Source organism: Quercus lobata, chromosome 12, assembly GCF_001633185.2.
Source record: "Quercus lobata isolate SW786 chromosome 12, ValleyOak3.0 Primary Assembly, whole genome shotgun sequence".
NCBI lineage: Eukaryota > Viridiplantae > Streptophyta > Magnoliopsida > Fagales > Fagaceae > Quercus > Quercus lobata.
The window spans coordinates 36561745-36618462 of record NC_044915.1 but is presented as its reverse complement, the minus strand read 5'-3'; the positions used below and the strand labels follow the sequence as shown (position 1 = coordinate 36618462).

The 56718-nt window shown below is 36.7% G+C and overlaps 3 protein-coding genes and 1 non-coding gene across 4 annotated transcripts; 1 reads left to right on the top strand and 3 right to left on the bottom strand.

The window, feature by feature from the left end:
- The first annotated feature begins 23533 nt into the window (after positions 1–23533).
- Positions 23534–27007, top strand: LOC115972088 (annexin D1). The gene is made up of 5 exons (XM_031092236.1): positions 23534–23675; positions 24112–24257; positions 24607–24825; positions 25607–25819; positions 26489–27007. Exons 1-5 carry the CDS (start codon positions 23609–23611, stop codon positions 26783–26785), a joined length of 942 nt encoding a protein of 313 aa, XP_030948096.1. The 5' UTR covers positions 23534–23608; the 3' UTR covers positions 26786–27007.
- Positions 27008–28702: 1695 nt separating this feature from the next.
- On the bottom strand, positions 28703–36529 carry LOC115970949 (putative pumilio homolog 7, chloroplastic). The gene is made up of 5 exons (XM_031090587.1): positions 34633–36529; positions 34366–34528; positions 31586–31749; positions 29257–29512; positions 28703–29163 (listed from the first exon to the last, which is right to left on the bottom strand). The coding sequence occupies exons 1-5, from the start codon at positions 36078–36080 to the stop codon at positions 29059–29061; spliced, it is 2136 nt and encodes a 711-aa protein (XP_030946447.1). The 5' UTR covers positions 36081–36529; the 3' UTR covers positions 28703–29058.
- A 6853-nt stretch (positions 36530–43382) lies between these two features.
- On the bottom strand, positions 43383–47489 carry LOC115972145. The gene is made up of 5 exons (XM_031092322.1): positions 46951–47489; positions 46763–46836; positions 44797–44926; positions 44402–44704; positions 43383–43925 (listed from the first exon to the last, which is right to left on the bottom strand). Exons 1-5 carry the CDS (start codon positions 47080–47082, stop codon positions 43653–43655), a joined length of 912 nt encoding a protein of 303 aa, XP_030948182.1. The 5' UTR covers positions 47083–47489; the 3' UTR covers positions 43383–43652.
- Positions 47490–56118: 8629 nt separating this feature from the next.
- TRNAK-CUU lies at positions 56119–56191 on the bottom strand. The gene has a single exon. It is a non-coding gene; the product is annotated as a tRNA-Lys (tRNA).
- Positions 56192–56718: the final 527 nt, after the last annotated feature.

Below are 56718 nucleotides of genomic sequence, written 5' to 3'. Positions count from 1 at the left end.
TATTTCAGGTGGAATTCTTGGTGATTGCTGGGTAAAACAAAGATAGAAGAGTTTAGAAAGGTTACCAATGGTTAAAGTAAAGTTCTAGACAGACTATTGTAAGCCAAGTTGAGATGGGTGAGTTTGGAAATGTTACCAATCTAGTGGGGAATAGTTCCATTAAGCGAGTTATGTGATAGATCAATAGTAACGAGGTTGGGAAAGGATGAGAAACTTAAAGCATACCTCTCGAACCAAGATTCAAAAGGTTTAGATGGGTAAGACTTCCCAACTTATCACAAGTTCCAACCCAATTGCATGGTTGGCCTCCTTCACCCCAAGAAAATAGGAGAGATTGGCTTTCAACTTGGAGTCCAAATCTTCTGTCTCACTTTTCCTATTCTATTTTATACTCCACTAATAAAAACTTGCCACACGTCCAACCTTTTTAATTAATTAATAATTTTATGTTTTTCTTATTTTATTAACTAAAAAAAAAAAAAAAAAACCCAACACATCCCCCACCACCCAACCACAACCACCGACCTTCACTGGCAGCACTATCAAGAGATCATTGGCGTCATCAACGCCGCTAGTTACAGCCATCCACCACCATCTTTGTTTTCAAATCTATAACTTTATTAGTTTTGTGACCTCTTGCTAGTGGGTACCCGTATCCATGACCACCTCTTTGTCTTCAAATCTAAGCTGGGGTACCCACCGTCTTATTTTAGGTAATAGAATTAGAAAATCATAAAATTAGAATTTAATTAAGAAGATTGGACATGTGGAGAATTTTTTATTAGTAGAATATAGAGTGAAACAGAAAAAGTGAGACAGAAGATTTAAACTCAACTACTTGCTTTCCATTTAATAAGCGCATCTGCTTCCTTCCATTCTTTTCCTGCTACTTCATCTATAATAGAAACAGCAGCCACAAAAGAAGATGCGGAGAAAGCAGCAAAATAGGACAGACAAAGGAAACCAACGCAACAATCCGGAAACTGTGGATAGCTTTTTATGTAAGGAAGCCATGACTCCAGCTTTTTATGGAAGATTTTTGGCTACAGGCATCGGAATTTATAGAAGGAAATGAAATCTTACCTTACGTCTTCCAATATGCAATAATGCAAATCTTTGGAAAACTTTTTTGAGTCTTGCCCTTCACTGGTCTGGATTTGAAGAGTCTTACGATATTAGGTACATCCGGGGCCCTTCCATGCTCAAATCATTGGAACTAAATTTGGAGGGAAGCTTTGTCTAATAAAGTCTTTTTCTCAAGGAAAAAAATCATAGTTGGTTTGAAAAGTCTAAAATATTGGGTTGTGAGCTGTGACCGTTAATCATTAGGGGAGTGTTTACTGTTTTGTGAGGGTTTCTGGACCAGATATGAACATAAACTATCTTGAGCATCTTTTTTCTTGATGAGTAATCTAAGCCAGGACTGGCTCAACGGCTTTGGAGGTCCTAGCCAAAACTTTAGACAACGGGGTCTTTTATTATATTTAATTATAAATTCATAGTTTTCCGGAAAATACTAAACTTGATCTACTAAGACTAGTCCACTATCCATCCATACCACTAAATCTGATTTCTTAAAATAAATAAATAAAAAAGTGTAAGACTAAGATTAATGCTTTAAGTGGGTCCATTCCATAGTCTTCTAGAGAATACTAAAGAAATCAAAATTTAAGAGTAAAAACAAAAAAGACTAAAGGCTAAAGAGTACAACAAAAGTTAAGCAAAAAAGGAGAATAAAAACCTGGTAGCAAACCATGAAGAAGACCAAAGAGGCAAAGGGAACACTGAAGAGAAAACAAAAAGCAAACCTGAAATGAAGATCTGCGAACACACCAAATCTATTGCCAACACCAATTGATGAGTAAGCCAACTAAAAAAGTTTTATTTATTTATTTATTTTTATTTTAGAATCAAGATGGAGAGAGTGAGTGTTTTTTCTTCTTTCTTTTTTCTGCCTTTTATTACTTGTCTATTCTTTTTTTTTTTTCTGCCTTTTGTTATCTTTTCTTTTGCATTTTGTTACTTGTATATTGAAAAAATCAGTGTCTCTCTTTCTCTCCCTGTCTACATTTCAAGTAATAAACATGGGTTTTCTTAATGAAATGTGGTACAAAGGTTTGATCCAGAGGATACTTGAATGTGGTTTTGGTTTTTTTTTTTTTTTTTTTTTTTTTTTTTTTTCTAAGAAAGCTAAAGATTTGGTGATTTGATTGGCCTTCATGTCCTTTCAACCTTTTTACTTTGTGAGAAACGGTTAGAAATAACTTGTTTCTTCTCAATTTTCAATTAAGGGCTTAAATAATTTGGACGTCTTAAATCTTTTGGATGGGCCTTACTTTTTTTTTTTTTTTTTTTTTTTACAACATTATATAATATATTAGTACTATTGGGGGCCCTCTTACAAGTGGGGGCCTTAGACGGTGGCCTAAATGGCCTATAGGTTCAGCTGACACTGATCTAAGTCCAAGTGCACAATAGTACATTTATAATTTTGCATTGTGTTAATTATCTTTACATGCAAGTTCATGCATCTAAACTTAGAAAATATAAAAGACTCAATTTGAAGTACATATATTTCTATATAATACTACAAAAGTGTAGGTATTGTTCTTAATTTAACCCTACAGGGGTTATAAGCTAATCATATACATTATATATTATGAAACTGAGGGAGTTCCTCTAAGAATTCAATTTAGATTTCTATTGCTCTGTAATTTTTGGCCAAAGAGTCATTCTATGGCAAGTGGCTACCACATATTAAAGAAAGATTAATTTGTAATATGAAAAATTTATGAAAATGATCTAATTTACCAAAATATTTTGGTAAATTCGATCATTTTCATAAGTTTTGCTAGCCAAATCATTTCCTTATTCAAACAAAGCGTACATGCTTTGTTTGTTTCAATCTTAAAATTTTCTAGAAATTGAGTTAATTTTCAAAAAAATATTTTTTAGAAAAATATTTCCTTTTCTTTTTGATTAAAATGCAAAACTGACCATCTAAGTTTCACCTTTTGTCATTTCAGTCCTCTAAATTTCAGTTTTGTTATTTCAGTCCTCAAAGTTTCAAATTTTGTCAATTCCGTCCTCCGTTACCTTTCTGTTAAGTACTACCGTTTATTAACCAAAACGACGCTGTTTTGGAGGATTTTTTTTTTAAAAAATTAATTTAATTTTATTGAAAACATTAATTGCCCAAAAAAAAAAAACAACAACAAGGGAAGTAGGAAACGACGTCGTGAAGGAGAATGCTCCTGGAACATCATTGACACAATCCCAGCCACAACCCGACCCGACTCCAGATCCCCTTCCTCCGTCGCCTTTGCCCCTAGTGGTCGGAGCCTGAGTCCATTTCACCAATCAGGAACACGCGATCGAAAGGGTATGACGGTCCTTCAAGCCTGCGAAATTGCCAGTGACAATATCCCAAAGGGCATGACGGTTCTTCAAGCCTGCGAAATCGCCGGCGACGATATCCCTCGATTCTGTTACCACAGTCGCCTCTCCATCGCCAGAAACTGTCGCATGTGCTTCGTCGTTCAAGCCTAGGAATGTGCCGATGATGTACTCGGGGCATTTTCCTTCACATGTTATTCCTCAGTTTTTTTTTTTTTTTGTTGGTAATTAACGTTTTTCAGTAAAATTAAATTAAATTTTTTAAAAAAAAACCTCCAAAATGGCGTCGTTTTGGTTGATAAACGGTAGCACCTAACAAAAAAGTGACGGAGGATGGAATTGACAAAATTTGAAACTTAGAGGACTGAAATGACAAAACTGAAACTTAGAAGACTGAAATGACAAAAGGGTGAAACTTAGAAGGCCAGTTTTGCATTTTAGCCTTTCTTTTATGTTTGGTAATGACCTAAAAATGAGCCAGAAAACATTTTATGGTGAGATAATATTGTTATCCAAAAGAAATTTAGCAAAAAACAAACTCTTAAAAATAAGTCATATTTTTAATAGGATTTTTCATTGACTAAAGATAGATTTTCATTGAGATTTTTTTATGCTACCAAACACAAGAAGACGCAGAAAATAAATGGAGCAAGAATTGAAGTCTTTACTTTTATATATATATATATACTAGTTACTAACTTGTGCAAATGAAAAGTTTAATAAAAAATGATTATTTCTCTTTTATTTTTTGTCTAAATATGAAATTTGATAATTTATAAAAATTATTAATAGATGTATTTATTATTTTTTCTTTTATATGTAACTATCTATTTTACAATTTAAAAAAAAAAATTATAATATGGCAATATTCTAATGGTAGATTAAATATATAATAAAATTTTAAATCAATTAAAAAATATATAGAATAGCATAACCATATGTAAAATTGATAATTATGATAATTATAAATAGTCATTTATTTTTATTATATTTGTATATGAAATATGAAATATAAAATTTGATAATTATTAACAGGTATTTATTATGATTCATTATGTAGTCTTATTAAATATTTAATTAGGGTAAGTGTTTATAATTATTTATTATGATTGTGTTTGTATATGGAACTATCTTTTTTATCATTTAAAGGAAATATGTAACAAGATTCTAATTAAAGGTTTATATATAGAATTGAATTTAAATTTAATTAATATATGTTAAAATATTAATGTGAAAATTCTGATTCTCAAAAGCTTATAAGGTTCTTAAAAAAAATCTTATATAGCTAAATATTATGAGATCTGTACAGATGAAGGGCCCAAATATAGGTATTGGGTCGTGAGTTGCGCCCGAGGACGTCAAATAACCCGAGGATAGACTAGTCGGGTGAAGGCAGATAGATATTGGGCCGAGGAAGAGATTAGGCCATGATGAGCAGGAGACGTTGCTCGAGGAACAATACCTCCTCGGCCAGAAAGGTGGAGGCCGACCACCTATCAAGTACTGGGCAACAAGCAATCGTGCTTGGAAAGATAAGCATAAAAAAGAGATGAATCAACAGAATTGAGAAATATCTGAGGAAGAAAGCTACTACCACCGCATTGAATACTCTACATCTAACCCCCTAGTCGCATTAATATGGAGATGATACCTGAACAGTAACTTTCAGTTACCCACAAAGACTTCAAGAAGGTGCTGATAGGACAAGTATTAAGACTTGCAATCTAATTTACATGTGAAGGGCTGAGATGAAAGAAGAGAAAGGAGTATAAAATGGAGAAACCCCATTACAGAGAGAGTTATCAAAAAAAGTAGAGAAAAATGATTGTGTACCCAAGAACTGTAATTTTTGTATAAGTCTAAGAGAGAGATATAAAAACAGACCTTCCTCGGATTTGATTGAGGAGAACTTTTCTTGTTCAAAACTGTTTGTTTCATTCTTTCCAATAATAACTAACATATTGTGATCATTATCTTCCTAATTCATTGAAAGTTTAATTTCCAGACCACTCTCTAACAAATTCATTGTTTTGGGCTCATTAGGCCATTAACCATCCATTTGGGTTGTGGAGCAAATCGTAACCTTACAAGATCAATTAAAAGTCAAATGTTTTTTACTTTATATATACTAATGTCAATGTAGCCTCATGTATATGCACGGATACAATAAAAAATAATCACAATTATAATTTATACTGTTCAAATTAGTATTTTATTTAGAAAATATTCAAATTATACATGGTATTAGCTTACACTTTTTTTTTAAACCATACATTTCTAAAATATGTAATGGTTTCTGTGGGGATAAAGTTCATCAGTCAACAATGGGCCTTGGCACCCATGCGGGGCCCAGCCATAACAGGAAGTGAGGACATGGCCAAAGGACTTCCGGCCCACCCTGTTGGGCCGGGCCTGTTTGGGAGGCGTCCGAGGAGGAGTGTCTCCTCGGACACATCAAATGGGAGTCCAACACACACCCTTCACCTAGTGGGAAATCGTCCCAAACCGAAGGGAAATGCTGGACGCTCAGGGGGGCAACCACAACTGCCGCATTAAATGCAAGGGAGCTACTTTTCCAGCCGCATTAATGTGGAGAGGATAGGAAGACAGTATTATCTTGGCCAGTGCAACTCACAGAAAAGGGGGAGGGTGTCCTATGGGACAGACACTCAAGTAGAGGCCCAGATGATCAACAAGTGTAGGGCTATTATCATGCAAAGGATGCTATATAAGAGAAGAAAACCCCCATGATCAAGGGATCGGAAGCTGGAGAGCAAAAAGTAAGGAAAAGAAAGAGAAAAAGAGAGAAGTTCTGTAAGAAACGCCTAAGCTGTTGTTCCATGAACTGTTATCTTAGAAGGCTCAATAAAACGTTCCCACGTTTAGATGGTTGCATGGCTTACTAACTATTAAGTGCACTCTGTCTTGACCTAGTTCTTCGACCCACTCTCTACAAATTCATTGTTGAGGGTCTTTTGGACCAGAATTGCCTGCTTACTGGGCCTGGGCCCCAAAATCCGCCCTTACAATTAGCGCCGTCTGTGGGAAGAATTTGTGTCTCGACAAGTGAACAGTAAGAAATGGAAGGATCAGGCCCGCGTCAAACCGGACATGCAGATTCTCAACGGCAGGACAATTTTTTAAATGTCGAACGAGGGAACAACCAAGATAACCAACGAGAGGGAAGCGTGAACACCTCTTATACAAGTAAAAGTCGTTCAAAGGGGAAGGATCATGCATCCCGTGAGCAAGACGATCGAAAGGCTTTACGAAAAGAGATTGATGACTTGAAGAAAAAGCTGCGCCGAGCACAGCAAAAACGTCCTTTACCCTCCTCGGGCTCTAGCAGTGGCGAGGATAATGAATACCGGCAAAGATCAAGAACCCCTCCGAGCGAGACCTTTTCCTACGAGGAAGAGAGGCCTCGTAAACGCAGCCACAAAAGCCCATCTTACCAAGGCTTGGCCAATGATGCCATGAGTAAGGCCCTGGATCGCATCTCCCAGCCGCCGTTTACACGTAGAATAGAGAGGGCAGTGCTTCCTCGGCGGTTCCATCAACCAACGTTTGCCATATACAATGGTCGGTCCAACCCAGTGGAGCATGTGAGCCAATTCAATCAAAGGATGGCCGTCCACACCAGGGATGAGGCGTTAATGGATAGGATATTCCCATCTAGTTTGGGACCCATGGCAATAAGATGGTTCGATTCCCTCCAGCCGAATTCCATAGATTCCTTTAAACAGCTGACGCAGGCTTTTGGTTCCTGTTTCATCACCAGCACTAGAGTCCCTCGGCCCCTCGATTCCCTCCTATCCCTGTCCATGCGGGAAGGAGAGACGCTGAAGGCCTACTCGGATAGATACTGGGAAATGTATAACGAGATCGAAGGGAAAAATGAGGATGTCGCCATCAGCGCGTTCAAAAGGGGCTTGCCGACAGAACATGGCTTAAGAAAGTCCCTCACTGGAAAGCCAGTCACCAGCGTGCGCCAGCTCATGGACTGAATTGACAAGTACAAAAGGATCGAGGAGGACCAACAGATGGGGAAGGGTAAAGCGAAGTTCGTCCCTCAGGAGAGGAGGGACTTTAGGTCGGAACGGTTTAACAACAGTAACAGGCCGAGAAGGGACTATATAGAGCAATCTGGATCTACTGGGGCTCAGACAGTCCATGCTGTGTTCCGAGAACCTCTCCACAAAATCCTAGAGAATGTGAAGTATGAGCCTTTCTTTCAGTGGCCGAACAAGATGGCTAGCGATCCTTTGAAGCGTAATCAAAACCTATATTGCGCATACCATCAGGAATCCGGTCACACTACTGATGATTGTAGGAACCTGAAGAACTATTTAGACAGGCTCGTCCGAGAAGGGAAGCTGAGACATCTGCTGCATCGATCTGAAGGATGGCAAGAACCATCAAACAATGAAACCAGATAAAGTGCGTTGAGGCCACCCATTGGCATAATTAATGTCATTCTCGCCGCACCTAGAAGGACAGGCTCTGTCCCCCTCAGGGTAATGTCAGTGAGCAATCTCCCGACTAAGCCAGATGACAGGGAACCCAAGAGGGCTAGAGTGAGCGCCACGCCATTGATTGGGTTCACGGAGGAAGACAAACAAGGGACTATCCAACCCCATGATGATGCCTTAGTCGTGACGCTCAGGAAAGGAGGTTATGACGTCAAAAGGGTGTTAGTTGATCAAGGCAGCGCGGTGGAGATAATGTACCCTGATTTGTATAAGGGATTGAACTTGAAGCAGGAAGACCTGTTACCATACGATTCCCCCTTGCTTAGCTTTGAAGGAAAGGTCGTCATCCCGAAAGGCATGATTAGGTTGTCTGTGCAAACAGACTCGGAGGTGGTAAAAGTGAACTTCATTGTCGTAGATGCATACTCTCCTTACACGGCCATCGTGGCCCAGCCATGGCTTCATACCTTAGGGGCTGTGTCATCAACCTTGCACCAAAAGGTGAAATATCCGTCAGGAGGCCAGATCAAAGAGATAATAGGGAACCAGGGAGTTGCTAGGCAATGCATGGTGTCGGCAATCTTGCGGCAACAGGATCGCGTAACTTCCACGCCGGCCGGGAGCGACTTATAGCAATTAATGACTACGGTCCCAACTGCGAGCAGTGGAGGACCAGCCATGGAGGTGAACTGTGAGGAGTTGGAGAAAGTACTCGTCGGATCTGACCCTGAGAGGTTTTTTCAAATTGGCTCGGAATTGCCGCCCCAAGAGAAGTCAGCATTGACTGCCTTCCTCCGACAGAATTTAGACGTGTTTGCTTGGGACCCCTATGAGGCCCCCGGGGTCGACCCAGATTTCATCTGTCATCGCCTTAATGTGAACCCAGCCATAACACCTAAGAGGCAAGCTCCTCGACGACCATCGAAAGAACATACTGACGTCGTGATAGAAGAGGTCACAAGATTGAAGAGAGCAGGGGCTATCAAAGAGGTCTTCTATCCCGAGTGGTTAGCCAACACGGTGGTGGTAAGGAAGAAGAGCGGGAAATGGCGGGTCTGCGTAGACTTCACCGACCTAAACAAGGCCTGCCCAAAGGATCCCTTCCCTATGCCCCGGATAGACCGGTTGGTAGATTCGACTGTCGGACATCCTAGAATGAGTTTTCTAGACGTTTTTCAGGGCTACCACCAGATACCCTTGGCCGCCGAAGACCAGGAGAAGACTGTTTTTGTCACCCCAGTTGGGAATTATCATTATAAAGTGATGCCCTTCGGCCTAAAAAATGCCGGGTCAACCTATCAGAGGATGATGACCAAGATGTTTGAACATCAGATGGGTAAAAACATTGAAGTGTACATAGACGACATGGTGGTTAAAAGTAAGCTGGCTCCCAACCATATTGATGATCTCGGGGACGTTTTTCAAGTACTAAGAAAGTATAAACTACGGCTGAACGCGACCAAATGTTCATTTGGAGTGGGATCTGGAAAGTTCTTGGGCTATATGGTGACTCACAGAGGCATTGAGGCTAACCCTGACCAAATAAGAGTCATCCATAACTTGCAGCCTCCTCGGAACCCTAAGGAAGTCCAGAAGCTTACTGGTATGATAGCAGCATTAAACCGTTTCATCTCGCGCTCAGCAGATAGATGCAGGCCATTTTTTCTCCTATTGCACAAGTGGAAAAGATTTGAGCGGAATGAGGAATGCGCTACAGCTTTCCAACAGCTAAAGGAATACCTCGCTCAACCACCGATTATGTCCAGTCCCGAGGCCGACGAGATTTTGTTTGCCTACATAGCAGTGGCTCCACATGCAGTAAGCCTGTTGCTGATCCGAGAAGACAACGGCACACAGCGACCTGTCTATTACGTTAGTAAATAGCTGCAGGAGGCAGAAACCCATTACCTTCCTCTCGAAAAGGCTATCCTGGCCATCGTACAGGCCACAAGAAAGCTGCCCCACTACTTTCAAGTACACACTGTTGTGGTGTTAACTCAACTCCCCTTAAAATCCATCCTACGCAGTGCAGATTACACAAGTAGAATTGCAAAATGGGGAACTATTTTGGGCGCCTTTGACATTAGATACATGCCTCGCACCGCTATAAAGGGCCAGGTCCTCGCCGACCTAGTGGCAGAGTTTGCGGAGCCTCCATCAGAGGGAAAGGAAGTGTCGGTCTTACTGGGGGCTGGTGAGCGGATGAGCAACACAGTTTTCCCGCATGGACTCACTTGGTGGAAAGCATACATTGATGGCGCATCGAACCAAAGGGGCTCAGGGTTAAGGCTTGTCCTACTCTCACCTGAAAGGATAACCATAGAGAAGTCATTGAGACTCGATTTTTCAGCCACAAATAACGAAGCCGAATATGAGGCGCTATTGGAAGGGATGGAAATGGTCCGGAAAATGGGGGGGAAATCCGTAGACATGTTCTCGGATTCAAGACTTATTGTGGGGCAGGTAAATGGAGACATGGAGGCAAAGGACGAAAGAATGCAAGAGTATCTAGTTCGGGTCAAGCACTTGCAGACCCAATTTCATCGCTTCCGCTTGACACACGTACCTAGAAGTGGGAACACTCATGCTGATTCTCTCGCGACGTTGGCTACCTCCTCGGCTCAACCCCTACCTTGAGTCATTTTGGTAGAAGAGGTCCTCCGTCCACTAACAGGAAAGGCCAATAGGATTGGAATACATAACATCAGAGCAGGACCGAGCTGGATGGACCCTATCGTTCTGTACTTAAAGCATGACACCTTGCCAGGCGATAAGGTTGAGGCTGGAAAAATCAGGAGAAGAGCTACTCGATTCTGGTTATCGGAGGACTCCAAGCTTTATAGACGCTCGTTCTCGGGGCCGTATTTGCTATGTGTGCACCCAGAGGCTGCAGAACTCATCTTGGAAGAGTTGCACGAAGGAATTTGCGGGAGTCACACGGGGGGTAGGTCTTTGTCTCACAGAGCTTTAACGATGGGTTATTGGTGGCCGAGCATGCATAAGGAAGCCCTGGAGTATGTGAAGAAGTGCGACCAATGCCAGAGATTCGCTCCGAGCATACACCAGCCTGGTGGAGAGCTAAACCCAATGTCCAGTCCCTGGCCATTTGCACAATGGGGCCTAGATATACTTGGTCCATTCCCCAAGGCAACAGGGAATAGAAAATTTCTTCTCGTCGGCACCGACTACTTCACCAAATGGGTAGAGGCTGAGGCGCTGGCAAACATTAGGGACGTCGATGTCAAGAAGTTTCTCTGGAAGAATATAGTTACCAGGTTTGGCACCTCGCACACCCTGGTGTCGGACAACGGGCTCCAGTTTGATAGCAAACCCTTCAGAAGGTACTACAGCGAGCTGGGAATTGTTAATCGGTATTCCACGCCAGCTTACCCCCAGAGTAATGGCCAAGCAGAAGCCGTCAACAAGACCATAATGAACGGATTGAAAAAGAGACTAGATGACGCAAAAGGAAGATGGGTAGAAGAGTTAGCCCATGTCTTATGGACATACCGCACCACGCCTCGTAGGTCCACAGGGGAAACCCCTTTTTCAATGACCTATGGGGCCAAGGCTGTCATTCCACTGGAGGTGAACTTCCCAACCTAGAGGACCACCACCTTTTGTCCCGCTGCCAATGACAAACTTCTAGAAAGGAGCTTGGACCTCATCGACGAAAGAAGGGAAGGCGCGATGGTCCACCTAGCTAACTATCAGCAGAAGCTCAAGCAAGGTTACAAAGCCAAGGTGAAGTCCAGGCCATTGGCGCCTGGAGATCTAGTGCTGAGGAAAGTCTTGGGCACTGCGAGGAACCCCGCATAGGGAAAGCTCGGACCAAACTGGGAGGGACCGTACCGTATCACTTCCGTAGCTGGCGTAGGAGCCTACTTTTTAGAAGACTTGGATGAACGTGTTGTTCCACGCCCTTGGAATGTAAACAACCTGAAAAGGTACTATTATTAATGAAAGATGTAATCTTTGGTGCAGTATTGCTGTGCAGTTACTTGATTTAAGTGTTAAACAGAACCCAAGTCCTGCCTGACTCCTCGGACCACAGACTTGGGGGAAATTAACCACGAAACAATTCCAACCAAGTGTTAAACAGATCCCAAGTCCTACCTGACTCCTCGGACCACAGACTTGGGGGAAATTAACCACGAAGCAATTCCAACCAAGTGTTAAACAGAACCCAAGTCCTGCCTGGCTCCTCGGACCACAGACTTGGGGGAAATTAACCACGAAGCGATTCCAACCAAGTGTTAAACAGAACCCAAGTCCTGCCTGGCTCCTCGGACCACAAACTTGGGGGAAATTAACCACGAAGCGATTCCAACCAAGTGTTAAACAGAACCCAAGTCCTGCCTGGCTCCTCGGACCACAGACTTGGGGGAAATTAACCACGAAGCGATTCCAATCAAGTGTTAAACAGAACCCAAGTCCTGCCTGGCTCCTCGGACCACAGACTTGGGGGAAATTAACCACGAAGCAATTCCATCCAAGTATTAAACAGAACCCAAGTCCTGCCTGGCTCCTCGAACCACAGACTTGGGGGAAATTAATCACCAAGCAATTCCAACTAAGTAGAACCCAAGTCCTGCATGGCTCCTCGGCCACAGACTTGGGAGAAATTAACCGCGGTGCAGTTCTCCCTAAGTGTTAAATAGGGCCCAAATCCTATCTGGCTCTTCGGACCAGGGACTTGAAAAAATAAGGATCGCAGCCAGTGCGCCTAATTATTAACTATCATTCTATTCACGTATTCATTCACTTACGCTCGGTTATCAACAGTTAGTGAAGAAATAGACATCCATTCATGATAAAAAAAGGGGGGGGGGGGGAATAGACAATAACATTTGAAAGAAAATAACCTTTGTCATTAAAACCTAAAAAACACTGGCGAGGCAAAACAAAACAAAATACAAAAAATGAGACAAATAAATCCTACGCTAGTCTCTTAAGAGCCCTGAGCAGGAGTGGGCTGACCATCAGCTGCTTGGGTCCCCAGGGCAACCTCTTTGGCCTGTACGACGATCTCGTTGATGGAAAGGCTGTCCTCAGGTGGCTTGTCCTGCGCGGCCTGCTCATCGTCCCCACCTTCAAGAATAAAGGAGTCTGTTGGAAGAGGCTCTTTGGAGGCATCCTGGTCAGGAATTTCGCGTACATCCTCTGGGAAGAAGATGTTCTCAACTTTCCTGAGATCAGAATCCGCTGGGACAGCTGCCCGATCCAGGGCTACACCCCAAGACGTGGTGATGTATTCCCTGCAGACAATGGCTACCTCCTCGGCCAGCCTAGCCTCAGTATCATGAACTCCACGCTCATAGGAGGCCGCCACAGCCTTCTCAGCAGCTTCCCTGGCCAAGCGGGCCTCCTCCTTGGTCCTTGCAAGCTCAGCCTTGAGCGTGGAGACCGCCTGCTGCTCCGCCGTAAGTTTCTCCTCAGATTGGTGGAGCTTTATGCGCAAGTCCTCAGCTTGCTTTTCGGCATTCTTAACGCCGGCCTCCGCGCTCGCATGAGCCTTATTCACCTCCTTTATTTCTTTATCCTGACGCTCAAAATCCAGTTTGAGATCGGCAGCAGCCTTCTCGACAGCATAGCGGGACTGAGCCTCCTTATGCAAGTCCTCGCGAGCCTTCTTGGCCCATTCCTCCGCAACAAAAATTTGTTGAGTGACCTGCGCCCAGAAGTAAATAAAACCCTATTAGAACATGACGATAATAGGGTGCACAATATGGGGACGAGATAGAAGATTCTACTTACCATAGCCATGTCCCTCTTCAATGACATGAAAAGTTTTGGCTGACGAGTCTTTCTGAGCCCCTCCATATCACGAGGCAAGAGAAGAGGTTGCTGCAGGGCATCGGCCAGGTATGATGCCTGCTCTCGTTGGGATTCCCATAGGGTAGCATCCCAGGGAATAGGGGCGGCGTCCAATTCGATCCGCGGCGACCATATTCGTTGTTCCCTACGAGTGGCTGCCTCGTCTCGGGTATCAGTGGACCTAGTCCTCTTATCCCGGGGCTCTTTCGTCTCCTTGCCCTTCTTCTGAGGCCTAGCCTTCTCACGGCCAATCTCTCCCTCCTCCGTTTCTTCTACCTGCCTTTTTCGCCTTAAGTTAGGCATAGGCTGCAGCGCCGCGTCCGACGAGGGGGGAGGGAGAAGAGGAGCAGGAGCCTTAGTGGCAGCTTGTTCCTTCGAGACATCCTTAGAGGACTGCCCCTTACTCCTGTTGGATAGGAGGCCCTTGAGGCCTGTCCTCGACTTCAAGTCCATTCCTTCTTCTTCAATTTCTTCGCTGGTGTCAACTTGTGCGATGACTAGACCAGTATCAGGAGCCGCTGAAGCACGGTCTAGATTGGCGTCGGAGTCCGAGAGCTCTACTACCCTGGCCAACACCTCTCCTTCCTCGGGAAAATGGAACTGGTCTATTTGTTCTTCCAAGGATGAATGTGAAGAATCAGCCTCCTCTTCCGGGATAACCACTGGGGGAAAGGCACGTTGGGGAGGCAGCTGAATAGGAGGTAAGTCTGTTGAAGCAAGGAACCCCGGTATGGATACGTCAATACGTGCCAATCTGGGACTGCCAGCCCTTATAGCTTGGTCGGGGTCTACCAAGGATCGAGTGAGAGGAGTGTACTCCAGAATCAAAGGAGCCGACCGTAATTGTCCGTCCTCGCTCACGAAAATCTCAGATCTCAGGAGGAAATTTAGAGCCGGGATGTTGACAAAGCTCAGCCGAGGGGATGTTCGCTCCTTGTCTGCAAAGGCCGTTATAGGGTTTGTGTTAGTCCGAGGAGGCATGCAACCAAACCAACAAGTTTAAAATAGAAAGAAAGAAAGAAAAAAAAGGGGAGGAGGGCTCAAAACTAAGGTCCTCCCCGTGGAATCTAGTCCTGTGACACCCCACCTGGCGTTCCCGCCCTAGTCGGACAGTGAAGGCCGTCATGCCATGGTCCGGAGACGATCAGATGGTCTTCCTTCAAGCCTTTGCTGGACTTGGGAAGGCAAGATATCAACCTCACTTCGTCAGTCCTAGACTTTAAGTAGTATGAGTCGCCAAGCTTATGGCATTCATAGAGATGAACCACGTCGTGCCATGAAAGGCCGAGGTTCATCTGGTCGTTTAAGGCGTCGGCGCACCCCAGGATACGGAACAGGTTAGCGGTACACTGATGAGGGGCCAATCTATGACTACGCAAGTAGTCCCTAGTTATTCTCCCCATTGGAATCGTCATTCCTCCTTCCACGAAGGCTATCATTGGAATTGCGACCTCCCCTGTTCTCCTCTTGAACAAAATTTCCTCTTGGTGGCAATACTCTAGGCCTACCTCCGGAGGAATACGATACTTCGCCCTGAAGCCCGCCATACGGGACGGAGAGTCTACCATTTTCTCAAGCCTACCCATTCCCCCTAATCCTAGACAACACGAAGAGAGTTCGCCTAAAGAAGAGTAACAAAGAAGGAGAAGGTAAAATGCGCGCACTTACGGATAAGGAACTCGACGGAATCTTCAAGGAAATGGCGGCGAGGGTAGGAGCGCGCTGAAGGAGAAGGCGCTGAGACGTTCTGAATACTGGAGCGTTCGTCAAAAGTAAGGAACGGACGCCTTTAAAAACCTTATATACTCAGAGGCAGTTGGACAGACATGCTCCCGCCTAGAGCAAATGAAATAATGTCCACCGTTGATCTGATCTCCAGCCATTGGATTGAGAGAGCGTGAGGCTCCAAAAGCTGCAATTAATCCCTTCCCGAGTCATTAAATGCCTGCAGCATTAATGAGGCACGTGAGGGCATGCCCCCGTATGGGTGAAGCAGGGATCCACAGCAAACTATCTAGTGGGTATCAAAATCCCGCCTTTCCTCCTCGGATCAAGAAGAAAGAGTCGGAATTTTGAGGGGCTACTGTGGGGATAAAGTTCATCAGTCAACACTGGGCCTTGACACCCATGCGGGGCCCAGCCATAACAGGAAGTGAGGACATGGCCAAAGGACTTCCGGCCTAACAGGGCCTGTTTGGGAGGCGTCCGAGGAGGAGTGTCTCCTCGGACACATCAAATGGGAGTCCAACACACACCCTTCACCTAGTGGGAAATCGTCCCAAACTGAAGGGAAATGCTGGACGCTCAGGGGGGCAACCACAACTGCCGCATTAAATGCAAGGGAGTTACTTTTCCAGCCGCATTAATGTGGAGAGGACAGGAAGACAGTATTATCTTGGCCAGTGCAACTCACAAAAAATGGGGAAGGTGTCCTATGGGACAGGCACTCAAGTAGAGGCCTAGATGATCAACAAGTGTAGGGCCATTATCATGCAAATGATGCTATATAAGAGAAGAAAACTCCCATGATCAAGGGATCGGAAGCTGGAGAGCAAAAAGTAAGGAAAAGAAAGAGAAAAAGAGAGAAGTTCTGAAAGAAAAGCCTAAGCTGTTGTTCCATGAACTGTTATCTTAGGAGGCTCAATAAAACGTTCCCACGTTTAGATGGTTGCATGGCTTACTAACTATTAAGTGCACTCTGTCTTGACCTAGTTTTTCGACCCACTCTCTACAAATTCATTGTTGAGGGTCTTTTGGACCAGAATCGCTTGCTCACTGGGCCTGGGCCCCAAAATCCGCCCTACAGTTTCTCATTATATAAATATATATATGATTTAAAATTTAATTATTTTTAGATTTTTTAGTTTTTGCACCCAATAATTCACTTGCCACAAAAATTAAAAACTTAGATGGACACATGGCGGAATATTGGACTCCAATTGAAATCCAATTTAGAATCTAATTAGATTTGGACTCTTCAATTTTTACACTCAATAATTTACTTGGTACAAAATTAAAATTTAAATGGGACAAGTGGCGTAAAATTGAAAATTCAATTAAAATTTAATTAAATTTTCTCTAAGTTTTGGCTATTGATATATATATATATATATATATATATATATATATATTATAGATATTATGAGATTTTATAGTCCACAGAAGAATTCAATGGAAATTTCTATCTAAAATTAGTAAAACTATATGTAAAACATACCTTTTCGAGTGATCTGTGGCCTACTTTAAGTCAAAGTTCTACAAAAACATAAACTACATTATAACAATATTATAATACATCGTATGGTTTCATATAAAATTAAAGAAAATTGTATGTCTGCATTTGTACTTTTTTTTTTTTTTGATAAGTAAGATGATGTATAACTAAAAAGGCAAAGACAACAATTGGGGAACCGGTCCATCAACTTCCTTACAAAAGACCCATGGAGGGATGGAAGAGATGGATTGGGGTCCCCAATTTAGAGAAATACACGCCCAACGGGCTAAATGATGAGCAAGCTCATTACATGAACGATAACAAAAGGAAAATATTGCAACTGAAAAGAAAGGAAAAAGGTTGCGGATGTCTGAGATAATGGAAGAGATTTCCCATGGTGGATCAGAAGATGGGCAAACTATAGAGTCAATGACAACCTTGGCATCGCCTTCAAAGATCACAAACTTGTAACCAAGATTTATTGCTGTGGACATGGCAAGGAGGGCAGCTTTGGCTTCGCCCCAAACCGGGGATTGAGAAGGTTCCTTTGCTGTACAAACTGAGATAATCATACCATTAGGATCACGGCCAACAACAGAGATGAAGGTCGCATTTGGTCTAATGGCAGCGTCGAAGTTGAATTTGATCCAACCTGTTGGTGGGGGGTGCCATTGAGAGGCAGTTGTGGGGGATATGGATAGCCAAGCATCAGAATGGGACTTGAAAGATCTATTGATGTCAGCAGCCAGCCGATTAGGAGGGTCGAACAAGTCATCAAAGATCAGTTTGTTTCTACTCCACCAGATGCGGTCACACGTGATTGCAGCTAATAGGGAGAAGGATGGGCCAACTGATGGGCAGAGACCAAGGAGACTCACAGGATTTAGGATGGACTTAATCCAATCAGATGCTGACTTTGGAGGGATGGAAGATAGATTGATAGGGATACTTGTGTGTCTCCATACAATAATGGCAAAAGGGCACTCAAACAAGACATGAACCACTGATTCTTGATGATGATGACACCGGGGATAGGATGAATCCAAACCAGCCATTCTTCGAGCAAGAAATTCTCTAGTGGGGAGAACATCCCACGCAATTTTCCAAATGTGATATTTGAGTCGTTCATTGAACTTCATGGACCATAATTTCTTCCATTCAACAGCAGTAAGGGGACCAGAATTTGAAAATCTAGCATTTTGGTCAGCAAGATAAGCCGACTTGACAGAAAATTTTCCACTAGGACATTTTGCCCAAAAAATGGAATCTGCAACTGGAGTGAAAGGAATGTGGATTTGTTGAATAGATGAGGCTGTATCATGGTCGAAGAGGTTGTGGAGAAGGGCTCGGTTCCACTGTCTAGTTTCAGGAACAATTAGTTCAGAAACCAATTGTTGGTCTGGCAGCAAGGTTATGTGGGTTGGGGTGAAGGATGGAAGTGAGGGAATCCATGGGTCATGCCAAATGGTCACCGAAGAACCTGATCCAATGAGGTAGCAGTAGCCTTTTTTTATCAAAGGAATGCTTTTGTGAATGCCTTTCCAAATGAAGGATGAGTTTTGTTGGAGGGTAGAGGTTAGGAAGGGACGACCATGAAGGTATTTGGATTGGAGGAGGTTGGCCCAAGGTTTATCTGCACTAGATGCAATAATCCACCCAAGTTTGGATATTAGTGCATTGTTGATGTCATGAGCACGACGGAAGCCCAAACCCCCAGCAGATTTTGGTTTGCATAAAGAATCCCATGCTTTTGGGTAGATATGGTGACCGGAATCAATAAAACCCCAGAAAAAATCTCTGAGTCTGGCATCAATTTTACTGCAAATAGACTTTGGAAGCTTAAATGATGACATCCAATAAGATGGGATTGAGGATAGCACAAACTTTATAAGAGTAGCTTTGGCAGCTTGTGATAAGATCTTTGCTTTCCAACCAGAAATTCTGCTGTTGATTTTTTCCAAAATGGTGTTGAACTGAGCTTGGTGACCTCTTTGGATATGAGTGGGAAGCCCAAGGTAGAAATTCTTGGAAGTTGGTTGGTTCAAACCAACCAGGTTGCGCAGAGAGATTTTGCATGATGGAGAAACATTTTGACTAAAAGTTATTGCCGATTTCCTCTTGTTGATGGAAAGCCCAGACCAATTCTGAAATTGAGTTAAGCAAGATTGGACAGCCGTAAGGTCATCATGGTTAGCCCGAGAAAAAAACCACAAGATCATCAACAAACATAAGATGTGAGATTGGGGGGCAATTTCTTGCAATTTTGATGCCTTGGAGAGAACCGTCAGCCTCTTTCTGAAGAAACAATCTCGACAAAACATCAGTAACCAAAATAAAAAGGAAGGGAGAGATGGGATCACCTTGACGGATGCCACGGGTAGGGGTGAAAAAACCTGCTGGAGAGCCATTTATTAAAATGGAGAAGGATGGCGTAGAGATGCATTGACTAATCATTTGAATCCATTTGTCTGAGAAACCAAAATGCTTGAAGATTGAGAGCAAAAAAGGCCATTCGACCTTGTCAAAGGCTTTTTCCAAGTCAAGGTTTAGGGCAGCCATACCAGAAGTGCCTGTGCGTTTTTGATGAAGGGTGTGGAAAATTTCATGTGCAATGATTGAGTTGTCTTGGATGTTTCTACCAGGAACAGAGGCAGCTTGCCATGGAGTGATGAGTTTAGGAAGGAGAATTTTTAGGCGATTGGCTAATGTTTTGGAGATTATTTTGTAAGAAATATTGCAAAGGCTGATTGGGCGAAAACTATTTACAGTGGATGGGTTAGGGGTCTTGGGGATAAGAGTGATGAAGGTGTGGTTCATTTCTTTTAACATAAGACCACTGGCAAAAAAAGACTGAACCATGGCGATGACATCTTTGCCAACAGTACCCCAATAGGTTTTGTAAAAAATGGCAGACATACCATCGGGACCAGGGGATTTGGAAGATGCGAAGCTGAAAGCAACAGATTTTATTTCATCATCAGAAGGGATGGCACATAAGGCTTCATTTTCTTCAGAGGATATAGAGTGAGGAATGATATGTGAGAGATCGATATGGTGGCTTGGATTGGTATGTTGGGAGGTGAAAAGATTTTTATAGTAATTGATGAAACAATCACTAACCAGATGGCGTCCTGACAACCAAGAACCATTTTCATCTTTTATAAAATCAATTGCATTCTTTCTTCTTCGGATAATGGTGGATAGATGGAAAAATCTGGTATTGAGGTTAGTAGAGGTCAGCCATTGATTACGTGATTTTTGACGCCAATGCATATCTTCACGAATCATGCATTCATTGAGCTCACACAAAAGAGAGTTTTCTGAGGAAATGTTGGAAGCAGATGGAGGAAGGTCTTGGATTGTGTTTATTTGAGCAGTGAGAGTCTTGATTTTAAAGTGAATGTTGCCGAAGACATCTCTGTTCCATTTTTTCAAGGAGGATTTGGATGCTTTTATTTTTTGGGAAAGGCAAAAGGCTGAAGTGCCAATGAATTGTTTGGACCAGGCAGATTTGACAACGGCAAAACTGGAGGGGTCACGGGTCCACATTGATTCAAAACGGAATGGTTTAGGAGTGTTGCGGGCTTCTCCCATGGTACAGAGAAAGATCGGAGCATGGTCAGAGGCAATAATGGGGTGGTGAAGGAGGTTGGCACGCGGGAAAAGAAGCCTCCACTGGTCATTTGCAATTGCTCTATCTAAACGCTGTTTAATGGTACCAACAGAACGTTTATCTGACCAGGTGAATTTATTACCTTGAAAACCAAGGTCGATGAGACCGTTGTTGGTGATGAAGCCAGAGAAACCGCCATCGGAGGATGAGGCAAAAAGGCGACCTCCCTGTTTTTCTGACTGGGAGAGGATGCAATTGAAATCACCAATCCCCACCCAAGCTCCACCAAAAGAGTTTAATGTGGTTTCAAGATTGTTCCAAAAGTTGGCTTTGAGAGAAGAGTATGGGGGGACCATATACAAGGGAAAGCATCCAGGGAGTGTTTGGGGGATCAGAGAAGATGATGACGTTGATGAGGTTGTTGTTGGAGTAGAGAGGTTCAATATCCAAACCATTTTTCCAAGCAAAACAAAGGCCGCCAGCTTTTCGAATTGGGTTGATATAGACAATGTTAACAAAACCAAGTTGGGAAAGAAGAGGAGAAATTTTACGTTTAGGAATTTTTGTTTCAGAAAGAAAGATGCAATCGGGGTTGACATCTCTCAAAAGGCCCTTGAATTTTTGGATTGCCGCAGCCCGGGCAAAGCCATGACAATTCCAAGAAAGAAGCTTCATGGGGGGGTTGGGGGCATGGGTAGGCCCGCCTCCTCAGCCATAGGTAAAGTCAGATTTGAAAATGAATGGGTGGATTGGGAATGGTTTTTGGTTCTAGCCAATGTCTTCCATTTGGGTTTGGCTTTAATATTCTGGGGGTAAGAACCAAGATGAAAGAGGGGTATATGCTCGGGTGAAGGAGAGCAGGATGGAGGTGGTAGAAGTTTTAACTTCAACTTTTTGTTGCTGGAATTTTCTGGGGATGAAGGGAATTTTCGTTTGGTAGCTGTGGAGGTATCCATAGGAATTTGAATTTGGAGGGAAGAGAGGTCAGGGCATGAGAAGTTGGGCTGGATGATGGGTGATGATGGTTTATCATTGAGGTTGACAAAAGTGATCCATTGAAGGACACGAGATTGGGCTTCAGGAGCTTTGAGCCATGATCCTAATGGATTAGAGTCAAGGATGTTAGGCCCAAGAGAGGGGATTAGGGACTCTAGGATATATTGTGGGCTTTTTGTGGGCTCAAGCTGATGTTGGGTTCGGTTAAGGGAAGGGCCCATTGTTATTGATGGCTTATGGATACAAGTGTCTGGGTGGGTTATGTTAGGTAAAGGGGTAGAAGGGTCAGAGTCTCCAGATGATTCTGGCTGTAACGTGTTATCAGAGAGATTGTGGGAGGTGATGGGATTTGGCAAGAGCTTTGTGGTTGGGAAATGGGGATGAGGGGATGGGGATATGGGATTTGGGTGGATGGTGTCAGGAGTTGATGCTAAAATTACGGGAAGGGTGGCTTGGGGATTTGACTTGAGGGAGGTAGGTGGAGTGTTTTGGTTTGTTTCTTGGGGTAAGGGACTGACCTGGGTATTGTTTGTGTCAGAAAAAGGACGGCTTGAATCAGCAGCCTCCTCTTTCAGAAATTCCAGCCAGGTGAGGGCCTTGAGGCCGGAGTTGCCAGCTTTGATCCAAGGGCCAAATCCGCGGGGGCCAAGATGAAAGTGGTGCAGATGACTTTTGTGGTGGATCGGCGCTGTACATTGGCTTCTGGCATGCCCAAGTTTGCCACATCCAAAACAAAAATCTTGAAGTTTCTCATATTTGAAATCTATCCACATATCTGGTTTTGGATGGCAGTCTAGATAGAAACCACAAAGGAGTGGTTCATTGACATCAATCTGGACTTTGAGGCGAAGGAATTTGTTCCAACAAAGGTTGCCCTTGACTGGGAGTTCAGAGTCCAGAAGCTTACCCAGTTGGTTCCCAATGGTGTCTGCATTTTCTTGGTACATCCGGTCAGGAGGGAGGTTGTGAACTTGGACCCAAAATGGAGACCAAGTGAAGTCAATGTTGCAAATAGGGGTGAGGCTATTGCATGGTTTGAGGACCAAAAGAAATCCTTCAACAAACCAAGGGGCAAGATCAAGAATGGTTTGCCTGTCATCTTCAGTATTGAACCTGAAAAGGAAAAGGTTGTTTCCCACATCATTCACTGATACACCACTGGTTGTTTTCCAAGCTTTAGATAGGATAGCTCGAATTTTGTTTCTGTTGATGGATTTGCGTGCTATTAAACGACCAGCTAGACCAAGAGATGACAGTTCTTTGGCTGCCTCAGGTTTTGCTGGGAGAGAAAGGGATGAATTTGAGTAGTGGGGATGTTTTTGGTTATGGGTTATTATATTAAGTTCTGGTTTGTTAGTATTGGTTTCCATGATTGGATGGGAAGATAAAATTTTGGGATGAAAACGCAGATAACGGGGAAAGCAAGGGAGATTGAGGGAATTTAGGGATATAGTTGTTTGAAATTGTTTGAGAAAATGGGTTGTGTTGATGTTTGTCGGATGAGAAAAGGTTGGATTATGGGTTGATATTTTCCAGATGTGGGAAAAGGAAAAGGTGGGATTAGTTGGAGGAAAGGTTAAAGGAAGCTTGGGTAAAGAAAGGATGATTTGTGAAAAGTTAGAAAAAGCAAGTGGATTGTGTGTGGAAGGTTGGAAAGAAGCCACATACAGTTTTAAGTAAAACTGTGTAGTGTAGCAAATCCGAAAAAAAAAAAAAAAAAAAAAAAAAAAAGTAAAACAGTGTAAAATGGGTCTTATAAGTTTGGATAAGAATAAAAAATTAAAATTATTTTATTATAATTTATTTTTACTATTATTTATGATTCTACTGTATTTTTTGATACTATTTTTAATTTTATTATACTCTTATAACTAATTTTTATCTTTATTTATAATATTTTTATTAATAAATTTTTAATTTAAAAAAATATCCAAACAAATGTCATATACAGTGAAAAGATCCGATAAGAATGGGAATATTTTTTATTCCCACTACTATAAAAAGCGCTATTCACTTAATACTTTCCTCCCATTATCGTTTTCTAGTCTCTACTTTTTTGTACACAGACAAACACCCAGGGAAAACAGCGTAACACAAAAAATGTCGACTCTCGCGACGATCCCCTCTGTGTCCGAAGACTGCGAGCAACTCCGAAAAGCCTTCGAAGGTCTCCCACATTTAACATTTTCTACTTCGTTTGCTCGTGTGTGTGTGTGTGTTTTTTACAATTCAAACCCTTTTCTTTATGATCCAAATTGTTTGAGAATCTAAATTCACTTTTTTTGCTCCTTCCTTGGATTTCTAAAAAGATCGCGATCCTGATCCTTTATTTTTTTCAAAAAAAAAAAAGTCGATCTGAAAGCTGGTGTGGTGTGCGATCAAAATGGTGTTTTGGTCTGTTTACGTACTCATTGTTTTATACTTAGACTCTGTTCTTATGATTTTGTGATAAATTTTGTTATGATCTGATTATAATCTTTCTTTTCGCTAAGTTTTTCGATGACCCAAGATGGTTTTTTCAGTGCATTTGTTACTCCATACAATATTTCTTCCATGTTTGAACAGTTAGCTAGATGAATTGACTGTGATCAATATCATTGCAGGATGGGGAACAAATGAGAAGTTGATTGTCTCCATCTTGGGTCATAGAAATGCTGCTCAAAGAAAGTTGATCCGACAAACTTATGCTGAAACTTATGGAGAAGATCTCCTCAAGGCATTGGATAAAGAACTCACACATGACTTTGAGGTCAGTTTTTTACTGCATTTTCTTTTTTGGTTAATTTTAGATTAATGATTAAATGATTAAACTCACACTTTCCTAACAGCTTTGGCTTTTTTGATAATGGTAATTTATCAAGGTATTAGAGTGTTGGATCTTATCAAGGTATTTTATCATTGAGAATATTGGTTTACCCATTTTATAGATTGGCATGAGGACTCCACTTAAGAACAGGGGTATCAAATATTTCATCTTCATTTCAAGTCTGATATAAAATTAAAATATATGTTATTATGGTTAATATCAATCAGGGGATGATTGAGTTGGGGGTGGTAAGAACACTGACATAGTTGTTTTTCCAATTTCTTCCCATCAGAGGGCGGTGTTGCTTTGGGCACTTGAGCCTGCTGAACGTGACGCGCTTTTGGCCAATGAAGCAACAAAGAGGTGGACTTCAAGCAATCAGGTTCTTATGGAAATAGCCTGCACAAGATCTTCACATGATCTACTTCTGGCTAGGCAGGCTTATCATGCTCGTTATAAGAAGTCCCTTGAAGAAGATGTTGCATACCACACAACTGGGGACTTCCGCAAGGTATAGCTTGGAGACAATTAACACTTTTGGGTTTAGATAGAAAATCAATAATTAAAGTTATTTTGCTTTGTTTATGATTTCTTGTGCGGTGCCTGACTGTTATAGAGATTTCTATTGGATTTGGAGTTTTTTTTCCTGTTTAGAAAATAAGTCTCATATTTATGCATTACTTTCTTTTCTTTTTTTTTTTTTTTGGCCAAGTGCCTTATAGCTCAACTACTTGGTATTTCCAAGGAAGACATCCAAGGTTCAAATCCCTCACCCCCAACTATTATGTATTAAAAAAAACTTATGCATTTCTTTTTTTCTCTCCAAGAAGACTGTTTGGCAACTTTTGAAGAAGAGCTGAAATGCAGATACTTCTTGCTATCAGGCAGCAACCATTTGATAGGATAGGTTCAATGACATAAGCAATTTTTTGTGGTCAGATTCACTTGTGTAATAACAATTAAATGGGATTATGCCTAAGATTTTTGGACAACGATAGTCAAACCTCTCTTTCCAGATTGTAAAATTTGCATATGTGCCTTCAAAAGGATAAAGAAAAGTAGATTTTGTGAACAAAAATATGTTGGTGCTTGTCAAACCAGTGGCGTGTTCCCAAGCTCATGATTGAAAGCTACTGTCATGTAATGGTTTGTGGCTGTTAAACAGAGTAGCCTCAATGAAGTTGCTTCTGTTATAAGCTTTTCAAATTTGTGCATTTTTCTTAAAAAATTCATTTAATCCTTTTTTATCAGCAATACAAAATAATACTTGTTTCATTTTTTTTTCCTCCCAGCTTTTGGTTCCTCTTGTAAGTGCATACCGATATGAGGGAGATGAGGTCAATATGACTCTGGCAAAATCAGAGGCTAAATTACTGCATGAAAATATTTCAAAGAAGGCTTACAACGATGAGGATCTTATCAGGATTTTGACCACTAGGAGCAAAGCACAGATCAATGCTACTCTGAATCACTATAAAAATGAATTTAAAAATGACATTGAAAAGGTATGCAATTGAGACCTATATGACTTCGACCAGATATCCTTGGCATTATTGTTCTGATTTTTACCCTTTGCATCTTGCTGTTATCCTAACTGAACTGTGTCTCTGTGATTTGCAATTCTCTGGGGTTTCTCATGGGAATTCAGGGGCTCTTTTGTTCTAAACACAGGGATGCCATTGTTTATTTTCCGAATTGCAAAGCATAGAAATAATTGTTTCATATGGTGTATATTGGACATCTTAATGTTGTAAATGAGCCCAATCAATTTATCTCAATCCCCTTTTATCATGCGATTGCTATTGTGATAGGTCTAGGACATTCCAAAGAAAACCATTGTTAGGAAATAGGGAAAGCTAACCCAGATAATGGGGGTTCTTTTATGGGGTTGCTGAAATTTTATTATAACCCCTATTACTTGGGCTACACACATGTGAAAAATAACAATAAAGGAACTGGGGCATCTAAAGTGTATCTCTCTTGTTGTGGTGACGTATTATAGTTTTTTAGACTTTGTGCAACATATTGCATATATTATTTATGGTCTCCAATTTAAGGTGTGGAATTGGAATTTCAGCTTCTGGGAAGGCTAGTTTTTCTTTTTACTTTTTTAGCTTTTAGATACATACTTGTCAAATGGTATGATTTATTGGAATGTGCAATCTTATATGCAGGATCTCGAGGCTGACCCTAAGGATGAGTTCCTCTCAATCCTGAGGGCCACAATTAAGTGCTTGACTCGTTCTGAGGAGTATTTTGAGAAGGTTCTTCGTCTTGCAATCAACAAACAAGGAACAGATGAAGGAGCTCTCACTAGGGTTGTCACTACAAGGGCCGAGATTGACATGAAGATTATAAAGGATGAATACCACAAAAGAAACAGTGTCCCTCTAGACCATGCCATTGCCAAGGACACTCGTGGAGACTATGAAGACTTGCTACTGGCACTGATAGGGCATCGGGACTCTTGAGCTGTTAAGTCTCTGTTTCATAAAGACCTAATTTTGGCTGAGCCAAATATTTTAATGTTATGTTTTGCAGTGAGTGTTGTGTTTAAGATTGTCGTATATCCTGTTATATGGTTGTGTCTGCCTTTGAAAACTTTAAATGTTATTATCTTATAATTATATAAGATATGGACCATATGGTACAAGTTGCTTTGAATAAAATTGCAGTTTTTATTATTATCATTATTATTGGGTTTTCTGATCACTTGGTGAGTCTTGAGTTCACCACCTAACCCTCTATCTTGCTCTTACAAGGAGAGGAGGTATTAGTTTAGCTAGAGCTAATTAATAAACATTGCAGTTTGTTACACTAGAAATAATAGCAATAAACATCTTAAATGCATAAACTGAAGCATGTGAGGTATTTGATTGCTACTTTCTCATTGCTCTCTCTCTAACCGGCTCTGGAAACGATGACTTGATGCTTGGTATGAGTATTCAAGCCACAGAGCTAGAAAGAGGACCAGTGATACCACTTATCATAATTCAAGGAAAAAGGGTTGAGAAAGCTTATTGTTCACATTTTTGAGATCATTTTAAAGGCATATGCTTTTGAAATAATCAAGTTAAATATGAGGCATTCCCTATCATAATCCCAAACTAGCCATGCTTTTATAGAACTAGAAGATGTTACCATACCTAAAATTCTTCCGAAATTTATTATTATTATTATTATTATCACTCTTTTCTCTTGCTTTTCCTCTATGCAAATGTCCTATCATTTTTTTTTTTTTTTTTTTTGCTGATTTTTGAGCCATATGGTTTATTTCTTCCGCTTTTTGCGCTACAAGCATTCCCATATTTGGGTGTCACTTTCCAACAAGATTGAAAGAAAAATTAACCTAAAAAATATTAATTCATAGTATTAATAAAAATAAAATCAAATAAACAATTGTATACTTATTAAACAAAATCTAATATAAACGTAAACTTTAATTTATTTTTTCATACTTGGTTTAATTTACTCAATAATTTTTTATCATAATTTGAAATTGTAATATGATTTTTTTTTCATTCCCAATTTATCAATCAATTTTTTTTTTTTTTTTTATTACCAATGTTCTTGAATACATCTTCCTCAATGTATATAACCAAGCAACTCAATTGAGAAAATAAAAAAAATGTAAAAGTGTAAGCACCAGGCCGACTCAAGGCTTAATCCCAAGGCCCCACTTGTTCCCCAAAAATTGAAGTGGTATTAAGGCCCTCTATTGCATAAGCAAAAGACGCCAAAATTGTATAAAAATATCTTGAAATTGTAAAATGATAATGATTTTTTAATAGAAAAAAATATAGATAGGATTTGCATTTTTCTCCCACCTCCAAGAAGGCTCTCAAAATATTGAGCCAATAGAAATCTAACTCAATTGAAACTATAAACTTTTCACCAAAAAAAATTTATTGTGAGTATGACAAATCTTCAATGACAAAATTTTATTAACTTGTGAAAGAGACATGGATAAAACCTAATACAAAAACTTAATTAGCAATTTTACCTTTCAAAAAAACAAGAATGGTTTTAAAACAGAAATATATATATATATATATATATATATATATATATATATAAAAGTTTGGAGACCTGGTCTGAAGTAAAGAAACTTAGATACGATAATTTATTAAGAAGTTTGGAGTAGCTATCACAAAATGTTCCACATCTTTTCCTCATCTTTTCATGTTCATTCATAATTGGGCGTGAAGCTGACTTGTGTACATCAACTAGCAGTCATAACAAGAGACTTGGTGGTCTAGTGGATGTTGCTTCAACCTAAAAAGTTTCCAGATCCAATACCAACATACTTTATCAATTTAGCTGGCTACTTCAACAGGCTAAATCTCAGTTCTATCAAATATAAAAAATGAAGAAGAAATATAGTCAAGATGATATCTAGGCATCAGATTTAATTAGACGACTAAGACTGTTCTTCTGGCCGTGTGAAATATCAAATATCATACATCATAACTTTCTAAATTTAGATTAACAACAAGACAACAAAATGATACATGACACGTCTGCATCATGAGCAACTACAAGAAAAAACCTAATTTTTACACTCTCAGATTCCTGGAGGTCATCCACAAAAAGTTTACATTGCAGACTTCTCACCTGGAGATTAGCAAAAGATTCTGGAGGATAGATGCTATTTTATATGTGCCTAAGACAAGAGTAGTTCTTATTAGTGGACATCTTGGTATCTTGATATAACGCGTACAGTTTTACGATAGGCTAATACACGTCATTTCTTCAAGAGTTTCCGGGTGAAAATCCTCTTGCAATACGGGCTGGTGCGTAAGATCATGTGAGCTCTCACTGCTTCCACCAGTGAAGCATGAAGAGGACCCTGAAGTTGAGAGAGAGATTCTCCAGCATTAAACAATATCCAGTATGATCAATGTGTAAAAGAAATTTTGAGAGAAAATCTTAGATATCATACCTTTGTAACTGCTAGAGCTGATTGAATGACATAGTTGGCATAAGGGTCTTGCAACAGCTGTTCAAAGTGAGACACTGAGAGCAATTCGCGGATGATTCTAGGCCTGGTCTCTTCAAAATGCTTAAGACATTTTTCAACCACATGACTGCTAAATTTCTGCATTGAGAGCGGTACATAGTTCCCTTTAAACTGAGAAATCAATTTGACACTCACAGATGGGATCTTTAGCTCTATAATATACTGAATAACATAATTTCTGCATCACGAAAACAACAAGATATTCAGTCAGACCCGATCTATGCTCTTTCTGATACTAAAGTATTTCAGACTTCGGGAGGTTTTTTTTTTTTTTGGGTTGTTCCAAGATTAAAGCAGAATATGTTCATAAACCAATAAGTTGGAACATGAATTCCAAAAAAAATTAAATAAAAAGCTCCAGGTTGAATATTGCATAATTATAGCTACAGAGAGGCAGATGTATGGAAGAATACAGCAACAAAATAGCTCTTCTTCATTCAAATCATGTCCATAATGTACAATTGATGGAAATGTTACAAGAGATGGATGGAGAAACTAGACACCCAAAATATATAAATTAGTGCAATATTATAGGCAAATATGGAAACAAGGAACCATTGATCAAGATGATCTCTTACGTATTAAAATCTTTAGAGCCAAAACCATGCCCATGAGACAGGGTGGGTTAAATTAGAAACTCAAAAATTCATCAATGCTTGGGAAGAAGAAAAAGAAAAGCAAAAAAAGAGCAATGACAGTGAGCAATAGTCTAGTCCATAAAATATTTTGTAAGCAAGTGCATTCGATCAACAAACTTGTGATGTCTCAACTCAATGTAGCCTCACAACCAAAACCAACTTTGGTGTATTTTCAAACCCAATAGTCTGATATTTTGATGCACATACCAATGTCACATACTTAAGACCCCACTCAGGAGAAAAGGTGGTAAGTAAAGATGCATTATCTTGGGTGACAAAAGGAGAAATAAAAAGGGACAGAGAGAGAATGAGCAACAAAAGATTCGTGCTAATAATATATTTCCATTCCCAAATGATTAAGGTAATGCACTATTATTGATTTACAGCCATATGTATACTATATACTCCTGAATACTATACATTAGTAACAAATATGTATTCCCCACATCTGCTGACAAGACACAATTGGTAACAATTTATGAAGAGTATGGATGCTACCGAGATGAAGTGAGTTCCCAACACAAGTTTCATAACCCCCCCTCCCCAACCCAAAAAAAAAACAGAGAGAGAAAAAGGCAGCTCTTTCAAGAGCTTTTTTTTAGTATATGGCAGATTCCAATCGGCCCAATCCACTGAGGACTGGAGTCTAGCAGAAATGAGTTCGCTAAGGAAGGCATGGCATTCAGCTAGTACTAAATCTACTTTTATTTCAATAAAATGCCATATATCTTAGGAGGCAGATTGCAAAATCTTTAGAAGGAAGTTGAATGTATTTAATAATCATCTCCAAATAAGCATGTAAAAAGGAAACATATTAACTGGGATCAAAGCTCACTTGAATAAAATTATGCATGAAAGCAGACCAAAAAGTAAAATATTCTACATGGTAGATAAACAATTGTGTAAATATGTATTTGCATTGAAATTAACAAAATACTACATGATATATCAGTTTTGCTCCAGTCACAAACACATCATCATGTTAAGTGTGCAGACACCATTTCAAGTACTAAATGTTAACATATTGATAATAGTGAAGCCATGTCGGAAATTACACCCAGACAATGGAATGCCCTACTTACATAGGGTATAAGGAACAGATCAAAGGTTCTGCCACTGTAATAATATAAATCTCAGATCATTACCTCACTGTAAACTCTCCACTAAAATGGTCTATGATGCAATAAATTGGTAGGTTAAAAATGATATAACAAATACATAAACAGCACCAAAAAGAATTAACACAAGTATACACTTATCTCAAGGTGGATTAAAGAAAAGTTTGGTGGAAAACTTTTGATTCATTAAAAACTGGCAATATAAAATCATATATTAATATATATTACAAAAAGCAAGACGTAAGTACAGTACTTAGGTGCTGTTTCTTAAGTTCCCCTTTTAAGATTCTGCCATGTGGATTTTTTCTCATAGGATAGAAGTGTATTTTTTAGTTAAGTAGCCACATGGCTGAATTTTAAGAGGGGAACTTAAGAAATAGCACCTAAGGTACTATACCTAAGTTTTGTTCCATTACAAATATATATCATGTTAAAGTAGGTTACGGTCAGCAACCAAAGGAAAACAAACAGCAATTGAAGTGTGTAAATGATTACCCAAAAGGATCTTGAGCAAGAAGAAGCCCATTTCTAGAAATTTCAGAAACCAACTTATCTCGATAATCCCCAATTGAACACGCAATGCACCGTTGCAATACACAACATCCATGCCTATGAGTTGCAATATCCACACAGAACCTTGCAGCAGCAACAAAAATAAACTGCAAAGATAAAACAAGGACAAAAAAAGTTCAGAATAAGTTTCAACTCAAAATAAAGATAGAAGACCCTACAAAAAGCGTACACCATACAGAGCATTAAGACATAAAGATAGAGCATATTGAAGCTTTATAGAAAAGCATGTCCATGGGAAATATCTAGAATGGTCAATGAGATAGCATGTCACTATGTTATAGGTTAAGTACCATACTTCAAGAAGAAAAAAAGTTAGTGACACATTGATCTTTGGTGAACATATATGCGACGGTGAATTATAACCCAGCCCTTAGAATGGGTTTTGCACTACATAGTTGTCTTGAATTTAAGCTTTTCAAAAAGTCTACTATTGTTTATATGTTAGGGGACAGTTTAGTTGTCCCAGGCAATTTGAATGCCTTATTCAACACTTTCTGCAGTTGCTAATGAACAATGTCCACTACTTTGAAAGGTGCTCTGAAGAAAAGTTGGAGCATATCATCACAGCAGTTGCAATAAGTCATTATTATGAATTATGTCAATTTTTTTGATGATCATCATTTTTCAATTTGCCTAATCCTAGTGCTCAACTCATGCATTGAAGTGTGCAGAAGTACAAAGGGAGCCATCATCCAAGGGGAAGACAAACAGGGCCCTAAGTGTGTGTGCTTCCCTGCACAGCTAATTTTGAACCTGGTTCATTTAACCATTTTTGGGTTGAGTAGTGGTCCAAATCGGTTTTGGAATGAGATCATTATCAATATTGAGCTTGATCAGCTCCTCACAAAATTCCATATGCTATTCATAAAAATCAAAAACTCCAAATAATCATTCCCATCCCCATCTAGCCTTCCTGTAAAGGTTTTTCTGTTAAAGGTGCAATGCTTAGGGATTTATTAGTTGGTAATGTGCATACATATGTCAATGTGTTTGTCTGCATGCAACAGATCAGAGTTTAAAGATCATCTGTAATGTTGTGTGTTGATTATACAACTTTTAGTGATAAACTACACATGCACTCATTGGGTTTTGATCCCACAACCTAGCCCTCCACCCATTCTTTGTTCGAGTAGAGTCTAGCTTTACAAACTTATTCCTTTTCTTCTCTCTCTGTCTTGGTTGGTCATTGTAATTTGGGATCTTAATTTTTTTGCACCCATAGTACGTTTCCTGTGTACTTGGGTCTGTTTTGATTTCAATAAAATCTTTATTACTAATAAAAAAAACTAATGCCATCCCTTTATTTGAAATGAATCACTTAACTTGTTCTTAAAGGAGTATAACCTACTATTGACACTTCCACAATACACAAAGCATATAATAATGCTTACTTGCATCTCCTCCCAATCAACACCCCTCCCCAATGGTGGAAAAGAAAAAAATAAATTACTCATAGAAGAGCAGGATGGCCATTATTTCTATAGCATTCCAGTTCATCATAGTATGAATGCATCAAAAATCAGAATTTTTTTGAAACCTAGTTGCTGAATTGGCATGCTCTATTACATCATAAAGAATTAACTTCGTTGAAATTCCGTCTTCAAAATTTAAGTCAACACGCTATATGGCATCATTTTAAGGCATCTTTTGTTTTATTTGTTCAAGGTTAAACAACATGAATTTGCACTACAGTTTGTTCTAAAACACACTGAGACACCTTATCGTTTAGTCTCAAGATTAAGACCCAATAGCAACAGGGCTTTCAAATATCAAGAAACTGCAACAAGATATGAAACATCAGTATTGGGAAGTAACCAAGAAGATGCTTGAAAATTTATTAAAAATTGAATGAATCAAAAGATTAACCAAAAGAAAAATTTATTTCATTTTTTTTTATAGTAAGTTCTGGCCCCAAGGGGAGAGGAATGAGCAACCAAAGGAGAATGTTAAAAACTGATAAATGCTGATATTGAGGCATGACAATCAAAACAATGATTCCTAACAATGTATCTTCACCATTTTGGGAAGTATTTCTAGTACTTTCACAGGTCATTGGGCTTACATCAAAATGACTCGAGCAGCATGCCTAAGGGCACAAACTGAATACTTTATGAAACCACTAACTGGGAACGATTTGGTAGAATGTGAAGGTGAATTGACTTCTCTATGAAATACAACATTAATTAATGATGTGGCTTATACAGGATTCAAGTTGCTAGAACCAGAAAATTAGAAACAATGGTGATATGTAGCTAATTAGTTGGTTGACCTATCATAAGCATGGACAAAAATAAAAATGGTTACAAAGCAGAATGGGGAGAAGGGACCCATATAATATAAGTTGAGTCAAGAACTGGTGTTGGGCTCTGTTGAGGTTGGTGTCATTAATTTCATTTGCAGTTGCATAAGATTCAAATCACAAGCTAATATGAGAACATGTCATTTTAAATAAAAATATGTTGCACCAAAATGCTGTTTACAAGAAAAGAATTACCAAAATGAAATGTTAGGACTAAAAGATTAATATAATTTTTCATGACAATTAAGATTTGTAAATAAATAACATTCCATTTTGAAAAATTACATAAGATCTAAGAAAAAACTCAAAATATAAAAAGACACAACATTGAAATAAAGAGCATTCAGACATTCAATCTTACTAGCTGCATCAAATAGTCAAAATTAAAAGACAAAAACCATACCTTGTTGTCTTCATAGCTAAGGCATTGCAAGCAACGCTGAATCACATGATTTCCATTCAGATCCTTAATAAGATCAAGAAAACCAGGTTCAAGTGCTGACTTAACTAGTGAAATCTGATTTGTAGTTTTGATAGTCTCAACCAACTTCTGAACCACACGCGTGCTAAAAACAAAATACAAATTTCATTCAGAAACAACAAGAACTGTAAAGAATATCAATACCCTACAAAAATAACAACAATAGTTAGTGATAAATGAAGAATTTACCCATGTGTGTGTAGAGAAATTCTGACAAGTTTTCCTGGTTCATTGGTCACCATGAGCACAATCTGCATTCTCTGCTCTTCATTGCACACATCCAACAACTTCTGTACAAGGTAATTGCCAAAGGGGTCCATCATAAGTTCAACAATGTGACCAATAATTTCCTCAAATATGATTTCCACGTCTTGAAATGTTCCCTCATCAAACACCTTCTGTAAGAAGCGACAACCATATTGATCCTTTGCCATGAAGTATATAGAACCCTGAACCTCAGCCAAAGAACTAAAAGTTGGTGTCAAAGGCAATGGATAATCACTGCTCAGATTCAAACCATTTTCACAAATTCTTCCAATACTAGAGTAACTATCCAGTTCAGAGCTTCTCCCTCGTTGGCTTTGCGCCGCAATCTCAATGTGTGAATTCTTCTTATGACCCCTTGAAGTGTTGGATTTCTTGTTGATGGCATAACTCAAACTGTTCCCTTGTAGGATGAAATTATCCTCACAAGTAAATGCCTCAATGCCACTTGCACCTTTCATAGACATAATAGAATGAGGAACCATGCTGTTTGGAATTGCTCTAGTCCTTCCATTAAAGGAATTGTTCACATTCGAAACAAGCTTAGGGTGCTGCATCAACTGAGAGGAACTCCATGGTTCCATGCCCTCACTGAATCCATTAGAATCCATTTCACGCCGCGGTAAGCTAAAACTAATAGAAGCATCATTAAGGTAAGGCCTAATTGTACCTGGGTTCTGTAGTTGAACCCCTCTATTATAGTGACACCCACTTCCATGTTCATTTCTATTCTGCATTAAATAATTCATACGGTTCTTGTTGCAACTGGAGCCAGAACACAACCCATTAGATTGATTATAAGAAAGATAAGACCCCATTGAATCACTCTCTCTATAACCACCCTGCAAAGCAAGCAATTTCAATCTCATGTTATCGTCGAAATTCACAGGAACTCCATGATGAGAGGCCTCAAAACCTTCAAAACCATTACTAAAACCTTCATACTCACCACGTTTACCACTCCCACCACCACCACCAAAAGAACAATCACCAAACCCAACTCCATGAAACCTATCCCTCTGTTCCTCACCAATATGCATTCTATGAAAAGTCTCAGACAAACCACCCATATCATCCTCAACCAGCCTCGCATTCCCATTGAGGTGGTGGTGGTGATGGTTCAAGTAATGGGTACTGGGTGTTTGATGATATGGCGAACCATCCTCAGAGGAACAAAACCCATTAGAGAAAGAGCTCGAAAGAGACGACAGCTCTGATTGCAGAGAAACTCTGCTCATAGTTGAACCATTCACAGGCTGACGAGGAGAAGAAGAAACATTGAGATTAGGGATCTCATTCAATAACATTTCAACCTCTCCATTCCTCTTCATGTTCTCTCTAACCCTCCTATCTTTCTCACCTATTTTAAACATAGCAACCCACCAAAAAAAAAAAAAAACAACAATAACAAAATGTAAAAATTAAGGAAAACAAAGACAACCCAGGACTCAAAATCCCAAAACCCACATCAGGATTGGATTCAAAGACGCTAAAAAGTTTGTTATAAAGGCACAAAATAACAAGCTACTACAAGTGCTTCTCTTTATATAGCGACTCGTTTGGAATATGATAGCATTTTTTTTTTTTTTTTTTGGTGTTCTTTGAATCTCGTAAAGTACTTGATTCGATTTGATAATGGGATATTGTGAAAGGAAAGAGAGAATGAGACACAATAAGGGGTTTTTTTTGTTTTGGTTTGATTTTCAGTATAGGATGGTACGGTTCTGTCACCCTTCACGCTCACGCCATTGAAATGAACACTGAAGTGTGAAGAGGGTGTCGCACTCACTACACACAGAAAAAAAGCAAATAAGAGAGAGAGTCTGAGTCTGACCAAGGAGATTTCGTATAGCAATATTTTAATATTATAAATAAAATATATTATATTATTTTTTTATAATTTTATTTTGATTCGTTCTTTCATTTATCAATATATTCTAAGCTAACTTTCCTCAAGTTTTGGGATTCTAATCTAAAATAGTTTTTTTTTTTTTTTTTTGGGAGAAGAAATCTAAATAGTCTATAGTTCTAAACATTCGCTTTGTTGTGAAAAATGACAGTGTGATCTAAATATCTAATGGTTTTGATGGTCTAGATGATCGTTATGCTAGCTACGAATTTATCTAGTTTTTGCATTGATATGTGTAACATTCTTTTAAAATACTTTTTTTTTAGAGGATTCTTTTTAAAATACTTAATTAATCATTGCGTTTGAATGTCAAAGATTTGCAACCTCTACTAGTATGTAATTGAGCCACTCCATGACTGAGTGTTAGTGTTTGAAAGATATTAATTCTTATCTCCCTTTTTTTTCTTTTTCTTTTTTTGGTTTAGGAATATATACACATAATTAGAAAATAAAAGTATAAGAATAATAATAATATATATAGTTGTATTTAAAAATGGGCACAAAAAATAGGTGGTCTAGATAGTAGTAGCCTAGTACTCTAGGTTTAATATTTCTTGTTTATCAAGGAACAAATGTTTTTTATCTTGTTCTTTTTAGATTCTATCCTTTGAGAGGCTTAAAGCCCATCTATATATCATCTTTAAGAATTTATGGGAAAGTGTATTTTTCTCCCTATATATTTGGGGTAGTTCATAATTCTCTCTATATTTTTAAAATCAATCAATTTTTCTCCTCTATTATGTTTGAAAAATGAACAAATACCTTCAATTTATTATTTTCTCAACTAAATCTAACGAAATTTTTTAAAGAAATTATTAGTTGTACTCTACAAAGAAGAAAAAAAAAGTTGAAGATTGCACTGTTGTTTTCCTATATTGCATTTGTAATCTTTGTAATTTTATTGGATTTAACTAAAAAATTAACAGATTGGAGATATTTGCTCATTTCCCAAACATTGAGGGGAAATTGGTTGATTTCAAAAATAATGGTGGAAATTATAAAATACCCCAAATATAGAGGTCAAAAAATGTTTTTCCCCCCATTATTTATTTGTTATTTTGACTTTAGGATATTATATATTTTAATTACATTTAAATGATTATTTATTACACTAACTATTCACATCTATCTATATCTATATATATCTAAAACGTGAAGTGTAACATTTTTTATTGTTATGCTCATGTTGCGCCACCTCATCCGTCATATCTTGGCCATATAATTATTATTTTTCTTATTTATTTTTTATTCCTAAATTTTTTTGAAAATATTAAAAATATAATTAAAATGACTTTACACATTTATCTTGGTCAATTTAACTTTACATATAATTTTGTCTTTACATATTCATCTACTTTAATTTAGATGTTTCTAATTAAAAAATATTGTTATGCTTATGTTACACCGCCTCATCTATATCTATCTATATCTATATCTATATATAGATAAAAGCTAAAGCATAGTATTTATTATTGTTATGCTCATATTGCGTCATCTCATCTGTCATGTCATTGGCTATATAATTAATTTTTTTCTTATTTATTTTTTATTCCTAAATTTCATTGAAAAAAATTAAATATATAAATAGATTGACTACACATTCATCTTGGTCGATTTTAAATTTACATATAATTTTGTCTTTACATATTCATCTACTTTAATTTAGATGTTTATAACTAAAATATATTCATATACTCATGTTGAGCCACCTCATCTGTCACATTATTGGCCATATAATTATTATTTTTCTTATTTATTTTTCCTAAATATTGTTGACAATATTAAAAATATAAATAGATTGACTTTACACATTCATCTTGATCGGTTTTAACTTTACATATTCATCTACTTTAATTTTTATAACTAAAAAATATTGTTATGCTCATGTTGTGCTGCCTCATTCATCAAGTTATTGGTCATATAATTATTATTTTTCTTATTTATATTTTATTCCTAAATTTTTTGACAATATTAAATATACAAATAGATTGACTTTACACATTCGTCTTGGACAGTTTTAACTTTACATATAATTTTGCTTTTACATATTCATCTACTTTAATTTAAATGTTTATAACTAAAAAATAAAATCAATGAATAATATAAAGTCAAAAACAATGTCTATACATATCTATTTATACTATATATAATACGGAAGCTTTGCAATAAATTATATAAATATCTTTTTGCACCACGTCATTAGCATCCTTTCTTATTTTTTATTTTTTGCAATTTTTACCTTATTCAACCTTTCATCTTCTTCGGCCATTGTTTTCTTAATTCAATCTTTCATCTCCTCCAATCATTGTCCTTTAAAAAAATTTCATTTGATTCCTTCATAAATTTCTAAATTTTCTCCATCATTATCATTTTAAATTTTCAAAATTTCATCTACTTTATCCCATCCTCTTCCATCTTAATTTTCTTATAAATTTCTTTTTATTTCATTTCCACCTCTCTATCATGTTCCTTCAAAGCTGTTCATGGCAAAAAAGATCAATACTCTCTCTCTCTCTCTCTCTCTCTCCAATTTTGTTTTCTCTTTTGGTGGATTCTTTTATTGTTTTAACCTTTGTTTTTCCGCTAATGGTGTTTTTTGTTATTATTGATTTAATTATCACATCTATTTATCTTTTGACAAATTTGTATCGACTTTTATGTATATTTACGTATTTTGGTATTCCAATTCTCGATCACAAGTTCTTTTTCTTTATCCCATTGATTTGATTTGATTTGGGTTAATAATTAGTTGTTTTGCAAGTTAGAATTTGATTTTTTTTTTTTTTTAGTAATCCATTTAGATGTTAAATTAAATTATGAGATTTTACCAAGTTTTGTTTATTTTTTTAATTCTTTTGGGTGGACATATTTATAGTTTTTGTAGAGAAAGTAATCTTAATAGTTGTATTAGAAGAACCCTATATTGCCACTTATTTAGACAAAGCAAAGATTAGTTAAACAAAATTAATTGGATGAGTGACATATTTTAACTTTTGCAATTGTATTTTTATTATTATATAAGAATGCATATAGAAAATTAATTGGGAGATTTTGCTAATAATTGTTTGTTTGTAATCTTTTTGGGTGGACAATTTTGTATTTTCTGCAAAGAAAATAATCTTAATAGATTATCAACAATAAATTGTTTTCCTAATTGATCCAATTAATCATTGTTAAGCGACAATTGATATGACATTTTGTTTGCTAGCAAAGCATATTCATATGGTTATGTTTTGATTCGGTATATATTTATGAATGTATTGAGATAAGCATTGTATTCAAGAAGAGAGATTATGAATAAATGAAAATTTTAATATAAAAAGAAAGTTATATATATATATATAATTTTTTATTTATAGAGAACAAAATATTCATTATTTTTTAAAAAAATCAAGCAATATGACATTTTTTTTTATTTTAGGAAAAAAAAAATTCTTGCCCTTTGTAGGATTGGTAAAGGATTGTATATAAAAATTTTTAAAAAGAACATTTCTCAATTAATATTTTAATATGTCTAAAATTAAATTCTCTTATGAGAAAAATGCTTTATTAATTACATATTACTAATCCTAATATATGATTTTATATATTTTAGAAAACAAATTATAATTTATATTTTATTACAAAATAATAAGATATTCTCACACATTGCACAGGGTTGCGACTAGTAACAATAAAAGGTAACAGAATTTCCACCATTTCAGCACTATGATATGAGCAATGTTACATACACAAAAAAAATTCACAACAGTTAAGTTGGAAATCTTTACTAGTTTTCTTTAGGCTCACCATTAACATCACTTTTTTACTTATCACTAACAATCTAATACATCAACAAAAGTAAAATTTTGTGTGTATGGACTTTCTCCTATGATATTTGACGTCAAATGGATGAAAACCTATATAGCTTCCACATATCCACAAAGGGTAAACAATGTGCTAATTCATTAGTGAGTAGTGCTAGGACTATAACTTTTACCACAACTTTGTTACAGCTTATCCATCTGGCGAGTTGTGAGTAGTGGAATTGTAGACCCACATGAGCCCACCACTTTTACTCTATCATTAACAACTTGCCATGTCGGCAAGTTGTAACAAAATTTATGATCTTAGCATTTTCCTTTGTCAGTACAAGATGTGCTCAACAAATTTCTTTATATATGTATAGCCTCCACACTTTCTATTAGCTCAACATCAATGAATGGCGAGTTAGTTACCCTTAATATTTTTATCTCCATTTATTGAGATAGATTTCTCTTGGAGCAAGAATATTGTGGTGAATTAGAATTTGCTAAAATTGTTGAACTTGAGTTCAAAGTTTTCCCTTTATTATGTTATATATTTAATGATTGCTTATCAATTCATAACATTTATATTTGAAATTTAGAATGTTAACAGAATTTTGATGAAGTTTAACAGGTTTGTTGCTTACTTATTAAAAGGTAACCGAAATTCAACAAAGTACATTTGGAAACTTCAATTTCAAACCCATCCAAACAAATGAGTTGTTCAATCATCTCGTGGTTACAGTATCAACTATAACGTAGTATGCGTAGCCTAGGGATTGTTTAAAAATTATAACAATCATGCTTAGGGTTCGTTTGGATACCGCTTATTTTGCTGAAAATTGAAAACTGAAAATATTGTAGCAAAATAATTTTTAAATGTGTGAATAGTGCCGTGGGACCCATTTTTAATGAAAAAAGAGGTTTGTGGGTCCCGTGAACAATGCACGGGACCCACTGGTGTGACACATTCCTGTGAAATATTTGCTGGTCAAAGAGGTAGTGGGTTCCATGCACAGTGCACGGAACCCACTGACAGTACCGTGTCCCACGTGAAACGCAGGTCTCAATAAATTAAATATATAAAAAAAAAAAAAAAGGGAAACACAAACGTAGCATGGAGAAACGCATATTTAAAATTATAAAATTATGAGTTTATTTTTTTTGGTAAACCAACACTTATATAAATTAACTACAAATAAGTCTATTACAAAAAAGCTCTGCCTTATCAAAAGCCAGCAAGTCCTTCACCACAACCGGTGGGTTAACAAAAGTAACATAGTCAGAAGAAAGGGTAGCTCCAAACTTAGTCAATGCAAAAATTATGGTTGTTATAAGCATGGTTATAAGTTATAAATTTACTAGACCGATTTAGGATTCGGTTTTTGGTTAAACCAGTCGGTCCAACCCAATTTTAAAACCATGGCTATATCTTATAAGTTATAATCTGCCAAAAAAATTTAGCTTGAGTTCAAGTTTTCCATTGCTTTGTTATATATTTAAGTGATATTTATCAATTCATAAAATCAACATTTGAAAATAACCAGATTGAAATATGGTATAAAAATTAAAGACCAAATATATAATTTGCCCTTTAAATTTTAACAACATTTTGATGAAGATTGACAGGTTTGTTTCTCACTTGTTAAAAAGGTAACCAAAATTCAACAAAACTCATTCGGAAACTTGAAATTTTCAAACCAAGTAAATAACTTTCACTGTAATGAATATGAGATCCCTCTAGTGGCATCCAAACAAGAATATGTCAAATGAGTCGTTTAATCATTTCACGATTATAGTATAAATTGTGAAATAGAACCAACAACTTAAGAGGTTACTTAAATTTAAACAAGGATGATTCAAATTAGGCAACCTAAGCCCACTGGGATATGGTTTTAAAAGGAATTGTACGAGCTTTTTATTTTTATTTTTTATGTGAATGGTACGGGCTTTTGGTTTGGAGGCTCTCATAGAAGTACTTAATTTTGGATCTAAGAATGAGACCATAATGGCACTATAAATAGGTACTTTTTTTTTTTTTTGGTAAAAACTATAAATAGGTACTTGAAACTTGAAAGTGGAATTAGACGTGTGGCTCTTGAGTCTTGAAAGAAATGATGATGGTAAGTTGTAACCAACATCGAAATGTGGGTTTTAACTTTTAATTGAGAACTCCCAAGTCGTTGTTGCGTGCATTCCTTGTGATTCACCGGGTCCATACATCTCTAGCAAACAATTGTGAAGCCGCTTCCATAGCTCTAGCAAAAACAGGAGAAACATATTGCTCTTCTTCTTCTTCCTCTTTCCCTCGTTAATTTTTAGGTAAAATGCATTTTTACATTGCGCAATGAAAAGAAACAGGTCGGAATAATAAAAAAGGAAGACCCAAAAACAGAAATTCTAAGACCATATCATAAACCACAACTCTTGACCGTCCATTTGGCAAACTATAAATGGTAAATAAAAAGTAATGAATTCATATAAAATTAAAAATTTGTCATAATTAAAGCAAAAATTGTGATTTTTTATATGTACTAAAGTTACTATTTCAAAAATTGTGACACTTGTCACTAGTCCAAATTTGTACCTTTATTTTTATTCCTCTTCGTCTTATTGTTTCGAATGAATTGGGGTAGAAGATACCACTACATGCCAGAGCTCGACGGCTTTGACAGTTAAGACTTAAGACAGCTCAGCCCACTGTACGAGTACACCCCTATTTGGGTGAGTGCTCCTACTCCCAATACCACTCTGACACCTTAACTTTATCCGTTTTGCATAGTCCAAATTGGGATCTGAAATCCCTGTTGCTGTCACAAGGATTTTTTCTCTCTCTTGGAAAAGAAAATACAGAGAAGTCAGGAGTGTACTAATTTAAAAAAAAAAAATGAGAAATTTTTATATTAGCCAACGTTTTAAAGCAACATGGCTCAAGAGCTTCAGCAAGGGAAATATATCACAACAATAAAATGGTAAATAAGTGATAAAATTTAAGCTGCTAAAAGTGCTAACAGCAGCCCAAGCACTTTCATTAAGACAAGCCGCAGAAAACACAAGATTATGGACATTCAACCCAATTAATTAGTACTTTAGTCCATAGTTCTGGTTGACACGTTAAAACCTAACCACAATTCCCAATTCCCGAAACCCAGAATGCAAGGTCAAATAATATAATAACACATCCTCGCTAGGACTAAAAAACAAAACCAGACACCAAGGGATCATAAAACAACTGAGTTAGACCTAACATGTTAAACCAGGGCAATGCTGCTCTCGCCACCTGGGGGCTTGCGTACACCACCTAAATAGTCTCGAGACTCTGCCTTCCCGTCAGCAAAGATGTCATTGCCACTCATCTCTCGCAGTTTTGCCGTACTCAGTGATTTATCAGCAGCTGATGGAGGAACGTCACCCTTGAATATGTCATTTCCCGAGAGCTCTGTGAATTTCTTGTTATATATTTTCTTGGCCGTCTTCATAACAGGTTCATCATCGGACATAATATTGCTCTGACCTCCAGCAGGCTATGAAATAGATCAATTAGGAACCAGTCAGGCCTTTGAAGTCTGTAGAAAATAAGTAATAGACCAAAAGACCCGCATATATAGAAAAAAGAAGACTCTTGAAGGGTAAGAAAGAAAAAAATCAAGAGCAACTGTATGCTTGAGCCAGAAATGTGGATGAAACCAAGCGTGCCCCTGTGCTGTGAGATATTTACCATGACATGAACATACAAAACCTGATCCTAGCAACTTATTATAAATACATAACCATGTGGTCAAATTGGATGAATCTATTTACTTCATCACTTCCTAATGCATCAAATCTAAAAATGCTCTATTGCCAGCCTAGGCATGAAGGCCTTTTCAAACTCTCCCGACATTAATTATATAATTCCTACTCTGCAATATATGTACATACACGTGCACAGACATGCAAATATGTAGGGAAAGAGAGACATCATGGAACTTATGTGTATGCATCCATGCAATTCACTCACATTAGAAACTTTGACAGATGTGCGTACTGGAGCAGCTTCACCAATTTCTATGCTTCCTTTCAAGTCCAATGTACGAGCAGTTACTGGCCGAGGTAAGATTTCAGGAGGGGGTGCAAAGATGTCATGCCCACTAAGCTCCTTGCACTTTGCATCAGAAAGCTGCTTCTTCAAATTGGCGTCCTCACTTTCCAGTGTCCCACTTAACTCACGCTGCTTTGCAACCTCAGGCAAAGTAGTAGGCTTTTTGGGAGATACACTATCTTCCTCACCAAAAGAGATATGGCTAATTCCGGTTACGGCTTGCTGGCAATTCCAAACAATTAAATACAAGTTAATACAGAGAACAGAGATCTGTGTTTTCATAGAATGTTGATCAGCAAGAAATGGACAGACACCTGGTACATGCGTATTCCTGTTTTGTTAGCTGGAGTAAGGTTGGCAATTTCAGATTCTACTTCATCACTTTCTCCATGAAATATGCCACTACCAGTCATCTCCTTCATTTTATACCCAGAACAAGGTTTCCTGAAAGTCGAAAGGGTTTTAGAAACCTTGGATGAATAGCACACACTAACATGGCCCTATGACATCTAGGGACATCAAGAACATGCAAATAATCAAATTAGAAACTGGAAGTTCTTTTTAATGCATCACTTGATTCGACTTGATAACATATTCATCCCTCCATTTGCATCAAATATTGTATAGCATCAGTAAAGAGACATGGAAACTGCACAGCATGGCATAAGAAGAGAGACACAAACTACACTATAAAGGAAAATTTTGAGTTTTTTTTTTTTTTTTAAGGAAAACAGTTGCAAGGAACATAATCTTAAGAATATTATTGTAGCATCAGTAAAGGGACATGGAAACTGCACAACACAGCATAAGAAAGAGAAGCGTAAACTATACTAGAAAGTAAAATTTTGAGTTTTCTTTTTTGTTGAGGAAAACAGTAGCAAGGAACATAATCTTAAGAATATTATCGTAGGATCAGTAAAGAGACATGGAAACTGCACAACACAGCATGAGAAAGAGAGGCTTAAACTACACAAGAAAGGAAATTTGAGTTACAGTAGTAAGGAACATAATCTTAAGAATATTCTGCCACTTTTTTTACCACACTCCTCAGTCTCCTTGATATTTTACTGATTTCTTCTCCTAAAAAAAAGGCCACTACCATTTTTTATAGCATTAAACCAATGCTTGTAAATGAAAAGGATCTTGATCACTTCTAAAATAAATGAAACTGATTTCACATCATCAGTAGAGATTAACATATACCATTTTCTCCAGGGTCCTAACACAATGAAATGCTTTCAAATGTTAACATAAAAATAATAAGATTAACAAATACACAATAAAAGTTCATTTGTATCATCACATGGTAAGCATTAGTGGCCTGCATCAAGTGCTAAATTCAGTATCAGTACCAAATTAATAATGAAAACTTTGATACAAAAAGGGAAAAAATATATATATGTTACAAATATGCATGCTTTGTAAAGCACTGAAAACTAATCTTTGTAGCAAATAATTAGAGCTATAAATACAGGGATATAATTTGCTTGAAAACATTTTCTTAAGGAAAAAAAAAAAAAAAAAAAAAAAAAAACATTTTCAGTTTACCTAAAGTTTAGGATATGGACTTTTCACCAAATGTCATACCTATAGAAAACCTATACACCTCTCCAACTAACAAAGAAAAAAGCCAAATTGGACCTTAGTGACACTGAAAATTAGGATCTCTATGGCTCCAATCTCCATCTAATCCTATATTAACCAATTGAGAGCCCAATTTTAATCACAAAAAAAGAGCCTCCTAAGTTAACCATATTAAATTATCATTAGACGAAGATCTGTTATGGAAACAAACAAAACGCAATATCAATTCCCAGTCTGTTCATAAAGGGAATTCAGAATCACAACTTTGACGTAAAAGCCAATAGTAGATCCAAACATTGCGGCTACATCCAAAAGATCCCGCATTTTAATTTAATAATCCCAATTTTATTTATTTCAAAAAAATAAGCAACATAATTCACAGAGAGAGAGAGAGATTTGAATAGTTTGTTCAAAATCACGCGCTGAATAAGTAGATCAATCACAGATCATTGAATAAATCAACCAAAAAACGTGAAAAATGTTTATAATTCTAAAACATATATATATACACACATTTCGCGGAAAATATAGAGTCAGTCAACCTCTAGTAAAAATATCTTAAACCGTGAATAATGCAAAACAAAAGCTGAGTCCAAAATTGAAAATTTAAACTACCCTATGTTTCATGCAGTAAAAATTGGAAATTATGAGAAGAAGAAAAAAAAAAAAAAAAGCGGAAGCAGAAGCAGATCTCACCGTTTGTTTAAGCTCTCGAATTCCTCATCCGTGACTTGTCCTCCAAACACAACCTTACTGATCCCATCCGACGGCTAAGAATTTCCCCCACCAAAAAAAAAAAAAAAAAATTTAATTTCCAAATCAGTAAATTAAAAAAGAAAAAAAAGAAAAAAGAGTAATTGTTATTGATATGAATATTTTTGTACCTGGTGGGAGCGCGTGGCGGAGCGAGAAGCAGAGGAGGCAAGGTTAGGAGAATCGGCTGGGGGATTCTCAGACCAAGTGAGCAGATCTGCTGTGGATGTGTGTGGTTTTCTCACCGGTGTGCTCCTCTCCATTCTTACTTCTTTTGTTTGCACCAATAACGAATCACTTGCCCGAATTGGAAACCAATCTGGAAAAAACAGTCACACAGAAATCGGTATTTCTCGGCGTCGTCGTCGTCTCCAACTTTCTCTCAAAACAAAAAATAAGAAATCACTGTGTGAGAGACTGGTGTTGGTGTGTATTCAGGCAGAGAGTGGGGTCGTTGAGAATTGACGATAATGCCCTCTGCCTGATCTAGAACTTTCTTTGCCTGCTACTAGTAGTAGTGTGTGTCGTTGCTTCTACTTTTATATGTGTGGGCTCTTTGGAATTGGGGAGTGGATTGGAAGGGAAACCACTATTATTCTGGACTTATAAGAAAAGCAGTAGCAGCTACTCTTTCTTGTGTTTTAAAACACAAAGAAATTCTTTTAAGGTTTAAAATAAAAAAATTTTAAAAAAGGACAAAGGTATTTATAAAGTTTTATAACCGTCGATCTCTCTTTTCTCTCAAGTCACAAGTCACAACTACTAAATTTGAATCTTGTACCGCCCTTTCTGATTTTTATTTATTTTTTGTTTTTTTGTTTTTCTATGCTCAGCAGCATGTGCACCGAATGTACCGTCACGTGCCGGTCATTAAAGATGATCTACCGGTTATTTTAATATAATGGGATTTACTATGATGTCCCTAAGTTTTAGGCTACCAAAACTGCCCTTGCTCACTGTAGTAAGCAAATGACCCTTGACCGTGGAGGAAAGGGAAAGTCATCCACTGAATTTATATTGCATCTTTTGAGAAAGGTTGTATGAGACATTTTTTTTTTTTTTTTTTTTTGAAACATGAGACATTTTTCTTATAATGTATATGAGTCACACATTAAATTGCATTCACTAAATTTATTTGACAAAAAAAATGACCCGGAGGAAGACTTTTTCCTTTCCTCTTCTTCCCACCATGAAGATGGTATTTTATGAAAGGTTTATGCTAACGAGCGTCCTTAGGGCACTGATTAAGAATCTAATTAAAGAAAGTTTTGACATCACTATTATAGGAAATGAAAAAAGCCGTCAAAACATTAATTGTTTTTTTTTTCTTTTCTCATAAAAACTTTTTTTAATTAGATTCTTGACCAGTGCCTTAAAGGCACTCGTTAGCATTTCCCTTTATGAAAAACTCTCAGGCATCTCTTTCACGTTATGTAGAATTTATGTGTAAGAATCACATACATATATTGTAAAATGGATATCTTATAAGGCCATTTCATAATTTATATATATATATATATATATATTCCTACAATAGATGTGATTTGTGAAAGTTTCTTACGCATTTTACTAATTGCCATTTAATAACATATGATGATGCTTACATATAACGATGAGAGTTTCCAAATCACAATATTTAACGAGCTATTTTTTTGTTTAGATTTGACTATATTGTTTATGTACAATTCTCTAAGTACAAGTATACTTTAACTCAATTTCAACAAAAAAGCTAAAAAATTTATTCAAACGAATTAAATTTATATTGATTATTGCTTTCATGTTTTAATTACATGAAATATACATTATTCTCAAAGGTCTTTTTTTTAGGGTGTTTTCAAAGGTGAATTGAGAATATAGAACAACTTTCTTTTAGTCCTATCCAGCTAATTTCCTAACTCCATCCTTACATTTATTCTTGTTCACAAAACATATAAAAATTGCATAATTCACCTAAAATTTTATATAAATAATTAAAAATATATTTAAATCATGGATTTGAAACACATAAAACCCGTAACAAGTAATTATCACACATCCAAGAATTCAAAAAGTGATTATCACACACTTTACAATTATTAACAATTTTGTGTTGAAAGTTGACATTGTTGCATATAAAATGATAAAGTTGGTGCAATTATTAATGCTTTGTGACCCTGCTGGCAACTAGAGCAGGTTCTACTTCTACATTCCTCTTCAAAGTTAGTGTACCCATGGCCTTCATTATAGCATGGTCAAAGCTTTCGAAGCTAAATTGTGACCTTGGATAATTAGTACCTATTGACATTTTTTTTTTAAGAAGCAACTCTTTTTGCCACACAGCTTCTCCAAGAAGCGCATCAGATTCAACTCTCCGCCCATGTGAGCACTGAGAATTGTAATCCTTATCAGCTTCATTCGTGGGGCATGTCCAAAAAAAAGTTTCACGTGTAGTGAATGGGCATCGATCATGACCATTTTTCTGATCCTCATCATGTGCTCTTTTTTTTCACTTTTACTTGGAGTTCTAGGCTTCTCTTTTTCTTCTTCGGAAAAAACTCTTGCCGGGGAAATAGTAGTTGTAATTATATGTGGAAAAAAAAAAGGGAAGTAATCTCTTGCTGGTTGTGATTCTTGTGAAGTTTGCACTCTACTGCACAAAATAAGGGTAGAGCTGTCATTTTACTAAGGGGTATTTTCGTCCTGTAAAGTACGAATATATTCGTTGTGAGGATCATAAATCATAACGATATGTAAGGACAACGTAATGATAAAGTGATCCGTTAGAAAATAATAATAATAATAATTCCACCCAGTTGCCTACAGGCACCCATTACGGGAACTGTTATTTTGAATTTGATATCCCATTAACTGGAAAGAAAAAAAATTGTTATATTATTCATAATTTAAATAGATAATAAAATGTTGATATTCAATGTTTGTTTAAATATTGAAGACAATAATATTTAATCTATTCATTTTCATAAGATTTTAAGAATGTTTAATCCTGTTTGAAAATGCAGTGCAAAGTCCCAAAACCAAATAGTAGACAAAACATATTCAATTTCCTCTGGCATAAAAGAAAAAAACAAACCTTCAATTTCCCGAAAAGGAAAGAATGCTGATTTTAGGGCCATTAGCCACGTTCGAGCCCAGTGGGCCTCATCACATGCTCAAGTAAACTGATTTTGTTTTATTTTTTGAGTATTTTTAAATTCTTTCAACAATGAATTTGTTTGTTTCCATCCTTCAAAATTTGTTTAAATTTGAATTTAAATTTTGGGTGTTGTTTGATTTCGATCTTATCATGTCATGATTTGAGGAATTAACTCCAGAAATCTCGTGGAAAACTTCTCATCACAATGAATGACTAAAACTAAACTGTGCAAGAATCCTAAGATTGACTTTGAGAGATTTGTTTATTTTATTAGAATCAGGGCAGGTGTCTCTTCTAACCAAATTATTTGTGTTGTCCACGTCAAGAGCATGTCAAGCCAGAGCCAATTTGTTTCGTATTCTAATGAAAGATTTAAATATATAATAGTAGCATTTAAAATTAATTAAAAATACTACTATTAGAATAATGACTTGTAAAAATTGTGAGGTCTCAAAATTTTGGCACAATATTATAAAATTAACTAAAAGTTAAAAATCTTCATATACATATATATATTAGTATCTAATTCCGTTTATATACATGGGTATAATTAAAAACAATCACAATTTCACGATTTAAATTATACTTATTTTTTAGAAGATATTCAAATTATACATAGTATTAACTTATCCATTTTTTAAAACATACATTTTTAAAATATGTAATGGTTTCTGATTATATATATGTATATGATTTAAAATTGAATTGTATATAGACTTTTTAGTTTTTGCACCAGATAATTCACGTGCTACAAAAATTTAAAAATTCAATGGACACTTGACGCAAAATTAGATTTCAATTGAAGTCCAATTTAAAATCTAATTGGATTTTGATTCTTCGATTTTTATACTCAATAATTCATTTGGTAGAAAAATTAAAAATTAGATGGGGCACGTGATGAGAATCAAATTGAAATCTAATTAGATTTTCTCTAAATTTTAGCTTTTAATATATATATATATATATATATATATAGAGAGAGAGAGAGAGAGAGAGAGAGAGAGAGAGAGAGAGAGAGAGAGAGAGATCTATAAATAGTTAATAGTAGTTTTTTTTTTTTTTTTTTAAATTTATAACAATAGTTACTAGTAGTTGATAACTTGTGCAATGCACCGAAGAATTAACCAATGTATTTTTTTTCTCTATTTTATTTTTGGTCTAAGTATAAAAATTGACAATTATGGTAATTATTAATCATTTTTCATTATGCCAAAAGTCTTGTATCTCAAATGATTGACATCTCCTAGCGTTTTCTAAATAAGATGTTCATGGTTCGAATTCCCCTTCCCTTAACTATCACTTTATCAAAAAATAAAAAATAAAAATATTTCATTATAATTGAGATTGTATATATGGAATTATCTATTTTACTCTAGAGATTAAATTCAATAAGGATGTAATGTAAAACCCAAGTGTAGGGTCCTAATTTGTGGTCCAAGCCCAAAATGTATGGGATCTTGGCCCAATGAGTCTAATACAATAAATTTGTAGAAAGTGGTTCAAAAAACTAGGTCCTAATGAGTTGAACAACGGCTAATATTGAATTAAATGACAATCAAACACGAATAAGAAGTTTTTGATGTCAATGGACTTTCAGTCTGATGAGATCACAATTGTATATATTGATTATAGTTGAATACAGAGACAATTTAGATTGCTACAGTGTTCTCTCCCTCTTTTTCCGATTCCCTCTCCATAAAGAGTCTTTCACCTTATGTATCATCTTTTGGACCATCTTCACCTTACACCTATTGATCATCCGAGCCCTTACTTGAGTACATGTCCCATCAAATACCCTCTCTGGTTTTCTGTAAGTTGTGGTAACCAAGGTAGCACTGTTCAGAGGTCTTCTCTACATAAATGCAGTCAGAAAAGTAACTGCAGTGCATTTAATGCAGTGGTGGCAGTTTTCCCTTTGATATTTTTAGGTTTCCTTCCTTCTCGTATGTTGGTGAGGCATGTCTCTATCATTGGAGTTTCTTGAAAGATTACGCTAACTAATGGAGTACATATTGTGAACTATATTCATCATATCCGAGGGGGAGTTCCTCCTCGGACAACCTTTCACTTGTTCCCCCCCTTTAAGACTTTAATTGGGAACATTTAACAACTATTTGCTCCTCCTCGGACATATCAATGTTCTCGGACAAGACCCAAGACCCAATATACTATTTTGGGCCCTCGCCCCTACAGCAAGTTTTACCTCTCCAATCCCAACATGTCACATCATCATATTTTATATTAAGAATAGACACAACCACATTCAATCAATTTTAATACTCATTTGAAAATATAACTTAATTGAGACTTTATTGAGATGTTATTATGTGTGGTAGGATGTACTGAGTTTTAAGTAAAAAACTAATGTGACAATCTCTTATTGAATGATGTAAAACATGTGTTTTACACCCATCTTTACCAAATTTGAACTCTTTATTATAATACTATTCAATGAAAATATGATTTGACAATATTCTAATAAGAGATTTACCATTGCACACCCTTATCGTTATTGTCACTCCACAAGTACAAATTGTGAAGTCTTACAGACTTATATGGCAACATTAAGATAAGTCAAAAACTTAAAAGGCTTCAGTTATAGCATAGGCACATAGCACGGCAAAATTTAACAAAATATATTTTGCTTCTCTTTTATCTTTGGTCTATACATATGAATTTTGGGTAAAATACAATTTTGATTCCTTAATTTTACCAAATTTTTTTGTCCCTAAACTTTAACTTCTTTTGTCATCCTTAAACTTTGTAAAGTGTTTTTTTTTTTTTTTTTTTTTTTTTTTTTTTTTTTTTTTTTTTTTTAGTTTAGAGAGAAAAATAAGGATGAATTTTTTTTTTCAATTGTTAAGAGATAAAAAAAAATTTTGGTAAAGTTAAAAGATAAAAAGTAAAAAAAAAAAAAAAAAAAGAATCAATATTTTAGGGACAAAAACAATATTTTTAGAGTTTAGAAATGAAAAATAAACTTTTGATAAAGTTTAGGATAGTAGTATTTTACCCTATAAAACTTTGATGATTATGATAGTTATTAACAAATATTTTTATGATTGTGTTTGTATATGGAACTTTATTTTACATTAGGTAATTATGATTGTATTTGTATATAGAATTATATATTTAAGCATTTAAAGAAATATATAGTGTAACAAGATTCAATTGAAGAGTTTAAATACAAAATAGGATTTAAATTCAATTAAAAATATATATATATACTAAAAAATGACATGTAAGATTATGAGGTTATAAAATTTGATATGGCATAATATTATGAGAGCAATCAAAATTCAAACCGCTTCATTTTTATATAGATTAAATTATAGATTATAGATTGTTACAATTTCATTCCTTACAATTTCAAGATTACTTTCCTTCAACTATCAAGTTTGACAATTTCATCACCCTACTTGCTACTTTAAAAATAAAGTTAGTTCTTTTGAGTATAAAATTAATTTTATGTTAAAAGTTGAGGGATGAAACTTAATTATACAATCAATTGACCTAATCGACACAACAAATGTACATGGATGTAATAGAAATTATCACATTTTAGATGACCAAAAGTGTAGTTTGAACTTTGATTGTTTAAAAAAAAAAAAAAAAAGTTGTGGTTTGATTTATTTATTTGTTTTAAGGTTTCTAAGGGACCCCATTTATGGTTGTGCGATTCATCGTCACCAAGCTAGGATGCAGGAGAGAATATTTTAAGTAGATATAAGCAAAAAGGGACCGACCGAACGGACCGACCGAACATACACTATTTTTTCTATTATTAAGTAGACAACTTCTATTTTTAGAAGTTAGAACTTACTTACCAAACAGAAAGAGAAGCGAGGATTCCTGGAAGAAGCTGTAATGTCAGTCTTTACTAGGCTCATATGCATTACCTATTTCATCTAATCAATTAAATAATCTTTAAGTGTTGCTATTGAACTATAAGTCTAACTACCATCATCATGATAAGTTGGTAAGTAGTACCATATTTACTCTGAGTGTAAGTAGCACAGCTGCCAGTCACTGTTTTCTGTACATTTTAGTTACTTTGCTAATCAAGGCTGCAGAAACTATATAAAATTAAAGTTGAACCAGTCTGGATTCTGAAAAATACCTACTTTTTACTGGCCAACAATGAAAGCGTTCCACGTGAAGGGAATTAAAATGTTACAGCTATTTCTTCTTCTTCTTCTTCTTCTAGAGTTATCTTATCTAGGGACCGTTTGGATTGTGCGTCTACACGTCCACATTTTAGTGTTTTGCATTTTTTTTTTTACCAGTGCCTCCTGTTCATGGGACATGAACAGTATATTAAGGCAAATAAACAGTATTTTCATTTGTGAACAGTAATTGAGATTTTTTTTTTTTTTCAATTTTCAATAAAATAAGTGGTATCTAAACACACCTCTAATGTCTCTCTCAAGCCATTGGCCATGTATGTTTTCATTTTTTTATTAGAAATAAATATAGTTAGGCCACTGTTGGGAGGAGGCGGGATGAGGCCTAGTGGGTTAGTCCAGCATCCTGCTAAAGGCGAAGGCCAAGTTGGATCGAATCTTAGTCAACCTGTTAGTGTTGAACTGTCACTTTTTAATGAAACAAATTTGCGCTCTTACCATTAGCTATAGCTTTTAGTGTGCACTTGAGTCTAACAGCTTTTATGAATGTGAACCGTGTACATATCCAGTCATTAGGCCAAAGGATATTCCTCCATCCACACTTTACAATTAAGGATCTAAACTAGAGTCTAAAGCTAAAGTACAATCATTGACATTAGTTTAATAATTAACTAAACATCAATTAATTAGTTTCAATAAACTAATGATTAACTTGATACAATTCAAAAAGGGGGCTGTCTTGTAGTCACTAGTCATGCAAGCTTTGGGCAAGGAAGATGTGTTGTCAGGAGGATGAAGACAACACAGATTATCAACCACCTAAACTGGGGGGCCAAATGCAAAGAAAACTTGTATCTGGATTCTGGTGTGAGTGATTATCATCCCCTGAAAAAGACTACCTATTCAGCCTAAGGCCTTAGAGCACGGTCACGTTGGAACTTTTAGCTACCAATCGTGCTGTAAAACTTTATCATACTAGCACTGTTTGCAAAGCATTGATAAGTGCTGTTTATCATACTAGCACTGTTTGCACTGTTTATCATGATGTTACTGTTTTTCTCATTGATGAAACTTCCTGCAATTTTAACTCAAAATAAAAAATTACTACACCCTGTTTTAATATTGACAACGAGTAAAAAGTGCCAGTTAACTTGGTACGTAATTGTTGTGCCTAATGCTTGAAAGTTGTAAACGTTTCTGTTTTTCTCATTCATGAAACTTCCTGCAATTTTAACTCAAAATAAAAAAATTATTACTACACCCTGTTTTACTATTGACAAAGAGTAAGAAGTGCCAGTTTACTTGGTAAGTAGTTGTGCCTAATGCTTGTAATTTGAGCAAGCACTTGAACACCTTAAATTTCCAAAAGGAAATGGGAAAAGTAGATAATTATTTTATATATGATGCATTTTTAATTAACAAGTATTAACAAATAAAAGATTTAACTACAAAATTCATATAAAAGAAAGTAGGCAATTTAATTAAACTTTGCTTGGAGAATTTCAAATGCTATTTAATCAGTATTTATTTAATGTTGGGTTGCTTTATTAAAAAAAAAAGGTTCTAATTAGTTTAAATTTTCATAGTTTAATTATATCACAATGATGACTTAAAAAATGTGAACTTTCAAGAACTTACATGGCATGCAACATTACAAAAAATTCATTTTAAAAATAATAATAATAATTTAATAGTTTTTTTTTGGTTAATAATAATTTAATAGTTAATATAGAGTCTTCAATTTTACTTGCATTGATGAGAATATTTTAATAATAATATGTCACCATCAATAAGTGTCTCACTGTCTTGTTATTGTTGTGCTAAAGCAGCAAAAGCTAGTTTTTAGGAGAGTTCATTTGAAAAAAAACAACCTTTCTAAACCAGTTATTAAAAAACCAATTAGTAGGAAAGAAAGAGGAGAACAGAAGAGAAAAGAAAGGATTAGAGCATTTTATAAGAGCAGTTCAATGGGATCGTACAACCACACTGAGAAAAGTACTTCCTCATTATAAAAAATGTAACAATTGTCATTATCAAAAAAACGCCCACCGTGGGGCTCGAACCCACGACCACAAGGTTAAGAGCCTTGCGCTCTACCAACTGAGCTAGACGGGCTTACGGTACAAGAGGCTAGAATTTTTTATATGTTTTTTTATGTTCTTTTTCTTGTTGCTACATGCCTGTTCGGTTTGGAGTACTTTGTATTCCCGGATATTTTGGATCGTGTTCGTGAGTCGTGACCCTAGACGTGTTTTGCAATTTCACCAGGTGCCTGTGCCAATACCTGGGTAGCTTTTCCGGATTTTTTTTTTTAAGGAGATTAGCAAACCGAGATATAACATGAGGATATGTATATCCGTTGAAAAACTCACATCTGCTAAAGGAGTAGAAATTACAATAAATTCTTTATTCTTGGTAAATTCTTCTTTCTAGGAGCGATCTTCCTTATCAAAGCATCTGAGCAATGGAGTTGAGAACGTTCTTTGTATTTTTTTTTTTTTTTAATAATTCAATATTTGGGAAATATGAGACTAAATTTTGAATGTTTCTATTGAAAACTCAAGAAATTTTCGATTAGTTATAGCTACAAGCAGGGGCGGAGCCAGCCTCCATCACCAAATGAAAGAATAGAAAGAAAAAAC

Excerpts from the sequence above, each read along its gene's own strand:
- LOC115970949 (XM_031090587.1), bottom strand. The coding sequence starts at position 36,080 with ATGTTTAAAATAGGTGAGAAAGATAGGAGGGTTAGAGAGAACATGAAG. Across the intron at positions 29,513-31,585 it reads CTTGCTCAAGATCCTTTTGG|AAATTATGTTATTCAGTATA; the intron begins GTAATCATTTAC and ends TTCGTGATGCAG. Across the intron at positions 29,164-29,256 it reads CAGCTCTAGCAGTTACAAAG|GGTCCTCTTCATGCTTCACT; the intron begins GTATGATATCTA and ends TCTCAACTTCAG.
- LOC115972145 (XM_031092322.1), bottom strand. The coding sequence starts at position 47,082 with ATGGAGAGGAGCACACCGGTGAGAAAACCACACACATCCACAGCAGAT. Across the intron at positions 44,927-46,762 it reads TTCGAGAGCTTAAACAAACG|GAAACCTTGTTCTGGGTATA; the intron begins GTGAGATCTGCT and ends TTCGACTTTCAG. Across the intron at positions 43,926-44,401 it reads CATCTGTCAAAGTTTCTAAT|CCTGCTGGAGGTCAGAGCAA; the intron begins GTGAGTGAATTG and ends TCTATTTCATAG.
- LOC115972088 (XM_031092236.1), top strand. The coding sequence starts at position 23,609 with ATGTCGACTCTCGCGACGATCCCCTCTGTGTCCGAAGACTGCGAGCAA. Across the intron at positions 24,826-25,606 it reads CAACTGGGGACTTCCGCAAG|CTTTTGGTTCCTCTTGTAAG; the intron begins GTATAGCTTGGA and ends TTTTCCTCCCAG. Across the intron at positions 25,820-26,488 it reads TTAAAAATGACATTGAAAAG|GATCTCGAGGCTGACCCTAA; the intron begins GTATGCAATTGA and ends TCTTATATGCAG.